The 70661-nt window shown below is 44.9% G+C and overlaps 6 protein-coding genes across 9 annotated transcripts in view; 4 read left to right on the top strand and 2 right to left on the bottom strand.

Annotated features, from left to right (window-relative positions):
• Window positions 1-9667, bottom strand: part of LOC307236079 (equilibrative nucleobase transporter 1-like) — a 12152-nt gene extending 2485 nt beyond the window's left edge. Inside the window, exons 1-12 of the mRNA XM_080008364.1 lie at window positions 9567-9667; window positions 8662-8996; window positions 8417-8546; window positions 5701-5747; window positions 5519-5595; window positions 5115-5207; window positions 4758-4897; window positions 4546-4670; window positions 3328-3471; window positions 3062-3169; window positions 1095-1281; window positions 699-822 (exon numbers count right to left, since the gene is read on the bottom strand). Of these exons, the coding sequence (XP_079864490.1) occupies window positions 699-822; window positions 1095-1281; window positions 3062-3169; window positions 3328-3471; window positions 4546-4670; window positions 4758-4897; window positions 5115-5207; window positions 5519-5595; window positions 5701-5747; window positions 8417-8546; window positions 8662-8848 (1362 nt within the window). The 5' untranslated portion in view covers window positions 8849-8996; window positions 9567-9667. The remainder of the gene's footprint in view (window positions 1-698; window positions 823-1094; window positions 1282-3061; window positions 3170-3327; window positions 3472-4545; window positions 4671-4757; window positions 4898-5114; window positions 5208-5518; window positions 5596-5700; window positions 5748-8416; window positions 8547-8661; window positions 8997-9566) is intronic.
• A 14620-nt stretch (window positions 9668-24287) lies between these two features.
• smtnl1 (smoothelin-like 1) lies at window positions 24288-27550 on the top strand. Its single transcript, XM_080007737.1, has 5 exons — window positions 24288-24641; window positions 25319-26013; window positions 26098-26212; window positions 26323-26474; window positions 26791-27550. The coding sequence occupies exons 1-5, from the start codon at window positions 24570-24572 to the stop codon at window positions 27185-27187; spliced, it is 1431 nt and encodes a 476-aa protein (XP_079863863.1). The 5' UTR covers window positions 24288-24569; the 3' UTR covers window positions 27188-27550.
• A 411-nt stretch (window positions 27551-27961) lies between these two features.
• Window positions 27962-30664, top strand: LOC307235883 (uncharacterized protein; the record flags this gene model as incomplete). The annotated part of the gene is made up of 4 exons (XM_080008141.1): window positions 27962-28393; window positions 29395-29495; window positions 29590-29662; window positions 29937-30664. The coding sequence occupies exons 1-4, from the start codon at window positions 28087-28089 to the stop codon at window positions 30662-30664; spliced, it is 1209 nt and encodes a 402-aa protein (XP_079864267.1). The 5' UTR covers window positions 27962-28086.
• A 3010-nt stretch (window positions 30665-33674) lies between these two features.
• LOC307236035 (catenin delta-1-like) lies at window positions 33675-54520 on the top strand. 4 transcript variants are annotated; one of them, XM_080008301.1, is made up of 22 exons: window positions 33675-33746; window positions 34662-34736; window positions 40937-41100; window positions 42428-42496; window positions 42618-42737; window positions 43699-43964; window positions 44669-44950; window positions 45126-45366; window positions 45501-45723; window positions 46735-46927; window positions 47044-47161; window positions 47319-47475; window positions 47714-47731; window positions 48297-48365; window positions 48673-48800; window positions 48971-49121; window positions 49211-49403; window positions 49933-50141; window positions 50344-50385; window positions 50495-50562; window positions 51036-51090; window positions 52640-54520. In XM_080008301.1, exons 3-22 carry the CDS (start codon window positions 40942-40944, stop codon window positions 52714-52716), a joined length of 2838 nt encoding a protein of 945 aa, XP_079864427.1. In that variant the 5' UTR covers window positions 33675-33746; window positions 34662-34736; window positions 40937-40941; the 3' UTR covers window positions 52717-54520. The 4 variants fall into 4 exon arrangements, with proteins under 4 accessions (XP_079864427.1, XP_079864429.1, XP_079864428.1 ...); XM_080008303.1 differs by lacking the exon at window positions 51036-51090; XM_080008302.1 differs by lacking the exon at window positions 47714-47731.
• Window positions 54521-65037: 10517 nt separating this feature from the next.
• On the bottom strand, window positions 65038-66560 carry LOC307235647 (beta-crystallin A1-1-like; the record flags this gene model as incomplete). The annotated part of the gene is made up of 5 exons (XM_080007800.1): window positions 65038-65185; window positions 65295-65437; window positions 65902-66043; window positions 66246-66364; window positions 66486-66560. 5 exons carry the CDS (start codon window positions 66558-66560, stop codon window positions 65038-65040), a joined length of 627 nt encoding a protein of 208 aa, XP_079863926.1.
• A 2950-nt stretch (window positions 66561-69510) lies between these two features.
• The window catches only part of crybb1l1 (crystallin, beta B1, like 1), a gene marked incomplete at both ends in the record, with an annotated part of 1294 nt that continues 143 nt past the window's right edge, over window positions 69511-70661 (top strand). Inside the window, 5 exons of the mRNA XM_080007863.1 lie at window positions 69511-69603; window positions 69751-69869; window positions 69994-70126; window positions 70361-70503; window positions 70633-70661. The exon at window positions 70633-70661 is cut by the window's right edge and continues 143 nt beyond it. Coding sequence (XP_079863989.1) covers window positions 69511-69603; window positions 69751-69869; window positions 69994-70126; window positions 70361-70503; window positions 70633-70661 — 517 coding nt within the window. The remainder of the gene's footprint in view (window positions 69604-69750; window positions 69870-69993; window positions 70127-70360; window positions 70504-70632) is intronic.

The following is a 70661-nucleotide window of genomic DNA, read 5'->3' on the forward strand; positions in this document are numbered from 1 at the left end:
TGGTTGGTGGATGGCCCCCATGTCCAACAAGGCTGCCACATCAGCAAGGAGGTGGCGGAGTCAGGTTTTGGGCGGGAATCATGGGGAGAGAGCTGGTAGGCCCCTTTAGGGCCCCTGAAGGTGTGAAAATGACCTCGGCAAAGTATATAGTTTCTGACGGACCACTTTCTTCCATGGTACAAAAAGAAGAATCGTGCCTTCGTAGCAAAATCATCTTCATGCCTGACAATGCACCATCTCATGCTGCAAAGAATACCTCTGTCATTGGCTGCTATGGGCATAAAAGGAGAGAAACTCATGGTGTGGCCCCTTTCCTCCCCTGACCTCAACCCTATTGAGAACCTTTGGAGCATCCTCAAGCAAAAGATCTATGAGGGTGGGAGGCAGTTTGCATCAAAACAGCAGCTCTGATACTGTTATCATTGGGAGGTTTGTTCAATTACATTCGAATTATACCCTAACGGTTGATGAATTGAAAATTATACTGACTGTCATTTGCATCGACTATTTAGGAAAATCAGAGAAAAATATAATTTGCATAATAATTTGGAATGCGGTGAGAGAGAGAGAGAGAGAGAGAGAGAGATTAGAAAGAACTCACAGGAAACAGAAGGACACAGAGACCTTTCTGTGTGAACAAAAAAAGGGGCAGATGTGTGTTTTGGTTCCAGTAAAGAAAGTGATGCTGGGACACTCACATAAAGTGGGTCTCCTCCCAGGAAGCCTTTGACCAGCGCAAAGCATGGGTACTGCAGCAAGGAGACCACGGCAGACAGAGCCATGACCAGACCATACAGCTTGCCAAAGTGACACGGTGGGAACCTACACTAACACGCACGCGCGCACACACACACACACACACACAACAGGAAATCAGTGAGAGGAACACAGATGATTTCATCACATCTCACACCTCTTCTTGGCATCAGCAGCAACATCGGCACATCCGTGCCCTCCGAGTAGAATGGGGAATGTTTTCAACCACAATCAAAAAGTAAAGGATGTAATTAGGTAAGGTAAATGCAAACATCCAGTATGTTATATTATGTGTGTGTGTGTTTGTGTGTGTGTGTGTGTGTGTCTGTGTGACTTACGCCACACTGATGAAGGCAGCGTTGCCTCCGTACAGGAAGGATCGGTTGAGGACCTGCAGGACGAAGGTGAGGTACTGGAGGGAAAGGACCGGGAGGGAGGCGCACACCGAGAACAGCACACACTGCAGCGCCGTCAAGAACAGCGACAGCACCGAGGCCCGCATGTCGGCCTCACGCTCACTCTCACCTACACACGCACGAACGCACGCACGCACACACACACGTCAGATGTATAGAACATGTTCTGTCTTCATGACCTATTACAGGTCTGCCCCGCAGAGAGGGCAGACCTCCTACAGCAGCTGCAAGGAATCTTCAGCTTATTCAGAATGTGTCACAACGTGCCACAAGTAGTAAGCAGGACAATATCACAGCCATCCTGGGCTCTCTGCACTGGAGCTGATGCAGTGTGGAGGGCATTGAGAGTTGACTTTGTAAAGCCTCAAATAGCCACCGTATTAACATGACATCAGTCCATAAACAACAAAGTCATTGCTCTGCACTCGTTGGACTCTCTTTGGTTATCACTAAAGTCAACAGAAATGGACTTGTTGGCAGATCCTATGTTGACAGTGCTCCCTGTTTTTGAAAATGCACTTTTTGCAACTACAACAGTAGCCGCTTCAGTCAACATATTCCTACAGTGGCCCTGAGAGCTAAACGTTCTGCAACATAAGAAAACACATGCAAATAGACAAAACACAAGCAAATAACAGAAAACACAAACGTATTAACAGAAAAGACAACAGCATTAACAGAAAAGACAATGGCATTAACAGAAAAGACAACCGAAGTAACAGAAAAGACAACTGAACTAACAGAAAACAGAACTGCATTAACAGAAAACAGAACTGAATTAACAGAAAACACCAACGCATTAACAGTAGACACAACCGCATTAACAGTAAACACAACGGCATTAACAGAAAAGACAACCGCATTAACAGAAAACACAACCGGTTTAACAGAAAACACAAACACATTTTGCATAACGGCAAAACCACATTAGGGAAGTGAGCCACATGATTATGGAAGTGAGCCACACCGGATGCACTGATTTATCTGCAATCAAATAAGTTCAACTCAATTATTTTGTGTCTGTAATTTTATATATAAGAATTTATACAAGTAATAACCTGGAGCTGCAATTATCACAGACCAATCGTGCCACATAAGACCACCGTGTTCAAATCCTCCGTCTGCGTCCTCCATGCAATTAATAAATATAAAAAACAACTTTCTATCAATCCACAGTTTTCTCTTGAGCCATTTCAGTGCGCTGTTCCAGAGAAAACAGCTTCTACTGGCTTTGTGATAGTGTGATGAAGTTCGCGAAGGATCAAATCTTTGTATAAATTCTTATATATAATTACAGACACAAAAAAATATAGTTTACTACATTTTATTGAAGATCAATCAGTGCATTTGGTGTGGCTCACTTCCTTAATCGTGTGGCTCACTTTCGTGATGTGGTTTTGCGGTTGTGTTTTCTGTTAATGCGTTTGTGTTTTCTGTTAATGCAGTCGTGTTTTCTGTTAATGCAGTTGTGTTTTCTGCTAATGCGGTAGTCTTTTTCGTAATTTCCTTGTGTTTTGTCTATTTGCATGTGTTTTCTTAAGTTGCAGTGCGTTGAGCTCTCAGGGCCACTGTAATATTCAAATCAAGATCGACATCTCTTCTCACAATGGTTTAGTTTTTTAAACTGGGACGGGCTGGACAGATTACTACAGCATGCATGATGGAATAACCACAACTATTGTTTTGCCTTCATTCATTTGTATTGTGTTTGTCAGTGCGTGCCCATATTTTACCCCGTTTATGTTATGACTTGTCTATCTTTTTTGTCTTGCAGCTTTTAATGCAAAGTGTGTGGAGACCCGGGCTGGTGACGAGGCCCTTTAAACAAATTAGACTTTGCCTGGAGGTCAGAAGTTAGAATTTGTGTTGAGTGCTGGCTGACGTGGTACCTGGCGCACGGGGCTTTCCCTTGTGTCTGTCCATGATGAGGCCGTTCCAGGGAGCGCACAGCACGCCACACAGCTGGGTTATGGCAAACGCATTGGTGTACTGGCTCACTGAGCACGAACAGACAAGCAATGATAAGACACAGCTCAAAAGCAATGAAATACAGTAGAATGGAATCAACAATTACACTGAGTATATAATATTAAGGTAATTCTGTCTTGTGAATGTGAAATGGCTGGTGGCTGGTGGTATGTGTGCGTGTGTTTACCCAGTGAGGGCTCCCCCAGCGTCAGTCTCTGCAGCATGGGGTTGAGCGTGCCGATGAACAGGTAATGTCTGAGCTGCATCACCGACAGCCACACCAGGTGCCACAGGAAGAACCTGGACAGCACACATGCACGGAAGCTTCTCTCTGAGGTGCAGAAACAAACCAAAAGTCAAAGGAGTTGGGGTAAAGGGCAGACTATTAACAGGGCTTTCAGAATACAATTGGGCAGATGGGAGTGACCATTATATCTCCTAACATTTAACGTAGTTTAGCATAAAAAAGGTTTCTCAAACCTCTTCCCATCACTGCTATGTGAACGGATGCGTGAAGACATGAGAGTTACTGTTTATTTACTCTTATGGACAAGGTCCTGTATGTGTGTGGTGCTGCTTCTTTGTATGGTGTCTATTTGTTGTTTTGAAATGTGAATTAAGGGAAACTGGCCAACCAAACTGGCATTTGTCATCAGTGTGAAAGGAAAAACCTGGGTCTCAGTCCCGGGTCAAAGGCCAGGCAATAGACACAGGTTTAATTCAGCTCCATCTCCGATCAGCTCTGATGTGAACAGGACACCCGGGTCGACCCGCTTTTTTTTGGCCCCTTTACCTACAGGATGCGACGCACGTTGAAGTTCCCGACGTTGGCGTATAAATAGACAGGAATATCCGTGTATCATTCAATCATTTCATATCCCATTCAGAATCCAAAATCAGAAATTATTGACTTTTTTCCTGCATGTGGGACCATAAAATGTTGTGAGTGTGGGGATCACAGCGGAGAACTCCCGCGCTCCCCGCCGGGCTTAGAGCTACTCCAACATCGCCCCCAGCCGGTACCCGCTCCCCGCTGCCGAAGGACCGTGCGCACAGCGGCCGGTGCACCATGCTGCTTCTGCTGTATTGTTGGGTCATTCATGAACGATCAGATTCTTTTGAACGGCTCAAAATACTTTTCCAAGTTTTACAGTTTTATGTCATTGTTTGTTTAAGTTGCTGTCTCCTCTACTGTTATGTTCCCAATCACACTGGAACCATGACACGCCTCTTTTCCGACATGTTCATGACATCGAACGTGATGCACCAGAAAAAAAAAAGCATTTATCCTGGCAATAGGAAAGGTGTCAATCGCCTATTTTTAGCAGGTTGACCCAGGTTTCAAAAACCTGGGTTTGAAAAACCTGGGTCAACCCGATAATTTCGGTGTGAAAGTAATATCAACCTTTTTGAGGACCTTCTGAACCGTCCTTGTAGAGCATCTCTTCTTGTGTGTTTTTGTCCTCCTGTATGTTGTTGTTGGGTAGCGTCTGCTCCGGACTGAACGACTCTTTTTTGCTGCAGGTCAGTCTGACGGGGAAAGAGCAACACAGGAGTCAGACACAGAATCGAAGCAAGTACACATTCGACGATGATCGTCACTTAACTGTCCCTTACCCATAAGTGTAGTCGTCGGGCAGAGGGTAGGGGATTTTGTCCTTCGGCAGCAGGAGGAAGGTCCTGAGCACGTGAATGAAGCCACACACCGCCAGGATGAGGAAGGAAACCATCAGGGAGACACCTGACTCAAATAACAGCTAGAGTGGGAGACACGGAGACAAGATTTGAGTTTTTGCTCATCAATTTAGACCTTGAGACCTTGAACGATTTCAGTCATTCCTCAGCGAGTGATCTTCAAATGAAAAGTGATGAATTGGTTCATGCAACTCTCGAATAATTCTCAAAATACTCAGAATAATGAGGATTAGAATGCATGAGCGCATCATTGCATTATTACTGTTGTGTTTGACGTACCTTGATGATGAGGAAGAGCACCGCGGAGGAGTCAAAGGCTCCGTTGTAGAGCGTAATGATGGTGGAACGGTGGGATCCAAACAGGTTCCCCACCTACGGCACAGATACTTCCACTATTAATGATGCTTTTAGTTCAGTGGTTCAATGGCTGAAACGGCAGCAGAGCCAGCAGAAGGGGGCAACAAAACCTGGGTCAGTATTAATCACACATTTGAAAGTGAATCACACAGAAAGTTTGACTCGGACTATAGATACTGTAGTTCTACTTCGGAGATGGATATCAACATGAATGACCAAGATTCCTATTCGACTTTCAGCGAGAACTTCTTTTCAGAAATATTAATGATAACATCAATGATATATTGTAGTAGAAAGTATTTTTGTAGTCTTTTAGTCCATAATACCTGCATATTGGTCATCAGCATCAGGATGCCACCTACTGCGATGAAAGTGAGAGCAGGGAAGAGGAGGATGGACAAAGCTGATGGAGAAAAAAATCAACGGTCAGTAATGCACACACAGCCGTCACTGGTCAGTGGTGTCACAACGTTCCTGTGGCATGACAAAAAGGATGAAAGACACGTACCTGAACTTGAGAAGGCTACAAAAAGGGCGCCGCAGGAATAAAGACATCTGGTGGAAGAAAAAGACAAGAACGAGTGAGGCGGGTTGGGTGGATCACGCTACTAAGTCCCAGAATTCCAATCGAAAGGTCATTTGAATCTGAGAATAAATATTTTAAAAGGGCGTAGCTTGTACATAACCATAAAAATGTCTTCAACTTAATTTATTTTTTCTTCCACCCTCATTTTTTCACTGGAACCCGCGGTATCCTGAACTGTTTGGAAAGCCTTAAGCCAACGTGAGCATTATTTTTCCAGGAGCAAAATACCAAAATACCTCCCTCTCTGCCTTCCCAGAAGGTTGTTATCACACTTTGAGAGATGACTAACCTAAAGCCAGAGAAAGGGAGGAGGTTCGTGCACATCTGTCTGTCTGTCTGTCTGTCTGTCTGTCTGTCTGTGTGTGTGTGTGTGTGTGTGTGTGTGTGTGTGTGTGTGTGTGTGTGTGTGCGTGCGCATGCAATGACTAAGAATTTATGATAAAGGTTTTCTGAGGTGGTTGGGAGTATTGGTTTGTGATTGGCTCTGTGTCACATTAACATTGGTTCTAATGGTGACCTTAGCTACCCTCATCAAAGACTGCACCCCTACAACACACACACACACACACACACACACACACAAAGACGCGCACCCAGGCACACACGCATATTCATGTACTGTACATAATTATTGTGAGTGGCAGGTGTTAACCAACTACCTTGCAAAACCCAAACAAAGTGTCACATACATTTTTTACACTGAACAGCCCGATTCCACAAAATGAGATGGTTTATCTTATCTAAAGCAATACAGATAACACTCGATTCCACAGACATCTGACATTGAAAGCCACACGCAAACGTTTCCTTTCCACATTTCCTCCACATTTTATCTTCCTTCTGCTTTTAAGTCTTTTTCAAAAGAAAATAATTACCTTGTCTAACACTTAACCCTCAACCTTAAGCTTAAGCTTAACCCTTGTTGAGCCTTTGTTTTTTTCTCCATTTTTGCGGTTTTCTGTGTCTTGTTCGTCGCTGTGTTGCCCAACTTTCCCGGTTTGCTGCCCTGCAGCCCTCCCACCTCCCGGCAACCACAGCTTTGTCCTCCCGGACGCTCAGGAATTAACTGTGCGGCAAGATGCTTTCTCACATGATTCCCTTGGCCTTTCAGCCTCGGTGCTCTTTCTCCTTCTTCCCGATGCCTTCCAGCCACGTATTTCTTGACGGGGCGATTCGGAACAGCCACCACCACACATATTCACACAAAGCCTTCTAGGGCTGTACCTGACTCCTGTACCTGGATTTGGCTGTTCAATGCGACTATTCGACATATTTGGAGGGAGGGGGGGCTTCTATCTGTATCTTATTGTAATGCAAACTGACTGAAAGAAAACGACGGCTCGACTTGAATCTCAGTCGTTGAATCGAATCTTTGAATCACTGGATCATTCCGACTGATGATTCGTCTCGTCAACCTAAGGGGGCAGCCCTCAAGCCTGCTCCCCATCACTTCAATCGACCACATACACCATTTTGGCTGGGGATTCCATTCCAATCTGTTAGTGTGTGTGTGTGTGTTTGTGCGTGTGTGCTTGCGTGCGTGCGTGCATCCATAAGAATGTGCAGGGTGGGGGGCTGCAAGTAGACATGAGAATCCCCCCCGGAGGGAAATAACAAATAACAGGAAATGAGAGAAAAAACAAAGAGTGAGGGAAAAAAAGAGTGTGGGAAGGAGAGTGAGAGGTAAATTTGAAAAAGAGAGAGCAGATGGGCCTGTCTGCCGCCAGCGAATTGATTTTTGTTCTGGTCATTACTGATTCTGATAATGCAAGGCCAGGACTCTGAATCACGGCCAACAAATAGAATTACCTGGCGTCCGGTCAGCTGCGTTAGTCTGTGGCAGCGGTTTTATTTCGGTTCTATAGGCCAACGTTTACGGCAAGTAAGAAGCTTAAGAATTGATCTTGTTCTCTCCAGTGCAGGATTAATTAACATTCTATAGAAAGCATTTCACGTTGTGGAGCAACTAGAAAGAGGGGAGTCGTTGTTTGCGCCTCGCACCTACAAAAATCACCAGTTGTGCAGATAATAGTGGTATGTGTTTTGGTGTGCAACCGATACTTCAGCTTCAACTGAGACGTTACGCGTGGCATGTTGTCATTTTCATGCGCAAATGTTTCCAAGAATGAACTAAGTCATTTTCCCCAAAGCCCAGCAGTGAAGAGGATTTGGAATTGCAGGCTCTGTAAAATAATCAACACTGCGAGTTAACTGATGTGAGAAATGGAACTAATGGAAAAGCAGTGAATGCAAAGCTATGTGCAAAATGGGAACACATTTGATAATACAAATGAAGTGCCTTGGTAATTGAAATTAGATTTCAATTATTTTTTGCAATCATATCCCACTGTAGAGAGCAATAGCTTATAGAGCTTATGTGCGTATGTGCATATATGCATGACCATACGTGTATGTATGTGAAAAATAATCTCTTGAACTTGAACTTGAATAACAATAAGCTTATTATTACGACAGTAGCTGGATAATGACCAGCACAATCCCCAAACTGTAGGCGAAATGAAGCAAAAGTAGGCTTGTATGGGACAACAAACCAGCATTTTGGTTCAATTCTCAGAACCCTCACCACGGCCACCGCCTCTTCTTTCAGTGCCTCGTAAACATTAAAGGCTGGACTCACATTCCCAACAGCCGAGCCACGGTGGTTCCGAAGCGGTCAAACAGGAAACCACTGGGTAGCGTCAGGAAGTTGTTCATGAAGGCGGCAACGGTGAACACCAGCGAGAACTGCTCATCCTGTCCGCTGCAGTCTGAGTGGAGGATACAGGTGGAGGAGATGAAGGTCAGAGAGGTGAATGAAGGTCATAACTCTGCCTGTGAATGTACGTGTATGATAAAAAAATTTTAAAAAAAGCAACCACTGACCGACGACTTGCGTTCCGTTGACTTCTGTGGCGTTGACACACAGGTCGCTGAAGTAACCGTCCGTCTTGAGGACAAACACCAGGGAAGCAAATCCGAAAACAGCCCCGGCGAAACACAGGCACTCCACCAGGCCGGTGACCAGGGTGAACCAGCGACGCACCCCGGAGCGTCCCCCGCACCCCAGCATCCTCTCTCTCTCTCACAAACACACACACACACACACACACACACACACACACACACACACACACACACACACACACTCTACTTGTATGGACTCTACTTCAACACACACACATCCACAAATGCACAATTACAGACACAAACACACACACCTGAGGAAAGAAAAATAAAATCTTGTCATTTGTTTTTAGAGTCTTCAGTGGCATTAAAAATCCCATCCTATAGTTCTAAAGCAAATTAAACTTCCTGCATAATCACATCCAAATAATTTGAATGACTTATAAAAGGATCACATTTTCCTTTTGGGTAAAAAAAACCAAAAAACACAACACACAGACGGTTCGATTTAGGGCTGTATAACACGCAAGGCATGAGCCACAAGTAAAAACATCTGGGCAAAAAAATGTACTGCTCCGATCCAAAATATTTGCGCAGCTCTTTCAAAACAAGGGGGCGGATGACTACTCGATACATTAGACAGCTTCCTCATTCTACGTAGTTTTATCCATTCAGATCAGTTTTAATGCCGATTCTGAACCTCACATTGATGGAATCAGGACCCATCATACGAAACACTCAACTCAAAACCGCATTGAAAAAAAAGTCTTAGTAAAAGTCTTCCCCCTTAGTTAACCACAAAGACATTGGATAGGAAAACCATTTAAACGTGTCATGAACTGGATCGAAGAGAAACTGATTCGCACATGCTCTGTAATACTCACGATACAGCTCTGTCCCAGACTTCTTTTCCCAGCTACACTCAAGACACTTTTCCACCTCTCGCCTCTTCCTTCTTTCTTTATATAGATGTACTTTCCTTCCCCTTACACTCTGCCTCCTCCTCTGGTCGACTCCCCTTTTCCCTTTTCCCTCTCTCCTCGCCCCCTCTGGCCTCCTTCCGCTGGCGCAGATGGTAAACAGTTTCTTGTTCTTTGAAAAAACTTGTCAGGACACCAGCAAGAAAGGCAATTAACGAGAGAGTTTCGGGACGCGATCCAGATGGGTCTGGATTTACTCCAAATAATTTTGCTCACTCAAAGTAAAAGGCGGGGGATCATTTAAAACAAAAGTTCTAAAAGTGAAAATCCATTATTCGACTATTTTGTCAGAGAATCCTATATTTCATATATTCATATATCCCAGGTTTCGGACGGAATTCCGGGACCTGTAGTGTAACCCACCCAACACAGAGGATTTTATGGATTATCACTTAAAACTAAGGTTAATTATCCTGTGAGTAATGAATATGAAAAATGCGCCCGTGCTCTGGGTGCATTCTTGAAGGGGGGCTTCAGCTTCAGGCATCGCTCACAAAGACCCATATCACAGGTCGTCTCCAGTAAATACTGTCTTCAATGAAGGCAAGCGCAACCCATGACTAACCACCCTGCCACAGGCCATGTGTCTCGCTGAAGCAGTGTCAAATGTTCGGCCTGGACCTTCTTCTTAAAGGGTCTAGTGAAAAACGAAGGACCTTGCACGAAGCATCCTCACATTGAGAAAATGAAAACAGCAAGTCAACAACCAGCACATACACAGGCCAAATTCTGAATCAAACAGCTAATTACATGTAGTTTTACTATTTCAACATGTCAAACTTCACTGTTGTCTCACTGACAAATCTACAAATCTATTACGCAATTTTCCACTTGCGAAAGTTGAGCTTCCTTTTCTTATCATTGCAGAAGTTGTGCCACCCTGTAGCATCAACACACACTCCCTCCTGAAAAATGAAAGGCGTGTTTGTTTGATTTTTAGTCACGCAGACCAGGGCCGGCTCTGACCCCTTTGGAGCCCTCGGTGAGATCTGTAGAGGGTTCCCCGCACCCTCCCCAAGGAGGAAATCTTGTTTCAGAGACCTTTATTTCTGCATTCTGGTGAATTGTTATGCAAGTAAATGGCTGGCTTTCCTCAAGTGAAGCAACACCAGCATTTTTTGTACTTCTTATTTTTTACACCGTTTCTTATCCATTTTAAATTTTGACGAGACATACCAATACATTTTCCACTGTTTTGTTTTTTTTCCTTTGGTCTGTATTTTAGTATTGTAATGCTGTGCGCGCGTGTTGTGAAGTGCCAGGAGAACCCCAGCACTCCCGACGGGCTGGTGAAGAACAGCAGGACCATGGAGGGTCAAAGTCGGCAGGTAGAGTGCAGTTGGGGAAAGTCATTGCTAATCAATATTAACATTCCCAGCCGCTTCCTGGGAATAGCAAACACCTGGCAGGGGATTGCAACCGACCCATTTACCTGCCCACTTAAGCCTCACAGTCCCTACTGTACGTCGTGAAGAGAGGGGAGGGATCTCCCAGCACACTGGCAGATATGCTGAGTCCAAGTAGGATAAGCAGCCGGCCTGTTGTATTGGTGAAGACTCCCTTAGGGGACCTCTGGATGATTTTGGGTGAAGGGCTGTTTTTTTCCTTCTTTTTGTTTGGCAACAGGAGCTACAGGCTAGGGTTTAGGAGTTCAGCGAGCGAGTCCTCTGAACTAACCTCTGCTAACCACTTCCTGGCTGTGAAACTGCCTGAGTCTTTCACCTGCCCTGTGTCCCCCAGGCTCTGTCCAAGGAGTGAACTCTCGTGGCGAATACCCCGGTCCGGGAACCTCAGCTGCTTTGCTTTATTCCTTTCCATTGGCAAAATAAAATCCAACCTTGTTAAACTTAACACGGTCTCGGGCAATTTTAAATTTCCCAACTTCAAAAGAGCCAATCGCAACCATTTGTGTCTGTGGTGGTTGGCCGGGGTGGTGAGAGGACGGGTTTTTACTTTGTTCTTAAAACAAATAACATCTGGATGCACCCCTCATCTTTTATTTATTTTGTGTTCTAAAAATATTCTTCCATTTTTAATTCCTCTTCTTGGCTTTGCGCCCCCATGGATGATTGGCAGGCCTAGGCGACCGCCTATAGGCCTACGGCCATATGCTCAGAACTGGCCCTGACGCAGCCACATTGGTGTTCTGTTATTCTTTCTTTCGGATGCCGTAAGGGCGAGTGGAGCATTAGGACACAGACCCTTGATACAATCCCTTCAGGGAGTCTGTCTAATAGTTAAACATAGATGAGCATCACGATAACAATATATTTTATTTTTTAAGGGATTGTTTGTTTACATAATTGTTGTCCCTATTATTAACCAAACAATGAAAATCTGATGGAATTATCCCAGAAGTTTGATGGCTCTGGAAGTGCTCCAACTATTAAGCCCAAAAGTTCGATATTACAGGACGTATGTTGTGAGATTCTCAAACTACATTTTAGCAACAACAGTTGCTCTCCAACATCATAAAATAAAAGGTTTTTACCTTCCTTGAGACATTCTGAGAACTATCCAACTTTTTAGACACTTTACTGTCTTCAGGTGATATTATTTTACATGGAGTATCTTCTCAATTCTCAAACGATCTACATTCTGTAGTAAACACTTCAAACAATCCAACTTTTCAAACGTTTGAAATTTTCCACGCGTTTAATTATTACAAGAAATATCCAAGACCACCAATCTCTCCGGGGAGAATAAGTGAATGCAACCTTTATTTGTGGTCACAAATAAAGGTTGCATTCACTTATTCTCTCTGGTGTTGCTTTGCTTGATGACTGTCGCTGCAGCGCTGTAGCAACGTCTTTATTGAGCCCTCGTGGTCAATATCGGGGCTCGGTGTTTTACAGGATCGTGTGCTCATTCCGAGGCTGCAGGGACAAACTTTCACTTTGGGGAAGGATGCACTATAAATAATGTCCACGAGACCTCACAATGAATGGTTTACCACCATCATCACATCATGAGACATGGCTCCATACACTCACTATCCACTTCCTTAAAACAGAGAAGGGCTTCCAGATGAAAATTTTAGAACACAGCGTTGGCCGGTGGACAGTTTTGAATTATTCAAAAAGACAAATCACCCATACATTGTGAGTGTGGTTAAAATCGGGGAGTAGATTTATGTGCATTTGCTGCTATAAATGTACAATAAGTGTGTGTGTTGTATGTGTTTACGTACAGGTGGATGACGTATTAATATTGGGATTTTTTGGTTATAGTAATATCATGATATATCCTAAACATTGCAACTTTTCATCATTGTTAAAGCTATGTTAGAGATTGGAGCTACAGTAATTGTCTGAGCCTATAAGACCATTAAACAAATTAAAATGCACATTAACATAAGGTCAAACCCACTCTGGACTGCTAACATCAGCAGGTTATGGGGAATGTCAACATCTCGCTCTATTTCTGTGAAGAAGATATGCCCAACTTTATGATTATGAAATGAAGCATGGGATACCTTCCTCCATCTTGCTTCCTGTGATGCCGTGCCAGTACGTATTTGCCACTTCTGTATTTCGGGGACAGGCCTTGCCGAAAGACACAGAGTTACTAAATGTCATGTGTGACAGACTGGATCACGTGAAGATGAACCTCGACCAACAGTAAACACATTATTTTAATGTTTCATTTGTCAAGTCCTGCTTTGTCTCCTTTAAAATCATGGTAAATCTCTGTAAATATGTACACAATGTTTTAGCAGAGGACGGGATGATGATTTGTACCAATCAATCGTGATATGTTATTATAAAAAAATGTAGTCAATACTTTGCAAATGAAATTACTAAGCTGTAAATATAATAATTGAAGTTGAATATGCAATTATATTACTGACAACCCCAGGGCTTTTGACAGGTTTATTTTTTTACACATTCAAACTGCTTTAATGGAGTTTCAAATATATGCAAAGATCTGCAAATATTTGAACACATCAGGAAAAACCAATAGTCGGTTTGAAAATTTACTCTACTACTCTACTACTCCTCTAAAGTGTAATTAAAATCAACAGAAGCCTGGACTGATGGTCTCACGCCGTCTATTCTGTTGTTGCCGCTCTCGACTGGAGCTAAACTCCTGTTATAGCCTACTCTCCCTGGGATACCGTTTCTGCACTGTTTCTTCCTTTTTTGTCATTTTCCGTTTATTACACGCATGCCGTGTCTTTTCAAAATAAAACTTCCAAACTTCAGTGTTCACAGGGAATAACAAAATAATAACAATATAAGAAATAACATTACAAACCTTAACTTAACGCATGTAAAATTATTACGTGTTTTACACACAAGTAATTGTAAAACACAAATGATTTCCTCATATGAAATTACTTTTTATGGAACACTATGTACATTGTGCTTAAGAGGGCTCTAATATAAGACCTAGTTTATGAACTTGACGTTCTACCACAGCTACTTTGCTTATGCGTTCACCTCTTTCGTTCAGATCTCTTACTCCGACTAATATCTTGACTCTCTTTAAAAGTCCATCTTTGTCCAATGCAGTCTATGAGACTCTTCCAAGTCTCCACGCGGTATCCCTCTGTCACTTACTTGGATGTTTCTCTAAGGCATGTGCCATCATTGTCTGACTCCTTCATCCAACGGCTCCGAAACTGGTCTGCCAGATACTGCACTTTTCTGCCAGAAACTGCACTTTCCTGCCAGATACTGCACTTGGCCCCACCTTTTTTTCCTGTACGAGTCCTCTCTGAAAAACGTGCCTGGGGAGGTAGTGCAGTGGTGGGCTTGGGGCATGGGGATGAGGTGATTAGGTGTGAGTTGTTCCAACTATACTGTTTGGATCGTTCAGGTTGTCCATTGTAAAAGGGCGGATGTTTACGATAGCCGTAGCCTCATACAATAGGGTCCTCAGGGAAGTGTCATTAAGTCCTCCAGGGGAGAGTGAAAGTGTAGAGTTGAGGACACTTCTCAGTGTCCTTATCTGCCGCTCCCACACTCCACCAGCATGACTTGCATGAGGTGCGTTCAAGACCAAATTAACTTGTTTTTCTGAAAGGAAGGTTGCCAGTTGCTCAGCCTCAACTTCCTGTAGAGATGCATTCGGTTCATTTTTGGCACCTACAAAATTGGTACCTTGGTTACATTTGTCTGACAGCCTGAGACCAGGATGACTTGTTTGACAGTTTGTTGGCATTGTTTGAACCTTTTCAGAAATGATCTGGGTCTTCATTGGTGGAGACATCTTCTGCACCCCGTTTACAACAAAAGTGTGAAAATGCTCCATTATCCATTTATGCCAGGGTGACTTTAAAGTCTTGTCTAAAATAACTATTCCACATTGCTATGAACCAGTTCTTCTCTGACCATGTAACTCACTGTGGCTGAGAGCACTGCTGCTGTCAGTTCTAACCTTGGAATACCGGTGACCTTTGTGGGAGACACGCAAGCTTTTCTCACGATGAAAGCACAGTCAACGTGTCCTTCCTCGTTCTTAAGTCTCAGATCAGAACACCGTCCATACCCAATGGCGCTTGCATCCGAGAAATGATGCAGTTCCCCTTTCACTACCTTTCCCAAAGTTGGCAGGCACATAGCATCTGGCTATCTCTATTTTCCCCAGATTGACGAGATTTTTTCTCCAATGCTCCTACTGTGGTCACAGATGTTCAGGCAGCGGGTCATCCCAACGACTACTTCCACGGTGTGTGGGAGGTTGGTCTTTCAGTGTGATGTTGAATGTGAAGCAATCCCTTTGTACACTCCAGTGAAAACCTCACGCTTTGTGTCTCACAAAAAACAAGGCCCTTTGTTTGGATGTCTGTTGCAAGTTCTCATGTATACTGTTTGCACATCCCAGGGAAGACATTGCACCAAAGAGATGTACCGTCTGATTTTTCTGCCATAAGAAGTGCTTGTTGCGATCATTCTCTTGAGACGTGAAACTGATGGAACATTTCTTCGATCTCACACAAAGCTATTTGACGCACCCGAAAGCATACATGGACACCTGTTAGCCTGTTTCGTCATGTCTGGTCCAGACAGAAGGTGCACACACAATTATTCTGGTTTCTTTGAGTGAGAAATGCTATGCAGTGGTATATACACCACTTCTAACCAGGAACATCCATCATCCTGAGCGTCCTCCACGTCACCTCTTTTGATGTCACTCACATAATCTTCCTTGTGTCGCTCACCTCTGGAGAATTTCCCCTTGAGGTGGCTGAGTCGGACCTCTTTGACCTGTCTGTTATCAGGCATGTAAAGCTATCTTTAACCCACTAGAGTCCCTGCTGAACCTCAAGAGATGCGCTGTGATTTTGGTGTGGTCTGATATTTATCTAAATATAATCAACTTAACACACTCTTACTCCAAAGTAGCTCATATATCTATATAAAGGAAAATCACAGCTACATTGATATGCCATCATGTTTGGTCAGTATCATTATGCAGCTTTTAGATTGATCCAAAACACACAGGATATAAAGTGTTTTCTTATTTTGTGTTGCCGCCAGAAATGTTGTCATAGCACACACTAGAATATTTTTACAAACTGTTTTGTCAATAGAAAAGTTGTTCATCAAGGTCTTGGGTAAACAATCTAGTCAAAACAGTTGATCAAATGTGATGTCTGCGTAGGTAAAAACAAGGTTTTATCACAACTGCTCACGACTTTATTTCAGTTGACCCAAGGTCTGAAATGAGCCATTAGCTTTAACTTATGGTCTGAAAATTCATGACACTCTGGTGGGGGTCGATCTGCAGCAGGCTGGGCCCTCTCTCTGTCGGACTCTCAGACAAAGGAATGAGGCTGTGGGCTAGTGGGAGTGGGGCAATGCAAGAAATGTCAGAAATGTGTTTAGTTCTGAAAGATTTATTGAATACATCACACAAAATATGTACAAAAACTCCAAAAAATGGTTTTAGGTGAGAAGAGCAACTCTAGAAACAACGATCACGTTCAAGTCAAATGAAAATTTTAATTCATGACCTATATATAGAGGAGTAGGAGCATGCGGTCTTGGTCTGTTTGCTGGTGTAGGTGCAAGATTAATTTCTGTGGCAGCCTGTAGAGGTGCTCTCATACTAATATATGAGGCTATATGAATATATAAAAAAACAAAAAACGAAAAAACAGTGAAAAATCATTGGAAAAGAGAGCTATTTATAAACCAAAGTCACTTTTTTTTTACAGGTATACATATGACCGCATTTTACAGGTATACAGCCCTTCGTCGCAGAGCCGTGTCCCCCTCGGAGACCAGACACCTTTTCGCTGTTTGCAACTGCGTTCACTCCCATCGCGGGCGGCTAATTTTTGGTTTCACTGGATAAACATCCGCTTGTCGTTCCCGGCTCACCTCTTGATCAATGAAGGCGCTGGCACCTTGAGCGTCGAGTAAAGCGTAGACGAGTTTTTCTTGGTACGGGTTTTCAGCAGATGACGCCCACACTGGAGCAATCATTGAAGAACTAACAGATTGTCCTTCCCTGGTAACCGTACAGTACAGGGATTTTTGCGGTGTTTGGATTTTCCATATTCACACTTCTTTCTACTTTCACATCTTTGGTGTAGTTGTCGCCATCAAGGCAGTACTGGCCCCGCTCGCATGCAAGTGTCACAGGTGAGGCGGCGTCGACAATCCTTTGCACTGTGACCTTGTTTCAAACAGCCGTAATAGTTCATTGTCCTCAATGTAAGCCCTTCTATTTTCAAATGCCCTTTTTCATGAGGTTTGGGCACTTGTAGAGCTGATGTGTGTTCTGGCACAACATGCACGGAGATCCCACGTTTGCTCGGGTAAATATTTGCTTGTCACAGTGTACAGCGGTTTTTATACTGAAGGCACTTGGCTTGTTCTTCGTGATCCCTTTTGTCACTGCATAAGTCAGAGGCACAAAGAGCATTGATGGAGTATCTGGCAGGGTTGTAGGCAACTGCTGCTTCCAACAACAGAAATGCAGAAAAATCATTGAAACTGGGAAGCTCTTTCCCTTACATCAGGGCCATCTGGCCCGCTGCCCAGTCAGGCAGTTTTTGTATCGGTCATTGATTTTCTTCACAATTGTTTAATATTTCCAGGCTTTCTACATGAGGCATAGCTGGCAGGCAAGCGTTTATGAAGTCTGCAAAGTTCCTCAGTCCTTCAGCGTCTTTAGACTGTATTTTTTGGCCGGCTTGATAGCTTCTCTCTGAATGCTCTATCAATAACAAACGCCTGGTCGTATCGCTGATTGAGTTTTTTCCGGGCATCTTGGTAAGCTTTTTCATCATTTCTGAAGGTGCCTTGTAGGCATTTACGAGCCGGACCACTAACATGCTTAATACAGTTTATTGGCGGCGGAAATGCACTTTTGGTCTATCAGTGACATAAAGGAGGCTTTCCATTCAACATGGTTGGCTCGCCACTGAACACTGTTTGCTCTGGCGTAGGAAGTCGGTTCATTGTTACGTCTTGAATGGCTTGTGCTAGTTGAGCGACACCAGGGGGCACAGACAACATGGCTGTGTTGGATGGGTCTGGTGCAGGGGGGTTGAGATACAGAATTTGGGCTCACTCTTAACTGACTGGACATCGCCCATCTGTATTATTGTATCATCTGTATCCTTTTCTCCTGCAGACGCTCCACCTCAGACCTTTGGGTTTCCAGTTCGTACTTGTGCTGCTCTTCTAGAGCCTTTTATCCTTTTCCCTTGCTTTCTTTCCTTTTGCACAATCTTGTATCCAGCCTCTCTTGGCGCCAGCTCTGCCGCTGCATCAGCCCGTTTTGATGCGATGTATGAAGATGAGGGATGATGGGCGACGCTTGAGCGTGCAGCAGTGGAACCATAAATGGAGAGTGGACACGATCCAGCAGCTCACGTAGACGACATCGTTCATGTTCTGCATCGAAATCTCCATCAATACCTGTCAATCTTTCATGTAGGCTTTTGATAATGTCAAAAGTCACTTCTTCACATGCATCAGCTGTTGGTGCTACATGGCCTCTTATATATATTATATATACTGTATATATTATATTATTCATAATGTCATCTTTTCCTTCCTCTAAAATGTCTGCATGTTCATTTTTGATTTCCAAGGGGCATTATCAACGGGCACAGACCAAAATGTCTCTGGACGCAATTGGATAGACCTACAACCAATCAGAGCAACAAAACGTGTGACCGACGGACGGAAAAATGGCGACCAGCGGGGGCCAGCTGGTCAATTTCACTTTTACCAAAAGCTGTCGGAAGTACAGCAAACACATCTTTGTTATCAACAAAAGCTTTTTTTAAGAAAATATCCCGTCCCAGTTAGTTTAACACTGTCGCGATAGCAGCAGCAGCCATCTTGGTAAGGTGCGTCAACTCCTCTGCATCGCCATCGTGTCAAACCCGTCCCATATTAGATAAACGGTTGTGATTGACACCACCCTGGCCAGGTCGGGTGGAAATCTCTCTGAATGAGCCGGGGGCCAGACGTTCTCTGCAGAGCAAATGAAACATGATTTGCAGATTGGTCTGGTTCCCAGGCTACTTTCTTTGATTTTCACTTGCATTTTGAAGCAAGCCTTTATAATCCGGAATTTCCTTTAATAGACTAACATCTGTTCATTAACGTCCTCAAGGCTCACAGATGAGGCTCCTGTAGCTGTTCCCCATCGATGTAGGGGATGGCGGGAGACTTCCACATGATTGTTATTGGGACGTACCGCCCTCCCTCTGCTAAAAGTGAAACAATGGAGGAGATAGTAACAAAAGCAAATGGGGCCTCAATATGCCTCTGATTCAGGGAGTGCGATCAACACTGATCAAACTATCAACTGTCACTTGATACGTTTTAGGATCGGAGAAGTTGATACTAAGCATTAACGACAAGTTGAGTATTAATGTAACATATGAACTATCCAAACAAGGTGTAGCCATTGTTTTTACATCTATATCATAGGGGATTCACAAACTGCCAAACTTCACAAAGTTATAAAGACACTTGACGGTCTAGAAATTGTTGCCTCGTTGCCCTGAATGAGTCAACAAGGCCAGAAAAAAAGTGAACCTGCGTTCAGAAGACCCCAGAACTCCGGACATCTACAGTTCACTGCTGTGACATCATAGCATTGGTATGTACTGCATATGTGTATGTGACGAATAAACCTCGTAGAATTACGTGTGTGCGTGTGGCTTCTCCTGTCCTCCCTGTCTGTGCCCTGTCACCAGTTAAACGTTTTCTTCTATTTTGTATCGCATTTTTACCCTATTTTTTAAATGTTCATTATTTGTTCAAAGTCTGTCTGTCTGCCCACTAAAGGGGGGGGGGGGGAGGTACTCCACGTATTCACGCAGTTAATTTTGAACTCTATTGCATGGCTAAAAAAAATGACATCTGAAGGGGAAATATCAAGCTGAATATCCCTCCGACAACGTGCAGTCCGTACATTTCAACCCCGTGTTGGTTTATACCATATGCTGTACGTGCCCGTTTCTGTTTACAGTAGGATACACAGTGACGTGATCATAATTCCCTCCTACCGTGTGTCCATTGAACATTTCATCCATTGTTTTCCAGATGTAAGCGCTCCACGCGGCTGTCGCTGCTCCCCCGCAGACTCTCCCGGCAGCGGTGCTCGGGCGGCACTTTGCGCGGCAACGTCACGCACCGGCTGCGGTAGAGGGGCGGCACTGGGACGGCTGTACCGTGGGAACGGACCAAAAAAAAAAAAAAAAACCTGTGTGTCTCTCCGTCTGTCCGTCTGTCCGTCTGCGCCGTGTGTTCGCCGCAGTGAACGTCACATATGAGCCTCACATCCACAGCAAATAGTGTTCGGAAATAGTATCGATATTCCCAAACATTACCCAACTTCCAACGTCATCCTCTATGTCGTTGTAAAATACCCTGTTGTACTCGCTGACGTTGGCGCGGGTCAACCAAATCAATACAAATTGATGCGATCAATCAAATGTCAACTTAACGTTTTACTATAATTATGATCGTTGTGCGAATTACGGGGTTGATTGGGAGGGTCTGACCCCCCTAATTAAGTCTTGTACCCTCCCTCCCCACATGAAAAAAAAAAGAGGTAAAAACAACCGGTCCGGAGGTAGGGATGGAAACATTTATGTGTCCCTCTCACCTGTAATCGAAAATACAACAATATATATTCCCATATTCATAGCCGGAAGAATATTGGAATAGGATTTCAGACCCCCCCTAAAGTGGACCGTACCATTATGCTGCGCGTCGCGCTCCGCCGCAGCTCGGATCGGAGCCCTTTTCTTTCCCAAACAAGGCAAATAAAAATGAAAAAAAACTTTTTTTTTTATTGTACATTTTATTTCTTTAACTCTGTTCAACCCGCTGGGTCCATCGTCAGACGCATCTTCGTCTTTGATTCGATTTAAGAACACGCTTAAAGCTGCGCTGTATGAGGAAACAACTGCAGTGAATTCAATTGTGACCTCTGCGAGCAGACGAGGCTAACCGTGGGTCCCGTCTGAACATAGTTACTGTGCGTTCGTTGTGGCGTTCAGGTTTACTTTGGTGGGAGTGAGTGGCAGCTCAGGACAGAACACTATCCGTGCCAGCTGTGTATTGACCCTTTGCTATTACATTTCACTGCATATATGTATGAAAGTATGTATATGTATGTGACAAATAAATAAAAATCTTGAATCTCTTGAATCTTGCTCAGCTTTTGTAATATCTAGCCTGTTGGTGAATGGGTTCGTCACACATTCGACCCAAAAAATACGGAGCTCTGCACGGATACCTCCGATAACCCCTTCGGTCTCTTTTATGTGATTGCCATTAATTAGCCTGCGTTTAGCATAACCCGTTTAAGACCTGGCCTTGAATATAAGCCTATATTATCCGATAGGCCTTTTATCTAATAGCAGCTTTTAATAAATCTCGAGGGATGAGTAGCTTTACTGATAGACAGGCAGCAGTTTAGGGGTGAAGGACAGAGGGAGGGATCTAGAAGAGGGCAACGGCATATTTCCATCGCCCAATACTTGCAGGGGCAAGTAGCTGGGCGGGTGGGGGGAAGGGTGCCGGGTAATGACAGGGGAGAGAGGAGGAAAACAGATAGCAGTTTATTTTTAAAAACCGGCTGTTTTGCGTTGACCAACCAATCACCGTGCACCTACGTCACTGAAGGTTCCTCTTGTGCCGGTTAATCCCTGCCCTGGAGTAGGCGCTGAAAAGATCTTCTCAAAACGGAGTTCGAAGAACTACGAACGTTCCTAGTTCCCCGCAGGGTGGACGGTTCCTCCAAAAGTTCTTAGAAGTATGAAAAAAGTTTGTGCGGTGCAAAAACACCTTATTATATATGTATCTGCACCTGTTATTTCCACCAGTGGTGAAAAAGAAAGTTTGCCTCTTTTTGGAGGTCAGGCTCTTTGCGAGCGACTCATTAAAAGGAGTCACACAATTTTCAACTCTTCGTCGGTTTGGTTGGGTCGGTGCGACGGGAGTCAGAAAACGTCTGTTCTCGCTCTGAGCTGTGAACGCAACTCCCACAAGTCATTTCATTCATCGTTCGCAGGTTTCGCCTCGCTAAATCGAGGCCAGTGCCGTTTCGATTGCTGATGCTGACGGCGTCCACTCCTCAACGGAACGTCATCCACCCAAACCGGTCGTCGGGGGAGACCCAGACGTTGGGTGAACATGCACATGATGTTCCTCCATAAATCCAAGAGTCTTTGATTGGATGCCGGCGGAAACAAACATGTGAAAATCCTACGTATTTACTCAGGGTATGATCCTAACTTTTTAAATGTTTCGAGGCTTGGGCTTGTTTCGCCCTTGTTTCATGAGCATTTGCGCCCGGTCGTGTCCGCATGGCTTCCTCTTTGCAAAGGTCCACGTGGTCTCATTGAAAGGTGCAATCCATTTGTTTCGTTATGTTTGCGCAAGCATGTATGGCGGAGACGATTCTGAAACCGATTGGCCCCGTATCACGGCTAATGACATGAGGCTGAGCGCGGAGGCTTTAGAATTTGTTTTTCATTGTCTTTCATGCGCGGCGCTAATAAACAACGGAGCCGAATGGGACACCACTGTCGCGCTCAGCCGTGCGTAGAAATTTGAAACAGATAACTACCGATTAGCGCGTATATCGTTAGGGGCATTGGAATCTCGAGAAATTGTTTCATTTCCAGGTTTCTCGCAAAAGTGCAAAGGTGTCATTTTTTTCCCAACTTATTCAACAGTGGGTGTGCCGCAGACGGGGCTCAATATGTAAAAATAAAAAAACGAATGGGGATTTTAGGGAGGAAAGAAAGTTATGCAAGTTGTGGTGTTATGAACCTTTTAGGCCACTATATATGCAAATAGGTCGATGACTTCAAAACAAGTCGTCCGTTCATCTTTGGCCAGCACTCGCAGGGAGGGGTTGGAGTTCATGGAGTATAAATTTGGTGAACCTTGACACGGGTATTTGTGTTGTTGACCATGAGCAAAACTTTTTACATTACAACATTTTAGCTCCGTCTATTCAGTCTATTTTATACATATCTGCCCTGCAAGAATATCAATTACGACACAAAACAGAGGTATAGGAATAGATCCAATTATCTTTTCTGAATATGTGGTTTACGGGGTGATGAAAAGTTTGGCTCTTCTTGGAGTTTCGACCTTTGACGGGTGACTCAGTAAAAACGTTTGATTGTTCACGGTAGCGGTTTATTTTTAAAACCGGCTGTTTTGCATTGAAGGAGTAGATGCACTATTGCATCTATTTATGTGTGTTGCTTTAAAAGGCAGTGAGAGTGTAGTATCATATATAGACGGACAAAGAGACAGACAGACAGACAGACAGACAGACAGACAGAGTTGGTGCTCGTTCAAAATGACAAACGATACCTGATGATAACTATTTGTGAATGCGAGAGAGAGACAGAGAGAGAGAGAGAGAGAGAGAGAGACACTAAGGACATTAACCTTGGGGATTTAGTATTACAACCTATAGTCATCACCGGTTTATTGGCTCCTCCATAAAGATGTAGCAAGCAACAAAAGATATATTGTTTCTGCTTATTTAATTTTTAAGCCGTTTTGACGTGGCAGGTTTTTTTTGTTGTTTTTTTTTTGTTTTTTTAATGTTGAACATTAAAGGCCTGGTAAAACGCCTATGCATTCCAAACCTTTCACATGGAGACAAACCAAAATCGACTGAAGCTCACTGCAGCCTATTCTTAGAAAAGATGGAAGATGCCTCACTCGATAGTCCTGAGAGGACAAAACAGAAAAAGCCAGAAGCCTAATTGGAGTACTCCAGGAACGATGGGCTCAAGTGTCCTATAGTAGTAGATATGTTGTATAGTCGTACTATCTAGTGTAAGATATGCCTAAGCACTGTATGTAAGTGTTAAAGTAATGAACTTGCACAGTAGAACTTGACTGAGTCCAAAAGGGAGGAAGAGAGAAAGACAAGAGCCATAAACGGACAGACAGACAAACAGAAAAGACGTGGGATTTTAATGTGTGTAAGCGTATACATGTGTATACCCGTGGTTTCCACAGCAGACGCAGCTGTCCTTCCCCGCTGGACCGTGCCTATGTGACTGTGGCTCTATTTCTGGATGCTGTGTTGTTTGAAAGGTCAGATCAAGTAGCTCGAACACAAAGTGGACTGGGGAGGGGGTGGGACGGCAGCAGTTAAGGGACGGGCTCTTAACCAACCCGTAAGCCAGACAGCTCCGGCAGAGGAGAGAAGCAGTTACGGAAGCAAAGTTATAGTATGCATATGAGCCATCTGCGATCAAGGTACATTCTAAACAGGGCTTAGGCTATAAAAGGCTGTCATCTTCATTTAAATTTTTGCCCCAAAAATTGACTGGAAAGATGAGACAGGGAGTGTTTTGTAAAAGGTGAGTGCTCCAAGGCTATTTAATTAGGCTTTTGATGCGGAGGGCTGCTGGATGGCTGGATAATAAACATTTTGCGGATAATGGACGGAGAGTCTTCACCCAGCCAGGAGCCTTCTGCAGCCAGTGAAATGGATGGCAAGAACAATCAGCAGGCAAGTCTGTCTCCACACGTGCCTGAGAGCGTGGATTAATGTCGGATTTGCAAATAAACATTTAACTCGTGAAAAGTAGATAAGCAGGTGTTGCATTTGCAGCCAAGAGACCCACCCGTGCCAAACGAGTGACGCAGGCGTGGTACACACAAACAAACATGCATGCGAGTGACGCACGCACGTAGGCTCGGACACAGGACACACGTGGATTTCCCATTCTTCGAAAGGATGAGTCACGTTTTATTACTCTTCCATTACTCACGCGGCAGTCACATGACATTGTACCATGAAGGCGACACTTTTGCAGACACTTTTTGTCCAAAGTGACTTAGTGACCGTAAGTGCACGTGTCAGTCGCGGCTGAAGTGAAAGTCAGCGCAGGGATAGGGTTGAGAAACAACCTGAAGAAATGGTTCTTCAGCCTCCAGAAAAAGATGATAGTTATTCAACCATTCAGACAGCAGGGAAGGGTGCGTTACTCATCGCTCATACATTGTGGTGCCAGGGACAAGAGGCGTCAAATCCGACCTGCAAAAGGTGGAGGAGATAACAAGATGTCACTCTTGGGTTTGGCTGCCGACCGACTTGACGAGAATAATCTCACAAACACTCATGGCACGTTACATAAGGGAAGGATGACAAAAACATAAGTCTATTCCGTGTTGTTTGTTCTCCAGACGGAGTTACAGGAGCCGCAAGGGAGCGAAGGCCCAGCGGGGGCGCCCATGTCGGGGGACCAGGCGGAGGGGCCAGGGGTGGGGGGAGTAGAAGGGACAGGTGGGGGTCCGCCCGCAGAGCCGACAGCGGAGAAGGCCTGTGCGGAGGATCCTGGGACAGGAGCGGGGGACGGCGGAGGGGGTGGCGAAGACGCCGGCGAAGATATCCACAAAGCAGCCGAGGACATGGACGGGGGACACGGTGAGGCAAAAGACGGAGAGGGAGAGACAGAGGGAGGGCGGCAGGAAAACGAGGAGAGCAAGGGAGCGGAGGACGCCGAGGGCGGAAAGGATGAGAAACGGGCAGAGGGCGACGTCGAAAACCGGGAGAAATCAGAAGCGCGGGACACGACGGAGGAGGGGCGGACAAGAGAGGTGAAAAAGAAAGAGGAGACGGGGAAAGACACGGGCGCGAAAGCGGAAAAGGGGGGAGAGAAGAAAAAACAGGTCAAGGACAGGGAAGGAGGCGGAGAAGGGAAGGAGAAGGGAAAGGGCAAGGAGTCGGAGAGGCAAGGGAAAACCAAAAGGAAGAGCAGCGCGAACCCTCCCTCCTCCTCTACTCCCCTCGCTCCGTCCAGACCGAGGAGCGCCGGCCGCCCGGGTCGACCGTCCACCAAGAACGACATCATTGCCAAGTTTCAACAAGGCGCGCCCGAGTAAGTCCTCAAATAATACATTCCGGCGGTGTCGTTTTCAGCTTAAAATCGGCATAAGGGAGATTTGCAACGGCTGCTTTTCAGGACACCGATAGCCCGCAACTTCAAGGTGCAGAAGTCGTCGATGGCCGTTGCCGCGGGCGCATCGATCAAACAGAAAATGCTCCAGTGGTGCCGCAACAAGACGCGCAAATACGAGGTGAGGTCGGCGCGCAGTGCGCCGTCGTACGTAGACGCAGTGCGCGCCTTGATAATATCCTTCCCCCAAACCAGTTCACATCCACATGTTTTCATCCCTTTGCCGTGCAGGGCATTAACATCGAGAACTTCTCGTCTTCCTGGTGCGATGGGCTGGCCTTCTGCGCCTTGATCCACCGCTTCTTCCCCGACGCCTTTGATTACTCCTCCCTGAGACCAGACGAGAGGGGGAAGAATTTCACGCTGGCCTTCAGCACCGCAGAGTATGGGAGTCCTTTTTCCTTTTCTTTCGCTGCACATACATTCTAGTGCTACTTATTTCTATAGAGGGTGTTTAGCTGGCTGTGATGGTGGCGTGGGGGCTTTGAAACTGCGACTAAATGTGCTTATTGTGAGTCGCTTTGGATAAAACAGTCTTCTACATGATCTAATGTCATATTATTTCCTTGTTTATTGATTTGCTTATATTTTTGTTTTAGTATATAGTTCTTCTGATCTAGATTTTTTTTGTTCCTACTTTGTTCCTTTGCCACATGTGACAAATCATCCATCCATCCACCCGTCCATCCATCCGTGCAGGTCTCTAGCAGACTGCTTCCCCCTGCTGGAGGTGGCTGATATGATCATGATGGGAGACAGGCCGGATCCCATGTGCGTGTTCACCTACGTCCAGGCTCTCTGCCAGAGCCTCTCCAAAATAGAAAAGGCGAGAAAGGATCAGGAAAACGAGAAGGAGAAGGGCACAAAGGGTGGAAGCGACGAGCCGGACGAAAAGATGGCGAAGGAGGCGGGTAAGGAGGAGTCAGCGGAGCAGGAGGCCCGGGGAGAAAAGGTGGTGGAGGACGGCACCGCAGATTCACAGGTGAAAGAGAAGGGTGGAGGAGGAGAGGAAGCTGAGAAGGAGGAGGCAGATGATCCAAAGACTCCTGGGATGGAGGGAGATGAAGAGGATGGTGGAAAGGAGGGGGAGTGTTAGTGGGAGGAACGGTATGAAACAGACCAAATTGGAAGGACTTCTGATAAGCTACTGCATCTTAAAGTTTTAAAGCTGTGTTTTTTTGAGAACTGTGTGACGTATAAGGTTTACTATACTATATTCGAAGGCTGGATCACTGTGCATTTTAGACGTAGACGCCCGTGTGCACCATATAATGTGATGAAAATGTTTTATACTGCATCTAATACGCGTCGTGTTTCCTTTCACGGTTGTTTTGTCGCGTGGGTGCGTGTCTGTTGTTGTTTTTTTTGAGCACGTGGAAAGTGACGTGCTTGTTTGTTCTTTCAGCCCAGCCTCTCTTTGAAGAAGAGAATTGATTAGAATAAACACATAAAAAGATAAATACAATCGTAGATTGCTTATTCTTTTGGCCGCATTATACATGTATTATGGCAAGACAGTGCGTGAATTAATCTGTTTCTGTGTTGATTTTTTTCTCTTGATTTATCGACAAATCATAGCAATGTGCAGAACAATATTCAAAGGCGCAAAGAGCTGATAACGGAAAGAAAGAAATTTTAAAAAAAGAAAGAGGGAAAGGAAACATGAATAAAGAAGGAAAGACATAGGAAAAAGAAAGGGCAAAGAAGGAAAGGGAACAAATAAGCAGGAGAGAAAGTCGTTCTTTCTTTATGTTTTCCTTGAAAAGGGGAAAGGAGGACGAAAGTAAAAATGAAAGAAATACAGGGGAAAAGAAAGAAAGAAAGAAAGAAAGGCAAATGAAAAGAAAGTAAGAAAGGAAAGAAGGAAAGAAAGAAAGAAAGAGAGAAAGCCCAGCCCTGTCTCTTCCAGGCATTACGGTAACGCTCCTGTTCCAGAAAGGCCTATTGTGGTAGTGGCCGCGTCGAGGGAGAAGCCGACGCCAAACAAACTGGAACATGGCAACGAACATGTCGCCTCCGTCGCTGACCCTGGAGGACCAGCTTGTGTCCATCATGGACGTCCTGGCCAAGGCCGCCGTGGCCGAGATCAGCCAGCTGTTCTCGGAGAGCTCGGCGTCGCTGCGGCTGCAGATCACCCAGAGCCTGAAGGAGAACGAGGCTCTGAAGATGCGGATGAAGGTGATGAGGAGCGAGCTCTTCTCGCTGCGGCTCCAGACCCGGACCAGCGCGTCCCGCCCGGTCGGTCGCCTCACCCTGGTCCGGGCCAACACGCCCAAACCTCGGATCAAGCCGCTGGGGAATGGTAGGTTCCGTGGGGAGGGTGAGGTTTGCCGAGCCGGATGGCGGTGTCGAGCCGGAGATCGGTGTGGAGTGTCATTAAAGTGGTAATCCGTGGGATCGTCCGCCTTGGGTGGCTCACACTACAACTCCCAGGGTTCCATTCGAAACTGTCATGGCGTTTCCGACCTCAGCTTCCGGGTTTCACCTCGTCTTGGCTCTCGTGATGCGTTCCGTTGAACTCGGAAATCAGAAAAAAAAAAAAATCCAACCTCTTTGGATTTCCAAGTCGGAATTTGGGGTCAGATCATGGTGGGGTCTGAGTTTGGCACATCTGACAACATGGCGACGCACTCCTGGATCGCTGTTTTCCGAAGTTCCAAAGGAATTCGGCATGTTACGTCACTTCCCTTTCTCGAACGTTTGCCTTCTGATCGATTCATGCTCTGTTTTCTTAGGGGCGGGGGCAGTGAGGATCTTTTTTTTGGGGAATGTGCGGCGATATCGCCAGGTTACTGATCACGACAAGCTACGCCGGCGGCAGGGTCCGCCCCTCCCCGGAAGGAGTACAAGGATCGGCCACTCGCAAAGAAGTGACAGGCAGCCACAGCCAATTTTTAATAAACTACCAGAGCTATTTGTAGTCAATAAACTGCCGACACGGACGAATATTCACTCATGCGTCCTGAGATGAAATCACATCCCCACCAACTCAAATGAAGAAGAAAAAAATGTGAATAGGGTTAGGTACGGCGTTCTTTCGAGAAAAAGGCTTAGAGCAAACGACAGGGTTAAACCTGGGTGTGGATAAAAAAAATGTCGACGTTTTAAATGGAATTCTAGGCCCGTAATGCACCCAACATGAACGGTTTTGTAGATAGCGAAAGAAAGGTTGAATCGAAACATAGTTACAATGACCCCATCCAGATACCAAGCTCTTGATTAAACTCTACACGTCTTTACATTGCTGGTTCAAAGTGTGAAATTATCTCTTTTTTTGTTTTGTTTTTTGCTTCTTAACACTAGTCGTAGTCAAGCCACCGATGGCTCACAAAGCTGCGGGGGATGCCTCTCGCATTACTATTCCGCCCAAGAACGGCACGTCATCTTTCTCCACCCAAATGAAGGTAAACGCAGCACACGCCGGTTCGAGGGGATCGATGAAGCCGACAGATCTTTCGGCCGCCGTTCATATGCTTGTGTCTTATATCCCCTCCTCAGCCGGCGGAGGTGGAGACCCCGGACATAATTCTCATCAAGGATGAGGAAGACGTCCAGGGCTGCACACCAGTAGGTGGGTAGCTCCTTCTTTAATGACAAGTGTTTCGGTTCGCAGTGCATTTCCATTCCCTTCACAGTCCTGTCAGGGCAACAACATGGTCGGTTCCAACACCCGTTGAGTTCTGATTCTAGCCTGTGGAAACTTAAAGCAGGATAGGCGCTTTGTAAAAGAGGGGTTTGATCTCCCACAGTCATTTAAAATACAAGAATCGGATGTCTCTGTGCCATGCAACATACGGTGCCCTCCCACCTATTTATGTGCAACTCGTATTCATTTATCTTTGCAGAAAATCACAATGACTTTCGCGGTCGCAGGACAGAGGGCGGCACCGCCCCGGGGACTCCAGCTTTAGACGCTCCCGGGTCGTCCCTTATGTCCGAGGAGCTGCGGATCGTGAGTGTCCACGGGCGAGGAGAGGGCCCCCTGGTGGACGGGAGCGACATCCTCTTCACTTCCTCCGAGCTGGAAGCCCTGAGCTCCCTGTCTCCCGACCACACCGTCGCCCACGACAACCACTTGGGTTACAGCGGCTGCGCCAACGAGAGAGGGATGTCCCTGACGTCCACGGTGAAACAGACGCTGGCGGCGGAGGACAAGGCGGCGCCTCCCGGCAACCTGGGCCAGTTCCCCCAGCAGCAGAACCCCCTGTTCCCCCACGGCGTCAACAAGGCGCTGGATTGCAGCTTCTGCGGCGAGCGCTTCCTCAGCCGGGAGGAGCTGATCGCGCACCGGGCGAGCCACACCGGAGAGTCGCCGATAACCTGCGGGCTGTGCGGCAAGTCCTTCGTCAACAAGACGACGCTGAGCATCCACACGCGCATCCACACCGGGGAGAAGCCGTACGTGTGCCCCCAGTGTGGGAAGCGCTTCACGCAGAACGGCAGCCTGAAGATCCACCTGCGGACGCACTCCGGGGAGAAGCCGTACTCCTGCTCCAGGTGCACGGCCAGCTTCAACAACCCCAGCAACCTGCGCAGACACATGATCACGCACACCGCCAACGGGATGCTCTGACACCAGCCCCCCTCCTCCACCCATGTGATGAATTGAGCAGAGTGATTTTATTTTTTTTTTAATGTATTTATATTTTTTATATTTTGCATTTATTTGTATGTTTGGTTCACGCATTTCCTTTGCTGTCGATACAGACTCACACACAATTCAGGTTTAAATTCAAGACATTTTTCCGGTCAGAAAAAGCAGCAGCAGCACCTCTCTCACGTTTAAGACGACGGTCGGCCAAAGGTGAGGTGCGCTGTAGTTAAATGTTGATTTAGGAGCAGTGTAGGTCAGGGGAAGAAACAAAGCCAACGACTGTTCAGAAGAGAAACAGAAGAATTTAGATTGCGGGGGTGCGTGGAGTGACGAAGGTAAGGCATACATAATATTCACATAATAAAACTCATAATGAAATAAATACAATTGTTTTCTGTTTACGCTTGTAAAAAAAAAAAAAAAAAAAAAAATTTTGAATCTATCCGGACAAAGGCTCGACTACTTGCTATTCTAAGATGTCAGCTGTACTAACATTGTTTTTAGGGGAAAACCTCGATTGGACACGCTTTCATGTCTGAGGTTATATCCCAGCTGAAGCGTGGTGCCAGTGTTAAGAATCACACAAGTAAGGAGATTTTAAACAAACATAGTATCGAAACATTAAACTTTAAATCAACACACAGAATTAATCTCGATTTTGTCTTTATCTTCGATGTGTGCTTTGTTTTTTGTTCCTTTTTTGTTTTCAAGCAAACTACCTCCTTTGTCTTCTCTGTGGCGCAATCGACATGTTCTTTTTCCTGACGATTTGGGGCTGTGTTACTATGGACAATGATGATTTGATAAATAATTATTTTTTACTACCTTTCATGGATCATGTGATTATGTCCACGAGCATTGTTATTATTATTTTTTTTAGACAAATAAATACTGATTTGGTTAAGTAAGTGGTGAGTCGGGGTGGTGGCTTTTGCAGGTCGGCCCACTAGAGTGCAGCAGCGCCTGTGGATGTTACTCATGCGAGACTCGGCGCCGGACTCCTAAGCGCGGCGTCGTCGCAGGGGAGCGCGTCGCCGGCGTGGGGGAAATTCCTCGCATTGTTACTCATTCCGTACTTCCTCTGCAACGGGTGACCTCTAATTTGTGCTTCGGCCCGCTTGGCGTTGATCTCAAAACACCACAACGTGGTGTCGGCGGCATAGGATGTGAAAACAGAAACTTGTTGAATCACACAAAAAACATTTTGCTGTCAATGATTGATTCATGACATGGGATGCGTTGGGAGGAATGATCATATAGTGTGTGTGTGTGTGTGTGTGTGTGTGTGTGTGTGTGTGTGCTCCGGGGGTCTAACGTGCTGGTGTGGAATGTTGTTTCAGTTCTTCATGGTATGTTGCTTCCTTCAGGCCATTGTTCTTGGGCAATCAATGAAATTACATCAGAGTGTGAGTCTGGAGAGAGGGGCTGGGCGGAGCTCAGGGCTGAGAGACAACTCCGACGAATATAGGCCAGGGCCCTCAAACTACTGGCCCAGGGGCCCCATCCCATCCACCGCGCGATTTGACGCGGCCTGTTCCATTTATTTACAATATATTGTTAAATCTGGCCATAAAATCTGTTTTTATTGCATAATTAATGCATACCATTTTACTTAATGTTTTCGGAATACATAACTGAATAAAATAGGAGGCAGTTTTTTTTAAGGACTTACATGTCTACTGTTCTTAACAGCCATTTTTATTTCTATTGTACTGTATGCAACTATGACTATTATTAAACCATTTCATATCATTTTTTAGAATAATTATTTCCCTCCCTTCTGTTAGAATGTGAATTGCTGACACAGAGGTTTGTTTATGGGTAACAATTTCAGTCTGTTGTCCATCCATCTATCTATCTATCTCTCTATCTATCTATCTATCTATCTATCTGTCTAACTATCTATCTATCTATCTATCTATCTATCTATCTATCTATCTATCTATCTATCTATCTATCTATCTGTCTAACTATCTATCTATCTATCTATCTATCTATCTATCTATCTCTCTCTCTATCTATCTATCTATCTATCTATCTATCTATCTATCTATCTATCTATCTATCTATCTATCTATCTATCTATCTATCTATCTATCTATCTATCTATTTGTCTGTCTATCTATCTCTCTCTCTATCTATCTATCTATCTATCTATCTATCTATCTCTCTATCTGTCTAACTATCTATCTATCTATCTATCTCTCTATCTATCTATCTATCTATCTATCTATCTATCTATCTATCTATCTATCTATCTATCTCTCTATCTGTCTAACTATCTATCTATCTATCTATCTATCTATCTATCTATCTATCTATCTATCTATTTGTCTGTCTATCTATCTCTCTATCTATCTATCTATCTATCTATCTATCTATCTATCTATCTATATATCTATTAACCAACTCGATAATGCAGAACAGTTTATTTTTCCCTTGATGTTTTACCCCCAGTAGAGCCCAACCTGTCCAGGGGCCCCCCGGTATAGGCCTTCTGTGTAACTGTCAGGGGCCCAGATTTTCAGCGTCGGATCGTTTGTTCAAACAGTGTGGCCACACTTGTAAAACCAGTGAAAGGAAAGCATTTTCGCTTTTCATGTTTTGATTCCTCCCACGCGTCACCCCCATGACTCCAACGACGAGTGAAACGGAAAGACACACTTTTGGAATTTTACCGATCCATAAATGTCTTGTCCCCCCCGGGGGCCGCGGCGATCTAAAAGCACGTTTGTTGAACAAAGTGAGCGAACATGGTCGAGGCGGCAGTTTGTTTTTTTCAAGTCAACTTCGGTTTCCTTGTGACTTTATTTGAACCAACTGCGGCTGAATAACCCTGTACATTTTTATTTATTTATTTATTTATTTATTTATTTTCATTAATTTTTTTGTTTGTTATTCCTTACCGTCATTACGGTAAAGCGCTCCATGGCCCCGCCCCCTCTGTGGTAGAAAACTCGGCGTCGCGTCGCTCCCGACAAGCTTGACCCAGAAGCTCGTACGGGAGGGAAAACAACCCGAGGATTTTACACCGTAAGGGGCCCGGGTAGGCCACGAGGAGGTGAGTGGGACACCGCCTCTTATTTATGGGGGGGCCCCTGTGGAAGTAGTGTCGGATTTTATTTTATTTTATTTTATTTTATTTTATATCTATTTTTTTATTATTATTCTTACGAGAGCACCGCGGCGTTGGCAAGGAGTGGTCCCCCCCCCCCCCCCCCCCGCACGACTTTCTATGCTAGTGCTAATTTAGCCAATGCTAACTCGGCTCTGGAGTTAGCTTGCTAGCTTGTCCGGGCTCCGTTGTCTCGTTTACGTTGTCGTCGGTTGGGAGAGCCGCGGCTGGGTCGGAGGCGCATCAGCCCAACGCGAGGAATTCCGACCGAAATAAAGTCGACATTGCGGATGGGGAGAGAGACGGTTTATCCTCGCACAATCTGCCCAGAAACACTGGCCGATGTAGCCGATGGAGCCAGCCGTGCGTTAGCTCGCCCAGACGCTTTTCTGTTGACTGGTTGTTTTTGACCAGCGTTGGTTAACCTAATACAATTGCGGTATTATACCAGCTCACATCAGAACAATAGTTAATGATAATAACAATATACAATTACCGCCAAAATATGAAGAATGGAAATATACAATACACTCACTAATGGCCAAACTAACCACTATGAACAATTCATTGTCTAAAAGGGAAATTGTGCTTAGTTAAATGCCTATGTAAATAAATAAAATCTGCACATATACTGTGTGTACCAAGTCGGTCTCACTGTTGTTGCTTTAATCAGATCATGTCAATTCCACCCCAAACGAGATGCTCCACATACAGACGTGCCTTAATATTTCCAAACCCATCATTGATGTAAAACCAGCAAGCCCACAATTTCACCTCAACGTTTCAGTACAGAATTCACTACAATGACAGTGAGTGCCTGGACCTAGTTAACGTCACTGCTCATCTGGTGTTCCCTTTTAGGTTACGTCCTGTGGTGGAAGTCTTTGTTCCGGTCGGAGAGGAACTAGTAAACAGTCCTAACAACAGTCATCACAGGTAAGAGGAGACAATGGGAGCGTGCCGTCTCACGGTCACTGATGGCAATCGCAAACCCGCCGCTCGTTTTTGGGCCGAGCCCAAGCATTGTGTTTGGGGTTGTGTAGCCAGGTAAAGGGTCGTGGTCTTGCAATTGTTGTTTTTTTTTTTTTTAGTTTTTTTCTCTTGCGAGGAGGGTTTGTCTGTCAGCTGGTGAACCTGTCGGGTGGGTCCTGTGCTGACTTGCTTGGGCGGGGATAACTGTCAGCCTCCGCTGTGAATGTGAGCGAGCAAACCAGCTCTCAATTACCCAGCGTCTGCTTTGACCACGTCTTCGGCGCCGGCCTCAAATTGAGCCGATGCCCTTTGATCTGCTGCAGATAAATGATAGTGTGACCCAAGATCAAACCCTGCACTTTTTAAACTTTTTTATTTTTTTGATTTCTCTTTTTTGAAGCCTGATTGTTGATTCATGCTTCTAGTGCGGACTGCAACTTGCGTGTCCTTTGGTGTATAAGTTAATCCACACGCGCAGGTCTGTGTATGTATGTGCTTCCATTTTAGTGTGTGTGTTAGGAGGTAAGTGGATTAGTGGGCTAAAGCTTCAATCCCATTACAAGCCACGCTCTGCTTAAACCGGTGCCAATGGCATTACGCATACAAGCAGGTGTCAATTACCCATTAGTGCCTAAACAGCTGGACATTATTCGGCACTGTGCCTATTCTTGCCGCGTCTTTCGTCTGTGTCGACGTGTGTTTGCTGATGGCAGGTGTAGATTTGTAGTGCCCCGAGCTGAGTTTTGTTAAGTTGACAAAGGCTGTATTATGAGCAGCAGGCGGGGGTCCTCTGACAGGGTTCAGTGAGTCATGCTGACTGTGACTATGAAAATCTGACCGGATAATGTGATGCGTGGTGTCAGGACCGCATCAGGTGGTGAGTGGGTGGGTGGGCGTGTTCATGCTCTTGACCTTAAGGCACTCTGCATTTTTGATGTATTTGCTGCAATCGCAGCAAGGCAAGCTGAACACCTCATGCTCTAATTTTAGGTGGCCCACTTGCTTTGAAATGACACATGGCTGGATGGACTAGTCTTAATCATGTTTAGTAGTGGATGAAAGGTGTCTCTTTGCCTTGTTTTTAAGTGAGCCCACCAAAGTATATTCCAATCGACCATGTTTATTACAGCAAGGAATTATTCAATCTTGACAAGGGGTAATCATCGGTTATTGACCAGGATTGTTTTGTGCTCATGCTAAATGTCTACTCCTGTACTTTGATATACCCATGTGTGTAGGATTATTATTATTATTTTTTTTTTTTTTATCAAGGCAGGCGCAGAGCAAAGACTAAACATTTGCTGGATCTGTCTTTAGTTAATATAAATATTAGCCAACAGTCTAGAGTGCTGCTTTGCTATCAAAACATTAGATTACTAAAATTTGTGGAAAGCGGAACATAGGTTATGGGAATGTGAAAGGTTATTAACCCAAGGGGAAGTGGTTTGTGGTGGCGTGACCAGCCTATTGACTGAGGGGGATCTTTACCACAAAGCAAACCCGCAAAACAAACTGTTAATGGAGATGGCTGAAGTGATAGGCCGAGAAGGCCTTTTGAGATGCTTTTGATGCTTGTGGTTTATTTAGGTCTTGGTTTGTGGTCTGTCAGAAAATTGTATTTCTTAGCAAGCTGAGGGAGCCCTTATTTCCATTTTACTCATCTTGAATGGAGAATCCATAACATCCTGTTCCTCGGGAAGAGGGTCAGGAACGGGGCATTGTCCTTGTTTTCCATTGTTCAGTAAAGCCCGCAGCTGACTTCCGTGAAGACAACAAGGCCAAAAAAGGGCCCATGTTGTAGAAGGCGATGGTTTGAGGAAAGATTAGATTAAACTATTTTTCATTGCACAGAGCACTGAGGCAACAAAATGCATTTCTCTGCATTTTAGCCATCCTAGTAACTGATGTATCTAGGAGCAGTGGGCTGCCATGTAGCGGCGCCCGGGGAGCAGTTCGGGGGGTTAAGTGCATTGCTCAAGGACACATCAGCACGCTACCAGGAGGAGCCGGGTATCGAACCGGCAATCTTCCAACTACCAGACGACCCCCAGTACCTCCTGAGCCACTGATGCATCTGTGCACACATGCAGAGCCTCAATATCTCTACATCTCTTTCTCACTTGTGCCCACTCGCACAAACTTGTCATTGTTCCTCCTGCCTCCCAAATTGACAGCTGCAAATTCCCTCATATGGCTGTGGTTGGAGCACACACAGGCAGAGCTTGACATTCTGAAATGCGCTGGTGAAAACAATGTTGGTCTCCCTATATCACTTTTTGATAAATGACAGCTAGGCTCATTACAGAAATGCAATCGTGTGTAGAATCTTCAATATGCCCAAAATGACTCGGTGCCTTAAATGCAGAATTAAAATGTATGTATGAAATTGAATTATAGACTGATGGCAAAGGGGTGTATGTAATGTAGGACTCCAAGATATGGAAGAATTTATAATCACGTTAATTATGGGAAATTCTAGCAGGTGTTTGTACTTATAACAAATTATCTCTTGTAATTAAAGACAAATATTCAAGAAACAAACTGTCACAGAACTGTATGGAAATTGGAGGTATGCTCCTTCTCATATAGCCCCTTTCCCACATAGAATCCGTAACATTGCTGGATAAAAATAAACCTGGCAAAGGCAGTTAGGTAGTCATTCCCACATTGGCCGCCTTTAGGGAAAAGTTCTGCATGGAGCCTGTCCCGCATAGATGACTCTTACAGCACGCAAGGGAATCGGTTTGGTTTTAGACCAGTTCTCCTCACCGTCTCTCCACCCTTCCCGGACGGGTTCGGTTCCTTCTGCTGATGGAACCCCCCGGACACAATAACCCAAACCCGAAGTTATTAAATAAGTGTGATCATTTTCAGCCTGTGCTCCACTCTCTGCTGGAGAAGCAATGTTCTCCACCCCTTCTACCTCTCCCTGTCCCCTCACTCTCTCCAGCTCCGCGCTAGCAAAGCGCTTGTGCCCGATGTCCCCGCATCGCACCCCTAAATGGAGACATGTCTAGGGTCTGAATTGCATTCTACATAATAAATAAATGTAGGAATATAAAGACCTGTCTCCGTAGAGACTGGACGTGTTTCGCCTATGCAGCCGAGCTCCGCGGTTCAGATCAGACTTGCCATTTTCCGAAAATATACATATATATTTTTATGAAATTAATATTTATAAAACCCACAATTTGTGCTTTATTTGGGTTTGGTGTCACCCATATTTTACGGAAATGTTAGTGCTTCCATTCCCACACACTTCCATTTACAGCCGCACCGGGGAAAATCAGAGTACGGCTGTGTTGTGACTGGAAGCAGAAACATTGCATTGTACACACAGTGAAATGCGCTGATGCCTCTCAGCGCCAACGCGGACTTCACACTCAGTTACCGGGAATATTTCTCTCTAATGTGTGTAACTTTATTATTTATTTAGACTTACTTGCCATATTTATTTTGTTTTTATCAAAATGTAATTAAAGTCAAATGGTATAGCAGACGCAGTTGTTTCTTATTGTTCTCATATCAATTATTTCATTTCAAGTAGTAATATTTACAATACTTATGTATTTGTTTTTAAAATGGTGGGACTTATTTTGAATATTCAATAAAAATTATTATGAATCTACATCCCTTAACTATTTCTCTCTTAATATAGCCTGCCTATTGTTTTAAAGCTCGATAAACACAGATAATATTTAACCCGGATCTCCCCCATTTGTCCGGCACCAATTTTTTTTTCTAAAGGAAAGTCTGGTTTGGGTCAGTATGACTTGTAGTCCTTGCTTTAGCCTACAGTGTGGTCTGATCTGTTTGTCCAGAAATTTAGGTGACTGCTAAAGTAGTAACAAGGTAGCGTGTGCCACTGTGTGGAATTGGCCGAGGACAATGGCAAGAATGCAAGGTCTGTTTTTATCTGTAATTCAGCAATCTCTGTTCCTTATCTACCCCCCTTTTTCTCCTGCTCTTCTAGCCCCCCTACTGTTTTTTTTATATTTTATTTTGTTTTATCTTCATCTCCTTGTTCATTTGTTTGCCTATTTCTTATGCGTCTCCCTCTGTAGTGGATAATATCAGTCTTGTCCTGACTTTGACCATATAAGGGGGGGTGGGGGGGTGTGTGTGTGTTAGCTAAAGGACAGCAGGTTCTGGTTACTTAAAAGTCTTTGTGATGTCACCACTTCCTGTCATCCTTGCGCTGGGTCCTTTTTTATTTTTTTAAGTTCATTTTTGGTTATCAATTTCCTCAAAACTCCCTTTATGTTGTGAAATAGGATAACTGGCAGTCCTTTCTCATCGGATCGTCCCGACTCCCTGGTTCCCACACTTGACACACCTTTTATCTATGATTTATTCTTCTATGTTAGCGACGCTCTAATACTTGCTTGTACAAACAGTCGGCCGGTACAGTCATTTGACAATTTAAAGGGCTGCAGGGTGTTGTGCGTTTCGACTGAAAGGTGATGTCATCCTGTTTCATTATCTCGTTTTTTGGGGGGTTTTTTTTTTCTCAAAACTAGTCAGCTTCCCTCATCTCCATAACTCAATACATTTCTGTTCTCCACCTAATTAAGAACTGTGAACAGAACACCCTGCCATTCTCGCAACGACACACCTGCTGCCAGACGTGTAAATGAAAGTCCTTGTGTGTTGGGGAGGCAGCTTGGCTGGGCTGGGGGTGGGAGACACGGAGAAACTAAGACAAAGTGAATTCGGTCCCCCACCACCTCTCGGCTCCCTCGTCCAACCAGTCAGACGGGTGTTTGTGTCTACAGTTACCTTTTTAAGACCAGGACTGACAGGGTGTCTGTTGCGTGGCGTTTATCAGCAGATAAGGGCGAGGAATTACACCTCAGCGGCTGTTGGTTTTTCTTTTATTTTTATTTTTTGGCTTCAATTTTCCACAATGTGTCTTTCTGGGAGAAAACGAAGATGTAGACAGACAGGGATGGAGAGAAAGAATAGGGATGCACTGGAAGTGACTGCTGAAGAGAGGGAGAGGCTCAAAGGAAAAAGAGAGCGGCAAATAGGGAGAACTAATGCTGGAGAAGAGCCAGCCAGCCAAGTTGACAGGAGGCCATATGGCTCTTGGGAGTTGCGTCTATCGTTCTTTTGCTCTGGTAGTCTGTTTTGACTGGCCCAGAAGGGGCTGCAGCCCTCAGCAGCTACCTACTGGACACCAGCCAAACTCTTAAGTAAATATAGGGTGTGTCTGCACACTGGGGATACCATGTGTCTGTGTGTGTGTTTTGTAGCGCAAACACAGCCCCCATTCACATGTTTGTATGGTATTCTCTCTGTGTTGCCGTTTTTTATCAAGAGTTGGCCGAGCCTCTGTGTGGCGCTAATCTTTGCCGCTTTGGTGTAGGACTTAAGATAAGTGTGTGCGTTTCTGTACCTCTCCTTCTCACTTGTTTACAATATCCTCAAGGGAATCAAATCTTAAGAGTCAGTGGTAGCTTTGCCAAGGAGGTGAATCAATATAATGGATTTAAGATTGTGTAATGTCCTCATGTAACACTTGGCTAATTTTACTAAATGTTGTCGTCCAAATGAATTACGATGACAGGATATGACCTACTGTAATTTGAATGGGGTTTTATTTTTAAAATGTTTAATGAAATTTAAGTTAAATGACATTTGTTTATTGACCTGTATTCTAGGTAGGGTAATTCAACCACAGTTTGCTGCCAGGATTATCTGACAGATATTGGCATATTAAAATTACAAATTCGACATAAATGGTTTATTTGTCATGTGTATATTTTTTGCTGGTTATGCGCAGATACAAATTGGCACAGGAAATTGTCAGAATAAAGCATGCACTGTTGTAACCTAATAATTCACCCTGTGGAAAAGGGAAATCCTGTACAAAGATGTTGTATATGAGTTGCTCTCGAAAGATTTGCAAGGCTGTCAACCAGTGCCAACCAGCTTTATTTCATTTATTAAAAACATCTTTTTTTCTTTTGCACTATTTTACAGACAAATTGCTCAAATTATGTCCTCCCCTCGTTTTGTTTTTTTCCCTCTTTCACCGGATAATGGGCCTATCTACGAGTTTGTTTTGCTAGTTTGAGCCCATCGCCCTCTCTCCATTGCTCTAGTGTGTACACGGGAGTGTGTAGGTAACGCCTCCCCCCTCTCCCCCTGGGTCCAACCAGTGTGTATGGAGCAGTGTGGGAGTGCGGCGGCTCTGCTGGAGTCGGTCAGGGAGCAGGAGGTGCAGTTTGAGCAGCTGACCCGAGCGCTGGAGGAGGAAAGGAGGTGGGTGGGCCTCTCCGCCACTAGCCCCTCAGCTATGGGCTGCCCCCTCCCTCATATGCAGGTAACCTCCATATTGAATTCCCCCATCCCATCTTTCATCCCATGCCTCATCAGCTGCAGCTGTTAATGCTGTCACCACTGCAACCTCCCATCAACTACACAGCCATTGATTTCTCCTTTTCCGTCATCCAACCCTCCGCCCAGACTTATCCGTCGCTCCCTTGTTGGATCCGTCCTTTTCGCTGCACTCATCTGTTATTGAACCACTCCTTGGCTCCGCCAGCCCTGCTCTCTGTAGACACTCGGACTGTGTGTTTATTACATCTCTTTTTCGTGTTGTGTTTTCATGCAAGCATGTCCTTTCCTCTGTCATATGCCTGTCAGTGCTTATCTGCTAATGGATTATCTTGTCTGTGTACATGGTTTCACAGTTCTTAACATGCCAGCAGATTTTCCTCTTCCACATACCTTTGCTACCATTCACCAGATATACAGACACCAAGCCGCTAAAATATCTGTACATGAATGTTCACGAGCTACAGTTACCGTCGACTAACTGTTCACTCTCTCAAGCATGTGTGTACTGAGAGATTTTCAAAATGGTCTGTCAAATATGGAATATGCAAACTATATAGGCAGGAAAACAGTTGTTGCATTTGAAAAATAATCTGTGCCCAATGGGATGTATTGGCAATTTTATTTGTGCTCAATCACTTCACTTAAATTCTGATTAACTGCAATTTTCTGGTTCCTGTGAAAAGTCTGCTTGTTGCCACACTACTATAAAAGAGGAGTATATATTCTGAAGTGTTCATTTAGAATTTGTTAATTGCTCTCAAAGTTTGAGTAGTCTGAATGAACATTCAGGCCTAGTTGTTGTTTAATATTTGGGCTTCCGATAAACTAGTGCGCACTCAGTTTCTTAATCAGACTTTGCCCTCTGCTGGATGTCATGTGCATTGCAGAACGTCTCTCAAACTCTGTCCTTGGTCTTCTTTATTGGCAACTTAATTTTTTAAGGCATACTGACTTTACTGTCTAGCTACTGTTGATCCTACTTTGTCAACATCATTTCTTGTATATGAAGCAAGTGGTGATTTCCCTGTCATGCTCAGTGATGGTCATGGACTATCTGAGCGATCAGGGAGGGAGGAAGTGAGCTATAAGGAGGAGGGGCCACATACCCGAAACTCCTAGCTCATGTCAGTCAGTGAATCACAGACGAGAAGTATGCAGAGTTGATTTAGTCAACTTCACTCCTGCTGAAGTATGAGTAATCTTGACTGACAAAACCACATATTGGAAATCTAATTGACGTGATGTTTAAGGGGAACTTTTAGATTAAGTTATGCTGTTACTGTAACTGTCTGTCTCTTTTTTCGTCACAGAACGGGCGTCTGGGTGATGCAGACATAGAACGATTGAACCTGACTGACGGATACATTAACGGGACGCAGGTCTGTATTCAGTATGTGAACTGCAGACCACATTGTGAATTATTGGCTGTACACGCCCCAAAAAGTGACCAGCAGCAGTGTGATTATTATTTTTAACTCTTGTGTTGGACATTCCTCACAGTACAGGATGGTGGACCCTGCCCACGGCGCTCTGGACGAGAGCTACACCCCAGAAGACGAGTCTCAGGAAGCACACTCTGTGTTCTCTGACGAAGGAACGACGCGGCGGATGGATAACGGGGTGGGAAGATTGAACACACCTCTTTCAAAATGCATCCATGCGCTTTCAATCACTCTGACCTCGGAATGTTATAAAACCGTCTTAAGGGGCTTTCACATGGGACGCACAGTACAGCATGCACCATCTTGTGCGGGGGGGGGGTTTATTTGTGTTATTTGCAATTTTTGCTGCTGTTATTACTTCTGCAACAGGAATTGTGTTTAAAGTATTAATATTTTAAGTTTGGTTGGCCTTATGTTAATTTACTATATATATTATAATATTACTACAGCGAAAGATTTCACATGAAATGTCTTCATATAAGCATATCTTATTTGAATGACACAGGGACTAGTCATGATATCTTGTAGGGAGTATTGATTAGTCATATCTCTAACCTCCACTCCATTCAAACACCCCTGCCGGCTTGGTAGGAAACCTGTTTCCGTGACAGGGCTTTCTTCCCAATGTTCCGATAAATCGGTAAGGGTTGTAAAGCTTGCGGAGTTCGGGCACCGCTAAAATCCGTTTCGGCTCCATCTTGCGCAGAAACGTCTTGTCTGCTTCACGTCTAGTTTCTATTGGCCCAGCGGGGAATTCGTCACAGTGTGCCGCGCTGTGCAACACTTCGGGCGCGGCGCTCCGCACACCCCTGCGCATGCTCACCGCCTTGACCCCATCGGGCTATGTTTAACCACAGTGAGAAGCTGCAGCAGATCGGGAGGCTTTTCAATAGTAAAACATTCAGAGAGCTTGTGCTATGATTGGAACTGACAATTTAATAAGGCCTGGGTGTAAAAATTTGGAACACATTCTTTAATAATTCCCCCGTGTCTTCATTAGTTGATTATGTTCTCTGGCTCTCTATGATCCATTTGTTTGTCCATTGGTCTTTTTGGCAAATTGTTTATCCATGTTTCTCTCAATATTTTAACATTGCTTAATTTGATATCTCACCCCCCTCCTTAACTTCCCCTCACAGATGAAGAAACCTGTGGCCTCACGCACTATTCTTCCCCCTGACGCTATGTCGATTGACGGGGGTTTGTCAGTGACTGGCATGGGGGGCTACAGCGCCACACTGGATCGTCCCTACAGGCCGACTGGAGCCGGGGACTACCCCACTGCCACGGTGCCCAGGAACTACCACTACAGCCCAGCCATGGGCTACGATGATTACAGGGGAGGCCCTCCATCAGAGAGCTACGCTAGCCTGAGCAGGGGCACGCGTATGGATGACCGCTACAGGTATGGGAAGCCTTTTGCTACACCCATTGCACAATCAACATTTCGTTTTGATTCCACACATAGAAAAAATGTTAGCCCTGTGTTTTAACAGGACCAATAATCATGCATAAAATATAGGGCTGAATGAACTACATATCTGCAATCTAATTGACATGATGGAACTTGTGCTGTAGCTGGCTCTCTTTCTTGCCACAGAACAGCCAGAGATAATTTACATTTACATTACATTTAGTCCTTTAGCAGACGCTTTTATCCAAAGCGACTTACAATTATTCAAACACCGACGGACGCAGCCATCAGGAGCAATTAGGGGTTAAGTGCTTGCTCAAGGACACTACAGCATGCTAGCAGGATCGAACCAGCAACCTTTAGATTACTAGATGACCAGCTCTACCGCCTGAGCTACCATCCCCAATGCTTGAAACTGAGTGTTTTATGTTGATACTCCAATATGATCCATTTCTATTGTTTCAATTTCTGATTGATATAGAATCATATTGTGAGCCAACTCATCAATATTGAATCAAGTGCTGACCCCGCATTGAAATTGATTAGTGAATGCCCAATACTTAGCCCCATAAAATAATTATTTTAAATAATATCAGTCAAAGCCAAAATACATTTTGGCTACAGACATGTTCTCTTCCGTCCTTAATTCCTCTAACGGTTCAAACCTATTTCTTGTTGTTCCTTCACTTCCGCAGACCCATGGATGGCTACAGAACCCTGGACTCGGGCTACCGGGCCCCCAGCCGCCAGCAGATAGACCCCTACGCAGCGCAGCCTCAGGTGTCCCGGGGCGTCAGGGCTATGGGCTCAGCCATGGACATGCGTTACGGCCACTATGGCATGGAGGAAGACCAGCGCAGTCTGGGATACGATGACATGGACTACGGTATGGGGCCGCCGCCGATGCACCCGGGGGGCTACGGCACCATGCCGCGACTCGGGCCTGGCCCTGCCGGAATGGACAGACGAAGACTCAGGTAAAATTTCCTCACAATAACATTTAATTTTGTTGCAATTAGAAGCTATTTTTAAGTATGTAGCTTTTTGTTTACAGTTTGGTATGGAACTGGATATCGACAAAATCAAGTCACAATATTTTGGACACTGCATCACATCATAGACTGTCTGTATGTTTATCACCTTTGACTGTAGGAGCTGTGAGGACACATTGGATGGTGACATGGGTGGAGTTGAGCCGTACCACTGGGGTGTTCCCATGACGATGGAAAGGGGAAGCATGGCCTCGTTGGACAGCACACTGAGGAAAGGTCCTCCCACTTCATGGAGACAGCCAGAGCTGCCAGAGGTGATCGCCATGTTGAACTACCGTCTGGATCCTGTCAAAACCAACGCCGCCGCCTTCCTCCAGCACCTCACATTTAAAAACGACAAGGTAAAAGAACATGCACACAAGTCTCATTCAGGCAGAGTGCACAAACAATTTATAAAGGTTTGCCTAATTCCATTCCACTCACAATTTCTCAATGTAACTTGATAACCATGTATGTTTGTTGACGTGCTGTTCAGGTTAAGTCAGATGTGCGTCGCCTAAAAGGCATCCCGGCCTTAGTCTCCCTGCTGGATCATCCCAAGAAGGAGGTGCACCACTCAGCCTGCGGGGCGCTGAAGAACATCTCTTTTGGGCGCGACGCAGACAACAAGATCGCCATAAAGAACTGCGACGGTGTGACAGCTCTAGTCCGGTTACTGAGGAAAACCCACGACCAGGACCTCACCGATACCATCACAGGTAACACTTGTTTGTTCATATTCTTGATTAAATAAAGTTTATGGGCACTCAGTTTTTTAATTTTTTTTTTGTAAAGCAGAAATAAATGTTTCCTGAGTTTATCACACCGCAGAAAAATGTGGTATAACCACCCAGCTAAATTTGAATGATTAAAAAAAATAAATAAATAATAATAATAATAATAATCGCCACGTATATAACACTAGGTTTCCAAATCGTGGGGGGGGGGCAGTTCCCTCTGTTCTGAGAGGCTCGGGGCATGTCCGCTAAAGATGCTGAAACCACACACAATCGCATTAATCTTAAATGTTTACATTGAAGTAAATTGCATGTTAATATTACCTGTTGAACCAAGTCCTGTGCCCCCTGCTGGCCCTTCCCCAGGCCAGATTAATGTAACCAATCCCGCGCGGTCAAACCAGTGGGACGGTTCTTTTTTTGTTACGACATGTTTATACCGTGTTAGGGGAGGGGCCATGCCAAGTGAGAGCGCTCCACGTCATAGTCATGATTTAGGCCCTCCCAAAAAAATCTGGACAACAAGAAGTGAGAACGTTTAACGGTCTAACTCCACAACAGCCACAGCACTACACATTTTTCACGTTTTCAGCAATTACTTACTATTATCTATAATGTGTTTAAAAACAAATTACTGAATTCACTTCAAATAATCTTTCGGGAAGTTTTCCTTCCTTAATCAAGCCCCTGGAAAATTCCTTAACCCTCAAAATATTTTGTTAAAGATTAATTAAGGCTAATTACTAAGGACATTAATTTCTAAAATTTTGAGACAAAATGAAGTTATTTTAGAAACACATTTGGTTCATCAGTTCAAAATTGCTGAAGCTGTGACCTTGTCTAATTTTGAACATGCTTCTTTTTCAAAAAATCCCTTCATAGTGCTAGTACCTCCACTGGCACATGTTGCCACGCCCATGTCATAACTGGCATAAAACTGACGGACAGATCAGTCGCTGACTTTTACCCCGTTTCCCCTGATTCGGTCCCCAGGCACTATGTGGAACCTGTCGTCCCACGACTCTGTAAAGATGGAGATTGTGGACCACGCCCTGCACGCCCTGGCCGACGAGGTGATGGTGCCTCGGTCCGGCTGGGAAAGGGGCAGCGACGGGGTCGAGGAGAGCTGCAAGCCCCGTCACCTGGAGTGGGAGACCGCCCTCACCAACACAGCCGGCTGCTTGAGGTGCCCCATGTTGTCTCGATCATCAGTGGGAGGGGCGTTAGGAGGAACAGGATCAGCGAGGATGGGATGGAAGCAGCAGGTTGGCTTTTGTTTTTAACTCGTCCTTTTTCGAACAGGAATGTTAGCTCAGAGCGCAGCGAGGCCAGGCGGAAGCTTCGAGAGTGCACAGGATTGGTGGATTCGCTCATGTACATCGTTCAATCACAAATCAACCGCAAAGACGTGGATAACAAGGTAACAACGAGGCTTCACTAAAAGGACGATTAATTTTTTTTCCCCTGCTTTTTTTTTTTTTTTTTTTTTTTTTTTTTTTTTTTTTGCTTTTTTTGGTAGCAGTCTCTTTACCGCCCTCTGTGACCTTGTCCTCTCTGTCACGTTCTTACCTCTGCAGTTGGTGGAGAACAGCGTGTGCTTGTTGAGAAATCTCTCCTATCATGTGCACCGCGAGATACCTGGCTGCGACCGCTACGCCGAGGCCGCGCCGCTGAACCAGGGCCCGCCCCCTGGCTCCAACAAGGGCGGCTGTTTTGGCTCCCGAAAGGGCAAAGGTCAGTGTCACGCTGTCATTTAGGGTTCGCGCAAAGCCCAGCGGGCCCCCATCTTTGACCACCCCTGTTTTAAGCCTTATGGAATGTGTTGGTTTACAGCTTCAGCGGTAGCCGGTGGTTCTTGAGCTTTGTTTGGTTGCGGGGGAGCACCTATTGCTGTTTGTCACAGTACCCCTCTTTTTATTCTTCACCCTCCTCTTTCCTGTCTCTCAAAACGTTTTTTTTTCTGTCTGTCTAGACGAGTGGTTTGCCAAAGGTAAGATACTCTCGTTGGTGTTTTCCCGAGTCTGTGCGCTCGAGTGCATTTTACTTCCTTCTCATTCCATCTCCTTCTTTCCATCCAGCATCACCTACTAACTGATTGTTACCATGGAAACATTGGATGCACAGTTCACACCCACACTATGCGCATGGGCATGATCGCTCGATGACAGTCAGACATGACTGCATGGTCGCACTGCTCGTACCACTGCCTGCATCGTACCATTTCACATAACCTAAACCAGGGGTTCCCAAACTGGTGGGGGGGGTTAATATTTCTTTTCACTGAACCTTTTTTCTCCTGTTGTCAAATTTGTACTTTTAAATGTCAAACCATATGGGTAGATGGAGTTATTACTTGAGGTCGGGGGCAGAGCTTGATCTGCCAAGGGGGTCTTGCCATAAAAAAAAGGTTTGGGAGCCCCTTAACTAAACAGTCAGAAGTAAAGGAGCGTGGAGGTGTGAATGCACTCCCTGGCCAACCTCTGTTAACACGCCTCTCGGTTTCCACAACCAACCCAACCTTTCATGCTTCGTCCCCTTTCGGTTTCCCTCCACAGGAAAGAAAGATGTCGATGATGGAAGTGCAGACCAAGTTGACATTCCAAAGAGGTCGACACCTGCTCGAGGTATGTGTGGCTTGCATTGAACGCATGAATCATTGAGATGTCTGTAAGCAGTCTGTTTCATGGTGTTTTCATGGCACCTCATGTGCTACCATCTCTTTGAGAATATCCACTTTCCGTTCAGACTGCCTCCTGGTTGAAAAAGGGAAATTAGATTTGTCACGGGGGTTGATTATTATTTTTAGGTGACTCTAAAATGTGACTGTCATTTAGAATGTAATTAAATGGTTCTTCCTTGTCTTTGAAACACTTTGCAATGATTGATATTGAATTGATAAGTGAAATTCTGAACGTGTTAACGTGTCTTCAGGCTATGAGATGCTGTTCCAGCCAGACGTGGTGCGAGTGTACACTTCCCTCCTGAGGGAGAGCCAGAACCCTTCGGTGCTGGAGGCTGCTGCAGGAGCCATTCAGAACCTGTGTGCTGGCCGATGGACTGTAAGAGCGCCTAAACACGTAGTGTTTGTTCTCAGTTGCCATTTTTATTATTTATTTATTCATTTTGAACTGGAAGTTGCCACAATGCACCCAAAATATAACCAGAGATCACTCATGGTTTATCGAGCAGCCTTGAATTATAATATCTTCTGTTCCTACTTCCTCTTCAGTATGGCCGATATATCCGGGCCACTGTGCGTTTGGAGAAGGGTCTGCCCATGATGGCGGAGCTGCTGGCCCACGGTAACGATCGTGTGGTCAGGGCCATGTCTGGGGCCCTGAGGAACCTTGCCATTGACAACCGCAACAAAGAACTTCTTGGTGCGATTCTCGTCTCTACTATAAGATTCCAAATAAGAGGAAATGAAAGTAGTGAACATGTTGACAAATATTTTTCTCTTGTCTCGCAGGAAAGCATGCGGTGCCCCACCTGGTGGCCGACCTGCCCAGTGGCCAGAGCCAGTCTGGGCGCGCTCTGTCTGAGGAGACGGTGGTCTCCGTGTTGAGCACGCTCGCTGAGGTGCTCGGCAACAGTCTGGAGGCGGCAAAGACCCTCCGAGCCTCACAGGGTATCGAAAGGCTTGTGCTCATCAACAAGGATGGGTGGGTGTCTTCAAGGTGGTCCAAAATGGGACGAAAGTAAAGATGGCACTCCCTTTAAGCACTAGGAAGACATGTTAATGAGTCTTTAACATGAGTTTTTTTTAACACAAGTTTTTTTTTTTTTTTTTTTGTAGTCGTAGTATTTTTAACTCGGGTTCACCAATGCTAATAATGGTTTTGTTCATCTACAATACCATTTCTTCCAGGTTACAGTAGCATATTGTGTCATTGCCTTAAACAGGTCACATATATAATCACGGTAAACATGTCAGATATAAGGGAAAAGACATTTGGTTTTCTGTTTTATTTTTATTTTTTTCCTGGCAATTAAGTGTGAAGTTCTCTGATGGATAAAAATGGATTGTCAGTCATATTCTAATGACTCCAAATAAACCCCTCAATCTATACTGGACAGTAGAAGTGATTGATTGTCGAACAAAACTTTGAAGCTTAGGACTTCTTATCAATAGTGAATAACTGGTATCTGTGTATCTTGAGATTTGACCAGTCCAAATAATTGACCCTGCAGCAAGCGTTCGGAGCGTGAGGTTCGGGGTGCCGGCCAGGTGCTTCAGCTGGTCTGGAACCACAAGGAGCTCCGTCGGCCCCTGGAGAAGGATGGCTGGAAGAAGTCCGACTTCATGGTCAACCTCAACCCCAATAACTCCACCTCCAACGGCCCCAGCAGCCGAGCCAACGGGAACTACGAAGACAGCACCCTGCCGCTGCTCAACAGAGGTCTGTGTGTGTGGGGGTGTGTGTGTGTGTGTTCGTTCACTTTTATTTCATAATTCAATAAAAGATGAAGCATTGGATGATAAATGGATTAAAAGCAAGAAGCCAAATAGTTGAAGGTTGAAACTCCAAAAAAAAAATAAACATTCAACCTTGTTTGTGAGCGTAGTTTAGTTTCTGACGTGGACTGTCCTCTTCCACGCAGGGGAGAAGAGGGATATGATTCCACTGAACGACTTGGGACCTGGTTAGTACACCCGCCGCGTAATCAAGGAAAACAGTTCGTCCCCTCATCAATTGACCCCGTGTGTTTGGAGAAGGCTTCTTAAATCCGTCCCCCTCCTCTCTCCTGCCAGAAGCCTACTCTACACTGGACCAGAGGGAGAGGAGACACACTCTGGACGACACCACAGACACTTTACCGGTAGGCCTCCATATGGAGCAAACGGCCCTACTGCACTAATCCACTCACTCACTCACTCACTCCCTCTCTCTCTCTCTCTCTCTCTCCAGGGTGTCTGCATCTCCTTAGAAAGGCTTCTCACTTTTACAAATCTCAGGCCTTAAAAGTCATTCATTGGTCTTATAGTTGAGCGTATGGGGTCTTAATGTCAACAAACATTTTATGTGCGGAGTTTATTTATCCACACATTTTTGTCTGAAATCCTCGTTTTCTAAACCCCTAAGCCCACTATACCTGATGAGAGGATTTTTCCATAAATCGGTCTGAAATGGTCATTAAAATTAGTCTTAAAGTATGATCAAAGTATGATCTCATGCCTGCCGACGCCCTGCACCGCACCTTTCTGTTGACCTGCTGAAACGTGAATTGCTGATCACTTTCTTTTTCCTCTTCCTCACTCTCACTCCCTGTTTCTGGTTCTTTCTGTCTCTCAGCGCGGGGTCTACGGGGGTAGAAAGGGCTCGCTGCCCCTTTTGGACTCCTACGACGGTTAGCCCTCCCCCCTCCCCTCTAACCCCTCCTCTGCATGTAACAGCATGGTATGTCCCGCCAGCCTCAGCTCCTGCACGCACTGTGCAGCTCTCTTAAATAAACCTCCCTCTGTGGAAGTTGGTTTGATTCCGTTTGTTGTGATGTGAATGCCCCCGAGACTACACAATGTTTTCAGGTTTAAAGTCATACTAAATGATCAGCTCCTGTTTTTTTTTTGTTTTTGTTTTTTTTTGATCGTAGATTCTATTTGTAACTCGTGGTTCTGGGAGGGAAGCGAGAACGAACTGGGTCTAGGCCTGCATTCAGACCGGGCAGTATATTCCGATTTTGGGATTTTGCTTATCGCTATATCATTGTGTAATTAAGTGTGGTCTTTAAGACATTAAAGTAATGCACATTTCTGAATTTCATTTTCACTGTTTGGTCATAATATAAAATAGTTGTTTCCCAAATATTTCTTGGAAGTAAATATCTTATCAAAGCGCCAATATACATCCCCCCCCCCAAACAACAAACAAACTAAACACGCCAAGTCAACCGGCCATTTTGGACACAGCTTTAGAGTTGGCGAGAGAGATCCACATCATTAGTGCTGTTACTACAGTCAAACAAAATTAAAATCAGACGTGCGCATTGTCGCGCGTTCTCTCCCCGCGTCATACCACACAGGTTAAACTGTGTCGTATGTGTGTAGTCTCAGGGCGGCCATTGGAAACACCGGTGGAGCGCCGATCAGTAAACCGCGACTGACCGGTACAGTTTGCCGCAACCTCGTGGGGTAACGATGCTCATAACTTGGTCCGTCACAGTTTGAGTATTTGTGGAAGTTTCGGTCATTCCGACTGAAGTTGTCACACTTCGGCGGGACGTATACTAAATTCTGAGTCGAGATGAGCTCATAAAAAAAAAGCGTTTAAGGGAAACAATATTTCTTACAAATGCAGGCGTGTTCATTGTGATAAGCTCCTATTTGCTTATTTAGATTAATCATAATTGATGTGGTCGTGGCGATCAGTTACTGAAAAGGGGGCTGAGAACCACGTTTTACCTTACTAACTTATGGTACTTTCGGTGTTAACCCTTTTTAACATTTCGCCTTTTTGGTTTTTTTTTTTGCTCACGGGATAAGGGAAGTCCCCAACATGCGTCGGTAGATTGACCGGAGACTAAAGTTATGCAGCGGGGGGGAAAACATTTCAACTGTTCTTGTTGATTGCATAATAACAAAAGGTGCATTTTGGTTGAACAAGTCATTTTAGTCGGGGGAGAGCCCGAGCGCACTTTGAAACCAGAACTCCGAAATGCCAATGAGGTTAAAAGAAGTCTCGTTGCCGTCGATGAGAACATTTATAATCAAGGTCACTCTCTTCAGCGCTGAAGGAATTAAATAATAAAAGCTTAAATACTGTATTTTTTATTTAAACATTGCAGAGAGCACTGGTACAAGGGTCAGTTTTTGTGTCGTCTTCCCGTAGTTTTCGTTTGATTTGCGCTTTTTATCTCGTCCGGCGTCCTCTGTAACGGCTTGTTGCTGTTCTCTTTCTAGAAAAACTGATAGTGTGCATCACCCAGAGGGGGCCGCCGCCGCCGCCGCTGCCGCCGCCACCCAACCACTGCTACTGAGGAGAGGTGTGGTCCCTCCCCCGTCTCTCTCTCTCTCTCTCTTCTTCATCATCGCGTCGTGGATATGAAGACGAGGATCCAAAGAACGTGGCTGTGTTGCGGTCAAGTGATGGACAACACACACAACTATTTTTTACAAATTCATTGTAGCATCAGAAATGTATTCTGTCTTAAATTATATTTCTTCCCTAAAGGCAATCACCTAATGTCGACAATCCTTTTTTTTTATTTTAAATTTATTTTCTTCCCCCTGGTGGTGCCCTGCTTACTTTGCTAGTGTTTTTGTTTTTTGTTGTTTTTTTTTTCTTTTTGCTTTTTTTGTTTTTCTTCAGTAAAAGGTTTTGTAGTGTCATGTTGCTGCCAAGACCTGCATCCAAAGTGAATTTGTACGATTCTCTGTAGGTTAACTGTACATATTAAAAAACAAAAAAAAAAAAAAAAAAAAAAAGATAACATTGGATGACTGCATTTTTTTTTTTTCTTTTTTTTTTTTTTTTTATACATATTTTAAGGTTTTCGTGTAATTTAAATCTTCTCTGCAGTGGGATCTATGTGATGGTAGGACAGAACAGCCGCCCTGTGAAGTCAGAATGTTTTGTATAGAAATTATTCTTGTGTTTCGAGTCAATCTGTCTGGTTTGGGACGGCGTGGATTCAAACGAGCACAGGAGGCTGTGTGTGCGTGCGTGCGTGCGTGTGGACTTCTATTGGAGGTGGTGTTTGGGCTGGGGTGGGGGCGAGAATATGGACCTTGGAATGTGTGGGACATGGGAGACTGTCAAGGACTGTATACAAAATACCACATTTAAACAAAAGTTTAACTTTCTTTCCTCCGTTGCTGTGACTTAGGCAACAGTTTTTCATTTGTTAGTCACAATGTACCAACTGCCTCTTCCTGATTTTTGAGCATAATTTAAATGTCCTTTTTTTTCCCCCCGTTTTTCCTCCCTTCTGAGTGAAAGCGGTGATAGGGTTTTTCTTTTCATGGTTGGTAAAGTTTGTTTTTTTTTGTTTTTTTTTATATATTGTTTTTCTTTCCCCATAAATAAAATCCAATCAATGTTTACGGGGCCGGGACCGATGGCGTGCTTATGAGTACGACACAACAAACTATTAAAACTGGAGCGACGATGCTCTTCGGGAGAAATTCAACAAGAAATATTACTTATAAACTCTGAACCATTCCTGACTCTACTGTAAAAACAAATCGCATTAAAGATGCCCTGAGAGGAGTAGTTTTGTTTATTTTTGTCTGTTTTTTCACGAAGACAGTGCTGTAAACTACAGAGGCCTGCTTATTCCTGCAGAGCGTGCTGAAGGTTAAACTGTGGCTGGGTTGTCCTTGGGGAAAAATACTTTTTGGACTTTCCCCACCAAGACTCTGGGCATGGGAGAGCTTATTCTGACTGGCTTACAATGCTGAGAGGTGAAATAAAAAGCACATTTTTGGTATATATTGTCCACTTGTTTTAACTTTATATTTTTACTTTGTGTTGGGTTGTTTGTTTCTTATTTTGGGAGTTGGAATCTTTGGGAGCGGTGGGTGAGATCTTTATGCAATCTTCTACTTTTAAAGTCCATGTTTTACCACTAATTTGCTTTGATGCTATAAAAGACCAATTTCTTTTTATACACGGTATATCTGTAATATTGCCTGTCCATGAAACTGATTTACCATTCATACCTGCCTTGGCTCAGAAAAAAAAATGCTTTTTTTTTTCTTTTTTCAGTGAAAGTATGTAACTGCAATACTGTTTCTTTTCTTTTTTCTTTTTTTTTTTTTATAAATAAAGAGCTTTTCTTCGACAAAGCTTTGGCTTAGCCGTGTATGTACTGGATGCATGCTATTGCCTCCAGCGAGGTGAGCGGCTGTGTGTGGATAAGCACGGCTCATTGAACGGACGCAGTCTGTCAGTAACTCAATCCCGCGGTTTAAACTGACACGACCGTGCACGCATTTGACACGGGGTCAGGTATTCACACCTGTACGTGGGGGGGGTTTTAAGCATTAACGTCAATGACAAATGTCTTGTAACAGCTCTTCTAATATGTCTCCTAAATTTAGACCCCCGCCGCACGCTAACTTTCTCCTCCTCCTCCTCCTCTCATGCCGGCATTAAGCTTCTGACTGATGAACATGACTGTGGGACACAGTCAAACACAGCTAAAGACCGTGTGTTGACAGTCCTCGCTCGCTGCCAGTCAAACTACAGCTCTCGCGCCTATACCGACACATGTCTGCGCAGGAGAAAAGCGTGCGCAGTGCGCCTGGACCTACGTGTTTACCACGGATCGCAACGCTGAGGCGAGACGGGGGGGGGGACATCTGTCGGGTGCCTCGCCACTTCAGCCACGCCGATCGAAATGCAGCTGCTGGATCACGAGGCCTCGGCAAGTGTTTTTCCCTGTTGAGGGAACGCCGGAGCAGCGGACTTCGTAGGGGGAGTTTCAATTTGATAATAACAAGAGTTCTGCAGCGGAGTGCGATAGGATGCCAGAGGAAGCAAAAAGCGAAGTTTGGTTTGAGGAGGGACGAGTCACTCTGGCATTTGGTCGAGCTCTGACCACGGAATTATCCAAATTCTCCCAATGGTCAATTTCCAAGCGAGGCCGGCTTTGGAAATGTACGAGAGAATCCAGACGATCCAGAGGAGTGATGTTACAAACTAGACCATATCCAACGCTATTCGTATAGAAAACAGAGACAGAGAGAAGGGTGGGGGGCATGTGCAAGGTTATTTTGCAATTAGTGCAGCTGGTGCTCATATTCCTCACCCCCTATTTAAACTTGAGATCAACAAATGCACCACATTCTCCCTCCGACCCTCCCGCCTTCTCCCTCCCCTTTCCTGCCACTCGGTGTCATATCTATTTAGGGCTCGGCGGCTCTTCTTCATTCGCCCCTGCGATCCGTCCGTTTCCCAGGCTCAGGGGATCAGTCACTTAACTACTTTCACAAACAGGCACATGAGAAGCCGGGAACGACAGCGAGGAAGCAAGGACCGAAGGAAGACCCCCACACCTCCGAGGGAGACGCCCGGACGCCGGGCAGGGGGCGCCGCTTTGCTTCCTCGATCACCCGCCGGACATGGCCCGCCGTTAGAGAGGCTCGGCGTCGGACGTTTATTTTTTTCCCACACGGATGGGTTCTCTCAGGGGTCCCGGCGCTTGGGACGGTCCCTCCGGAGGCTCTCCGGCGCCGAGCTCGCCCCGCCACACGTCCCACACCGGGAAGCAGAGCGCCCTGGGCTACGGGCTGGCCGTGGCCTGGCACCACCTGCGGCCCTTCATCCCCTTCTTCCTCATCAGCTCGCTGGTGGTGGCGCTGGTCTACCTGATGCAGATCATCGTCTACGGGGGGCCCTTCACCGACCCGCTCTTCTTCGTCAAGTTCAACGAGCGATGGCCCAGGCCCCGCCCGCGGGTCACCGCCTCCCCCGAGCCCTTCAGCCCGGTCCCAGCCTCGCTGGACCCCTTCCTGCACTTTGGGAATAGATCTGATGTGTGATGGTAGAAGAGCGATTGGGCTGTTTTCCCCTTTGTCCCCGGTGGATATCAGAGCCATGGACTCCTTAATCCCGGGCCCCCGAAACCCAAAAGGGTGCAGATCTTCATTTGCGAAACAGGGTTCATCCTCCTTTCTCGCAACGGATTCGGATGTTTATACAGAGTAAATATCCCACTTTACTCACCCCACCCACTAATATGGGGTTTTCTCGTCCTTTAGTCTCTCTGCTTGAATGTGGATCTGTTTTCTTTGGGTTGCACTGACTGGCTCTCTAAATAATGTCTTCCGACCCGTCCCATCGATGGAACCAGTTCACCTTGGGAAATCCTTCTAAGGCGGCGTTCCATTTACCTCGGACGTCGGAGCACGGAATGACCCCACGCCCAGGCGTCGGAAAAACCAAGATGGCCCGCCTCCCTTGTCGCGCTTGCTCTTTCGGAATACAGACAACTACGGAACAGATCTGGGCAACTGAGGGCCCCTCTGTGGGCCCACGAACACGTTCACGTCCAAATAGACTGAATAAAAAACAACAACATTGTTTGTTGTTGACATCACAGCCGTGATACTACAGCTTTCACTTACTGTTTATGCACGGAGCAGCCATCTTGGATTTTGATGTTGGGGTTGCTGAGGGTCGTCCGACTTCCCGAGATGGAAATCCGACCTGAGGGGGCACTCCAGTTGAAATTTCCGACTGGGAAATCGGAAGTTCCGACTTCCCAGTTCAAATGGAATGCACCATAACTACTCTAACTATTCCCGTCTCAATGTGAAATACTTTTTATTCCCACACACGGCTAAATGTGTGGTATGGTTCGCTTTTGCTTCTTTCAATGATCACTTGAAGGTGCAGTGCGTAGAATTTATAGAACGGACTTGGCAGAAATGGAATTGAATGTAGTATTCATAAGTATGTTTTAATTATATAATCCCATGAAAATGATAACCACTGGGTTTTCGTTACCTTAGAATGAGCCCTTTCTATATACGTAGGGAGCGGGTAAGCTTCACGGAGGCCGCCATGTTTCACCTCCATCTACTGTGTACTGGAGCTTCTCCTACATCATTGGAAAGGGAGGTGTGAAGAGTATGGAAGGCCATTTGAGTCCATAGTAAATACATACATAGATAAATAAATGAATATACCGAGGAAATAAATAAATGAGGAAATATTATATAAAAATAAATGTAGATATAAATTCTATATAAAATAAATGAGTAAATATAGTTAAATGAATAGTTTTCTATTTTAAAAAGGACGTTTTTCAAAAGACTTTTTATTCAGCTCCGGAGACTTTTATTTCATGACACATTTCCAATCCTTATATCACCTTTTTTTCCAAATAAAAAAAGAAAATATTATTTATTCATTGTTTATAAAATATATTTATATCTACATTTATTTATATATTTATACCCTTAATTATTTATATATTCATTGCCTCATTTGTTTATTTCAGGATTTACTTTTTATAGGCTCGTTTATTTATTTCAGGATTCCATTTTTATAGGCACGTTTATTTATTTCGGGATTTATTTCTTTCTTTATTTAATATGGACTCAAATGGAGTCCCATCGAGGGATGGCGGTGGGTGGAGGGGGATCAGTTCCTCACCAAATGTCGCTAAATTCTACACACTGCGCCTGAATTTGACGCGGTTCCTGTTCAGGGGAGTTAATACGTTGGACTCTGCATTAATCCAGCCGCCCGAGTTGTACAAGCGATAATGTAAAGTTTCTTAATAAAGTTCAGCTTAAAAAGCAAAACAAGACGGTTCCATTGACCTGCAGCAATGATCGCCTGTTCCATGTGCTAAGCAAAATACAAAATACTCATATCTTTTATAGACATGAAAATATACTACTACTACAACTACTATCACTAATAATAATAATGATAATACTGCTACTACTACTACTAATATTAATAATCATAATTATAGTAATACTACCACTACTACTACTACTACTACTACTACTACTACTACTACCACTATTACTACTAGTACTACTACTACAACTACTACTACTACTACTGCTACTACTACTACTACTACTACTACTACTAATAATAATAATAATAATAATAATAAATAAATAAATGAAATAAATAATAATAATATTACTGCTACTACTACTACGACTACTATTACTAATAATAAAAACAATAATTATACTGGTACTACTACTATTACTACTACTACTACTACTACTACTACTACGACTATGACCACTAATAATAGTAATAATTCTAATACTACTACTACTACTACTACTACTACTACTACTGCTACTACTACTACTACTACTACTACTACTAATAATAATAATAATAATAAAAGTAGTAAAAGTACAAATGGAATATTTTGAAAATATACAGAAAAACAATAACAAACAAACATCTGTATCAGCAATTCACATTCTCATTCTGAAGAATACACAAAGTAAATAAAAAAGTAAAGAAACAAAGTAAATAGTAAGTAAATAAACACATTAGTAGTAAAGAAGTACAGCGAAATAACATTCAAATAAAACAAATGCTTGAGTTTGTCGAGCGATATACATATTTTAGATGTAATAAACTAAAAATTAAACCTTGATCCGACAAACGCGAACAGACACGTTTAAAAACCTGAAAAAAAACAAACACATTTTGCACATTTTTCAAGTAAAAATTATACGGAGATAAAAAATAATCAAAATATAATTGTCAATTCAAAGTAATTAATAATTACATTTACAGTAAAATAATAACAACAATAACGATGATGATAATAATAATAATAATAATAATAATAATAATAATAATAATAAAGATTACAGTACAGGCCTCTCCACTGGGAGTCTCTGGCTGCTGGCAGCGTCCTCTAGTGGCCAGGCTGCAGTAGTGCAGCTTAACTTTGACAGACGTTGCCTGAGGATGATCTCGAAATTCAACGGAAACTTTGGACGAACCGACCTGCAAACGGTGAGAGGCACCGACCGCTCTTTTGAGCATTTATTCACTTTTTACAACTACAGGTAGTTGCAATTCTTACAGAACTAGCTCTACTCTTTCATATGGAAAAAAAAAAACATTGCTTATATCAAAAACTAAACATTCTCTCCACAACGCATTCAAGACAGTGTATTGTTGATGACAATATTACAAATTCTTGATGTCAAAAATGTTCCCCTTGCTTGCAGTGCAGAGTTGCAATCGTGATATCAAGGATGTGAATTGTTGATATCAAAAAATATTCTTGACATGAACAATTCCCATTGTTGATGTCAATATTTCAGGTTTTGATAATAAAACATGCAATTTAATTGTTGATATCAAGAAGTACATTTTTGATGTCAACCATGTGGGTTTTTATGATATCAAAGAGTATATTTGCAACTTGTTCAGTCAGAACTGCAACTAGTTGGAAAAGTGAATAAATGCTCAAGCGGCTCTCTAGAGTTGTGCAAACCTGCACCAGATTAACAAAGGCCCCAGAGCAACCCGCATGTTTCCAGTCAGTCCTCCACTGTCTGGCACACCCGCCCCCCATCAAATTGTTTTCAGCCAAATTAAAGTTGTAATCCGTCTGATTATTTTGTAAGAGAAAACCAATCAACACAGTCATTCAATGTATTTTCAAATGTATTAATGCATGCGCTCCTCTATTCAGCTTCCAATGTTGGTGACGGGGTCCGCCTTTTCCCATCAATAATTCATGATCGGGTAGGGAAGTTTTGGGGCAGTGAACAATTTGAACGTGCAAAGTTCCATTAACTACTGATCCCTACCCCTGAGATGTTTTGTTTAACATTAAACAGACAACTAAATTGGGGTCAAATATAACCTCTTTGGCGTTCAAAAAGGAGCCCGAATAATCACATTGTCCCTGACTATGAGAAAACTATCACAGTCATATTAACGTAGTAATCCATATTTTTGGGGGGGGAAAAAAATCCCATGTTTGATAGTTATCCCAAATTTATTTAACAGACAAGAAGGGATGATCTTATGTCACATTAACTATGATATTTTCATGCTTTTTCAAGTGGAAGTTAATTAGAATGTGGTTTGCTACAGTAATTCATATATATTATATATTATATTATATATACTGTATACGTATACAACATATATATATATATATATATACAACACTATATAACACTATATAACACATAACACTATATAACACTCCGAAACATGTTTTGATGTCACAGCCTTATCCAAAATCCAAAATTGCACATATCTGTATATACATAGGCATATTCCTTCTAGCTATTCCATTTTATTTCAATTTATTTTTATTGTATTTTATTCTATATATTTTTATCTTATTCTATAAGTACTCCACTTACTGTATTACGTTTTAGGAGTCAGTTAGTCGGTCTATTAGAAAGGAATTTTCTACTTTTTATTTTATTTTATTTTTTATTTTTTCCTAGGACATATTGTGTGCTATCACCGGGTGCGTTGCATTACATTTCACTGCATATATGTATGGAAGTATGTATATGTATGTGACAAATAAAAATCTTGAATCTTGAATCTTGAATCTTCGACACTTTCCATTTCAAGCGGATGGGGAGATGTGGCGCTACCAAAGACCAAGGTTCGAAGTTCTTCTCCTGGCTGAGTTACAGAGACAGCAGCGATGCAGCCAGTTCTGTGATTCCCTGCTCAGAGCAGAGGGTATGGAGACACAAAGAAACACATGCACACACATACATCCACACACATACTATTGTTCAACTGTGTCTGAAATGCGTTTCATAATGAACTTGTCATACCGGTGGCTCTGCAGAGTTCGTTTTTCATGTTCTGTTGCTTACTCCTATTGTGTCTTGTTTATCACTTATCTCTCTGGACTGCTTTTCACAGCATCGCACATCACGTACATGTCCTCCTCGCCTCAAGGTGTGTCGGTGCCAGCGCACAGCTGCGTGCTGTCGGCGGTCAGTTTCCAGTTGGCGCGTGCTCTCTCCTCCAACACCCCGGGAGACGGCCTGGAGTTTGGAGCCCTCGGGGCCTGCGCCCTGCTGCGGCTGGTGGGGCTGTTCTACTCTGGAGGGAGAAGGGGAGAGGGAGAGGCAGGAGGCTCTGTCCGCCGCAGCGAAGCTGGGCATCCATGGGCTTGGGGGCGTCCAAAAGAGCCATAACAAGGATGGACGTGGACAACGGGTCCGGAGGAAAGAAGCAGGTGTGCGGACGGAGCCAAGGATGCCAGACGAGAACAGGTGAATGAAGGACGGTTTTCTCCTTTGTAAGGAGACACAGGTTAATCTCGACCTGGAAAAGGGGACACAAACGGAGGGAGAGGCAGAGAGAGGCGGTGGCTCTCTCATTCCTTACCTGGTAGCTTCCTCTCCGACCGCTGACGTGGTCGCCGCAACTCAGAGTTCGTTAGCCGTCTCCCACGTACCCCTGTCCATCCTCCACTCCGCCGATGGTTACATGGTCTCAGATCGACAACATCCTTCCCCGCTTGTGGATGCCTCTGAGGACTCGTCCGTCCTGGTCCTCCCCTTGTCCTATCCCTCCGGAGTCCCGCCATGGCTCCTTCCGAGCCGCGTACCGCAAGGGAGTGAAGCGCCAACCCTATCTGCCACTGACCTGAACCCCAGCCAGGACGGCAGGTCCTGTGGGGAGGCGCCGCGGGGGCAGAAGGGGAGGAGAGCGGGAGCCCGGGGCCAGGGGAGCGGGGACCGGGGAGCGGAGAGCAAGGCGGCTGAGAGCAAAACCAAGAGGAAGAGGAGGAACGCCGCTGGAAGTCGCAGTGCCGAAAATGCAGGAAGAGATGGTGTGCGTGACCAAGAGGGACTGGCAGAGGTGGTGGCGGTTGCAGGTTTGCAGGAGAGGTCAGGGGGAAGGAGCTGAAGGCCGTTCGTTTTTGAGAATGCCGTAAACTCAGTTCTGCTCAGAAAGCCATCTCTCTGTGTAATTAAAGCTTTGCTTGGCTCACAACAGAGCGTGGGCCATATTGAAGGGGGGTCTTCCAGGGAAACACGTTACCCCAACCAGACAATTTAACAGCACCCTGCCAATAGACGATGTTAACTCTTCCCAGCTCAGAGGAAATGGAGAGAACGACTTGAAAGCGGCTGTGACCCAGCCGCAAGTGACGGAGGCTCATGACGGAGGTGACAAAATTAAGAAAAAGGGTGGAGGTGAAAAGGAAGAACGAAGGAGGGCGTGGAAGGCCGGAGCGAAAAGACAGAGAGAGACTGAGTTGGAGAGGAGGAGCGACGTCCACGTGGCTCAGAGGGTTTGCCTCCACCCAGCGGGACTTGGACCTCCACCCGCATCCCAACACGCCCCCTTTAGGTCAGTTTTACGAGAGGAAGAACTAGAAGGAGACTATGTGCAACGCACCAAAATGAGAGTCGGCGTCGAGGAAGAGGGGGGCTGGGATGCGATGGATGGAGATGCATCAGAATGCTCCGCCCGAGGAACCCGGCAGGGCGCCGAGGGCGCCACCTCCGCCCGACGTTTCCCGCCACGTCGCAGCTTCCGCGTAAGACCCGAGAGGTGAACTTGGGTTCGGCCGGGAGCTGTGAAGAGGAAGTGGATGTGATTGGAGGTTCCAGTCCCTTTGTTGAACCTCCGCAAGTCAGCTTGACAGAGTTTTTCAATTCCGAAGAGGAGGAGGAGGAGGAGGAGGAGGAGGAGGAGGAGGAGATTGACGTTATCGGCTGTAAGTGAATCAAAGACAAAAAAAGGTTGCACATAGGGCCGGGCGATATTGACAAAATAAAATATCGCAATATTTTTGGACGAATATCTCAATGTGTTTAATTCGATGATTGTTTGGGGAGGACTATTGGTGCGGAAATGTACACACAAGAAGTACTTAAGAATCAATAATGTGTAATCATTAAGTTGAATGAAAAAGTAAAAAAGTTGCATGAAACTGCATTTCTTTACTGTGATGCAGCCCTAAAGACAAGATTCAACTCTGTCACAATATCACGATAACCAAATCTGTATTCAATGTGTGAAGGTCAGAAATACTCTCTGGTCTTAGAGTCTCATTGGACTCTTATCTCCTCCTTCTCCGCTCCCCAAATTTACACAGAGTGAAGAAACGCCAGACTAAGAGTTATATATACACAACTCCCCAAAGACACATCTGCCCACTAATCAAGAGCCGAGGGCGCGTCTCTCCACGTTTGTAGACGAATTCTCCGCGAAGAAGCTCATTTGTGCGTGTCAACGAGAGAAGGTGGACTGTTACTGTTACGTTGTTGAGGTCATATCGTTTTCAAAAGGTTCCAAATTGGTACCGTGCAGAATGGCTTTCTTTAGATGTGAAGTTCCTACCGACGTTGAGCGAGTTGTTTAAATCCTCTCTGTATTTGGTCTGTTTTGACTCTTAAAATTCAGGGTAAAAGCCGCTGCCGCTGTCTTTTATTTGAACGTGAACTCAAGTTTGGATGTTTGCACTCGTTCCTCATAGCGCTTACGTTTCATCCAGAAGAATTTTATATGCAATAAATACACAACCCAATTCTTGTGTCGCTGCGTTTCATTGTATTTCCACCTGGGCCGCGATCATTTTATAAAATCACTTATAGCTTCACTCATCGTGCATTTTGTTCCGTCGCTTCACATTGAAAAATAACGTTTGTATGAAAGGTATTAATTGGGAATTATTTTTCTTTTTTAAAAAGAGCATTAGTAATTTACTAATAAAAATGCAGCTCAATGTTTAATAATGGTTTGTAGACATAAAAAAAATAAAAACTATTATCATGTCCGTAACCATTAAATATGAAATCTTAAATCAATTTGTTGTGAACTACACCCTCAGCCAGATGACTTAATCTCCTACCATTTATTTGATATTATTTTACATTTTATACTTCACCAAATTACTCCTGCTTAAAAGTAGAAATATATATATACGTACTATATATTTAATATAAATATGTTTTCTTTAGCTAAAAACCAGGATCACACAGTAACCATTATTATTTATATTAACATATTTTAGGGTAGAGTAGGCTTACCCACTTAGGACTTATTTTTAATTGATTTAGGTAAAAATAAATTAAGAAGTAGGAGTTAGGGTCCCGTCCTCGCCTCTCACTCTCACCAGTAAGAAAACGTTGCGATTGACCACGTTTGAAGGCAGCATTAACCACCTGTATGAATAACAGAGCGGGACTACGTGATGTGAACATGAGTTTATTTGTCATAGACCTGTCGATCAACCTCAACAACACACACAAGCAGAACGCATCTGGGCTGCACCGCAGCCAGACTGCACTGAGGAGTCCAGGTACAGCCGGGGGAGAGCTATGAAGGACCGTTCCCCCCCTTGATTTGGTTCCAGCACGTCAAGGGTCAAATACTATCCCCCCCTTCAGTGCGCCAACCAGGTGGGATCAGGTGAGAGTACAGCTCAGGTGAGTGTGTGTGATTGTGTGTGTGTGTGTGTGTGTGTGTGTGTATCTTCATGTGAGTACCCAAATAAAAGAACACCATGCGAACATGGGAGTGTCATGTCATGTCAGTGTGTGTGTGTGTGGATTTTGCGTGTGTGAATCCCTGTGCTTAAAACAGTGCGAATTTTGTCTCTTTATCACACTTCCGGAGCGGATGCAAGTCAGTTGTAGTGAGTCGGTATTCGGGGCAGCTGTTGCTGCTCAGGTCTGGATTCAGGGAAAGGTTGAAGAAGGGAAGAAGAGGAGGAAGAAGGAGAGAACGTAAGGTGGGAGCAGAGTAATCGGAGAAGTAGTCTGGGGCTGGGTGGGGCCGGGAGGTGTTTAGAACGTTTCCGCCCGTGCTCCCTGGTTCTCACCGGGGGCCTCGGCGTTCCCTCCTCTTAGTGCTGGATACGCCTGATGGACTGGATCTGAGGAGTCTGGCAGTGGGAGCCCCAGTTCCTCCAGTGCTGGTAGTCTCCGCTGTGTCTCTCACACTCCATGATGTACTGCTGGCCCCTGTAGCCAGGGTACTGGTAGCACACAAAGCTGTGGAAGGGCCAGGGGGTCATGGGAAGATCACGTGTTATTATCGGCCCTGCTCATAATAATTTCGATATACATTTTGGGTTTGTAACAGGCGAGAACGGTAACTTACGCTCCACACTGCACGTGCATGGAGCCCACTTCGGGCATCATCCAGCCCATGCCCTGCAGAGAGGGGTAGTCATCGGACAGCTCCACACTGCGGCCCATGAAGTTCTCCTTCTCAAAGATGATCATGCGGCTGCTCTGGTGGGACTGAGGGGGCGGCGATAGACATTAAATTACAGTAATAACAATAAAAAATTACTTAATTGATCCCCATCGGGAAATCAGTATTTGATCCACCCTAACACTTTAGGAGCAGTGGGCACGCTGGGCAGCCACATCACGGTGCCCTTGACCATTGCCTTGGTCAAGGACATCGACAGGACTGAGTACGTGATGTGGAGGACTTTTCGGATGGGAGGAAACTGGAGCACACAGAGGAAACCCATGTGAACATGGGGAGGGCTTGCAAACGCCCCACAGAAAGGCCTCAGTCGAGCTAAAAACCCAGTATGCCATCTCAAATACATAGTCAGGCGAATAGAGGTCAGCGGATCCTCGGAGAATCCGCTTAGCTTTTGCAACGTTTTGGGTAACTAAACAAAATTCCCGCTGGGCCACTTTGGCCTTCTGTCCTCGCTCCGTGGGTGTGGGAGTCGGGGCGCTCTACTCACAGCGCAGTAGATGGGGCGCAGGGACATCAGTCGCTCCACGTGGTAGGACAGGGAGCCGCTGTAGGCGTCCCAGTGGGGGTACTCTCCCCTCTCCAGGATGAACTGCTGGCCCTGGAAGTCATGGTGCTCGAAACCCACCCAGCTTCAGAGATGGAGAGGAGGGGGACGGAGGGGTGAATGGATTACATTGTGTGCACATGTGTGTATCGAGGCGGTGAGGGCGCAGAAACTGAGAGTGGGAAAGATGGGGTCATGCTGACGTGTCCCAAAACAAGATCGTAAAAAGTGTGACGTGAGCAACAGCAAATAATAGAGGCTATTTTTGTTGGGCGTGGCTGACTTACGCTCCGCTCTCCACCCTGATGGAGCGGATGTTGTCCAGGCCGCACTCCTGGATGTTGGTGCACTCGGAGGTGAACTCCTGGCACTTGCCCTGGAAATGCTCCTGCTCGAACACGGTCACCTGGAAGGAGGAGGCAGAGAAAGTGTTCCTTTTTTGAATTTTTATTTATTTTTTGCTCTCCTGTACCACCGAGCGCTGACATGGAGAAAATGCAACAATCACGCGTGGTTTGCGTGTTTACCTTGAAGAAGGGAGCCATGCCCATTCCTGAGTTGACCAGTGGCTGGATCATGGGGGACCTTGTAGTTCTGTACATCTTTACTTCTGAGGAACCGGGCAGGGCAACATGGTCAGTATGGCGGACAGAGGACGGGGGACGGCCTTTAGAACAACTACGCATCACAACCGACCGTCGACCGTTTTTTGAATAAATATTCAGTCTCTGAAAAAAGGTCGGAACTTTACCAAACAACACACGATATACACCCGATCAAATACCGAATCAAATCCCTGGGAACTGCCCAGAAATTTGAGTGTAGGAGGGATGGGTTGGAGTCGTCTATTCGATGACCGTGTGGTCATCGAATAGACTCCAACCCATTCGCCCAGACAGAGTTACCCGAATATTATCACCAGCAGCAGGTGTGACAATAAACTCCAGGCATCTATGACTCTTGTTAAACCCCCAAAAAGTTCTCTTTACTTTACATGAGCCTCAAACTATTATGCATCATTGAATAATAAACAGAATAGCAGAGAGGATAGTGGCAAGGAGCATTACATTTATTGGCAATAATAATAATAATAATAATAATAATAATAATAATAATAATAATAATAAAAAAAGCTTTAGCTCCACCGAGAGAAAGGAGACCACACACTGCACAGCGTGAGCGTCTATAACAGAAATGGATCCAGTGCGGGGTGCTCCGGTTGAATCGGCCTCTCCGGCCCCGGACTCCCTCCACGCCCCACGCATCGCCCCTTACCTAGTTTGGCACTTATTCCACGAGCTCGGGGGAGTGGCACGCGCCTGCCGCTTGTTTCGCGTGGAGCTTTGGGGAGAACCTGGCGCCGCAGTTTTATACCGGACGGCGGGGCGCGCGGGAGCGTCCCCCGCGGCCGCGCGCGGCATTGACGCCGACGCGGCTCCGGGTGTTTTCTGGTCGCGGGGGGTCGGTGCGGGAGACCCCCCCCCCGACCCACACCCACACACACACACACACACACACACACACCCACACACACACACACACACACACACACACACACACACACACACACACACACACACACACACACACACACACACACACACACACACACACACACACACACACACACACACACACACCCCGACCCCGGGTGGGGGCCCGCCGGCCAGCTCAGCACATCCCACAAAGCTCCGGCCCGGGGAGGGAGCCGCTTTCACGGGCGGAACAAAGCCGCTCCGGAGCGTTCGAGCCCCGGTCAGCAAGATCCGAAAGGGACTGGATAGAGGTGGGAATGTGCGGATTAACGGCCAAACAGGGCGACGACGCCGGGGATGGAGAGGAGAGGAATAGTTTAAGGTTATGAATGTACAGAAATGTAGTTCAGAAAGTTAGCTGTTTTTAATAAAGGCAATGAAGGTATTATCAAGTGTTATAATTAAGTGTAATAATAATGATAAATTATTATTATTAATACAACCACTACTACTAATAATAACCATCATCATCATCATCATCATCATCATCATCATCATAATATAAATAATACATATAAATACTAGTATTAATAATGATAATAATGACTTTGATAAGGCCCAAGGACACTGGCCCACAAGAATAGATAGGTACGTAAATAGATAGATGGATGATAGATAGGTAGACAGATTGACGGACAGATAGATAGATAGATAGATAGATTGATAGATAGATAGATAGATAGATAGATAGATAGACAGACAGACAGACAGATAGATAGATAGATAGACAGACAGACAGATAGATAGATAGATAGATAGATAGATAGATAGATAGATAGATAGATAGATAGATAGATAGATAGATAGATAGATAGATAGATAGATAGATAGACAGACAGACAGACAGATAGATAGATAGATAGATAGACAGATAGATAGATAGATAGACAGACAGATAGATAGATAGATAGATAGATAGATAGATATATAGATAGATAGATAGATAGATAAACAGATAGACAGATAGACAGATATAATGTTATACATAACACACAAAAGCGTGTGGGTCACATAGGTCATATAGACATATTTAATTCTGATCAGTTTTCACAAACCAGTTAGTGACATGAGATCATTACACCTGTGCCACCAGGTTTCATTGAATCATTTTCCACACCATCATTCAGCGTTATCGTTTAAAGTCATTTCTCTTCATCTGAGATTGACTGCACACATCTGGCACTGGTCTTTTCTCAACTGACGTATCAATATTATAGGCTTCATAGAATTACTTGGGCCACTAACTATCATACAACTGAAAATGAAACAGAAACACCAATAACAATGTTTCAAGACGCCAGATGTTTAAGAGTTACATGACAAGAAATCTATGACTAGTATTGTGATTTCTTGAACGATTGAGACATTGAGTGTTTGCTCAAATGTGATATTATTTACCCATTAACCCGTAAATCATGTCTCTGTCTTTTTTTCCGCCGCTAAACCTGTCAACACATTGCGAGGTGTGAGGTGACGGAGGGTGGTGTCTGTGATCCAGTCCTCTACGCTCTTCCCATTCTCCTCCCTGCAACCCCACGTTGCAGCGGTCCGGGTCCAGCTGCCCGCTCCCCTCCCTTCGGTCCGTCCCTCTCTGATGATGTCGGACTTCTATTGTCCCGTGTCTCTGACCTCAGCAAGTTTGTTTCTCTGCACATAATCCCTCCCCTGTGGGCGCCAGCGTATAAAAGGCAGGGGCGCACTCTGAGCCATACACACTCTCTGAGTGAGGCTCTGTGCAGACAACACACACACACACAGGTAAGGTGCAGAGGGACAGGGGGGCTTGGATACCAGCGACACAAGAGTCGATTCCAAAAGTTGCACATCGATCATTCAGTTTATCTATTTGATGTTGACGGCTCACTCTCAAACTCTGCTACAGCGTCAATTTATTCCACTCGGTTTTCTGAATGATCTCCGGTTCTTTATGCAACAGGTGAGGTCATCTTAACGCGGTGGAATGAACTAACCTCACTGTCGCCTCTCTCCTTTTGCCTGTCCCTCACCTCTAGTAATCATGTCCAGCGGAGATAAGTCCAAGGCTGCTTCCCAGACCGACGGGAAGGCTGCCCAGAGCAAGAAGTCCGAGATGGGAATGATGTCCTACAAGGTAAGCGGCACTGCCCCCTCTCTCCACCAACTGTTGAAAAAGTCGCAGTAAATATTCACGTTGAGTCTATTTGAGTTTGATTCTATCAGCCGTGGAACCTTGCCTTTGGTTCATACTGACCGATCACGATGCACCTACCCCTGTCAGATGTACGTGTTCGACCAGGAGAACTTCCAGGGCCGCATGATCGAGATCAGCAACGAGTGCATGAACGTGTGTGAGCTGGGCATGGACCGCGTGCGCTCCCTGCGCGTCGAGTGCGGACCGTAAGTCCTGAACACACACACACACACACACACACACACACACACGCTCTGATGGCTTCGTCTCAGAAGTGTCTCGAAACTTTCACACCAACCTCCACTCATCTCCTGTCTGTTCCCCCCTCAGCTTCGTGGGCTTTGAGCAGATGAACTTCTGCGGTGAGATGTACATCCTGGAGAAGGGAGAGTACCCCCGCTGGGACTCCTGGAGCAACTGCCAGAAGAACGACTACCTGCTGTCCTTCAGGCCCGTCAAGATGGTAAGATCTCCCCCCCTCCACACCCCCCCTCTCCCATTGCCGTACCTCGTCTCTCTTATTGACCACTCAAATCTACACGATGCTGGGATATTTTTCTTACACAAGCAACACCTCTATTCCTCTATTCCTCCACTATCTTTTCCATGTAATGTTCCTTCAAGCACCTTCACTAACCCATCTTTCTCCCTGGAACTCAACCCAACTTTCTCTATCTCTTTCTACCGCCCGTACCAGGACCCTGAGAAGCACAAGATCTGCCTGTACGAGGTTGGAGAGTTCAAGGGCCGCAAGATGGAGATCATGGACGACGACGTACCCAGCCTGTTCTCCTATGGTTTCACCGATAGAGTGGGCAGCATCATTGTCAGCTGTGGAACGTGAGTATCAGTCGCCGTCTCAATGTTTAGAGTCAGAATTGCAGGATTGAAAAAGAAAAAAAAAGTGTCGTAAGGTTTAGGGCAAAGCATACAATCTAAAAATGTTGAATTGGTTTGTTTTTTCTTCAGCTGGGTGGGATACCAGTTCCCTGGATACC

Source organism: Zeus faber (assembly GCF_960531495.2).
Source record: "Zeus faber genome assembly, chromosome: 10".
NCBI lineage: Eukaryota > Metazoa > Chordata > Actinopteri > Zeiformes > Zeidae > Zeus > Zeus faber.

What these genes read in the sequence shown, in the direction of transcription:
- smtnl1 (XM_080007737.1), top strand. Translation starts at nt 24,570, where the DNA reads ATGGACGGAGAGTCTTCACCCAGCCAGGAGCCTTCTGCAGCCAGTGAA. An exon ending in ATGGCAAGAACAATCAGCAG is followed by an intron (nt 24,642 to 25,318) that starts GCAAGTCTGTCT and finishes TTTGTTCTCCAG; the next exon opens with ACGGAGTTACAGGAGCCGCA. An exon ending in CTGGCCTTCAGCACCGCAGA is followed by an intron (nt 26,475 to 26,790) that starts GTATGGGAGTCC and finishes CCATCCGTGCAG; the next exon opens with GTCTCTAGCAGACTGCTTCC.
- LOC307236035 (XM_080008301.1), top strand. Translation starts at nt 40,942, where the DNA reads ATGGAGCAGTGTGGGAGTGCGGCGGCTCTGCTGGAGTCGGTCAGGGAG. An exon ending in GCAAAGACGTGGATAACAAG is followed by an intron (nt 47,162 to 47,318) that starts GTAACAACGAGG and finishes TTACCTCTGCAG; the next exon opens with TTGGTGGAGAACAGCGTGTG. An exon ending in GAGGTCGACACCTGCTCGAG is followed by an intron (nt 48,366 to 48,672) that starts GTATGTGTGGCT and finishes ACGTGTCTTCAG; the next exon opens with GCTATGAGATGCTGTTCCAG.